Source organism: Dipodomys spectabilis, unplaced genomic scaffold, assembly GCF_019054845.1.
Source record: "Dipodomys spectabilis isolate Male_0828 unplaced genomic scaffold, ASM1905484v1 ptg000057l, whole genome shotgun sequence".
Lineage (NCBI taxonomy): Eukaryota > Metazoa > Chordata > Mammalia > Rodentia > Heteromyidae > Dipodomys > Dipodomys spectabilis.
The window spans coordinates 796,019-868,107 of NW_024870734.1; positions in this window are offsets into that span (position 1 = coordinate 796,019).

Genomic DNA, 72,089 nt, shown 5'->3' on the forward strand with positions numbered 1-72,089 from the left:
CATAAATCTTCCAACAACAAATCCTCAAAGGAACAACTGCCCAATAACTAAGTGGACTGAAGGCTTAAGGAGAGACTTCTTTGAAGATGAAATAAAAACTGTCCATTAGACACATGAAGAAATGCTCAACTTTTCTAGTCATAAAAGAAATGCAAATCAAAACAATGAGATTGCACCTCACTCCAGTTAGAATGGCTATAATCAAGAACTGTAATAATGACAGATGCTGGTGGGGATGTGGCTAAAAGGGAACCCTACTGCATTATTGGTAGGAGTGTAAAATTGTTTAACCACTTTGGAAAGCAGTATGGAATTTCATCAAAAGTCTCCATGTAGAGCTCCCCAATGACCCAGCAACCCACTTTTGGGCACTTACCCAAATGATCACAAAGCTACCAACACAACCATGTTTTTGCAGTATTATTCACCACAGCTATGATATGGAACCAATCCCGATGCACCTCAGAAGATGAATGGATCAAGAAAATGTGGTACACACACACACACACACACACACACTAACACTGGAATTCTATGCTTCCATCAGAAAGAATGACATTGCTCCATATGTTAGGAAATGGAATGTCTTGGCAAAAATTATATTGTGTGAAGTAAGCCAGAACCAAAGAAACATAGGACCCATAGTTTACCTTATTTTGCCTTGGAAGGATTAGAACATGTCTAGGACAAGCAGAGAAGATCAATTGCTAAGAACATATGACCATACAAGATGATGTTAAGCGAAATGTACTCCAAGTCAGAGACACAAGTGTTTTTTCCTTTCTTTCTTTTGGTTTTAATATGCTTATAATGCACTATGTGATTTTTTTGTAGGTTCCTGTCCCCATTGTATACCCCTGTTTTCACTGCATTTGATTCAAGAGTTCTGCATCATATACACACACACACACACACACACACACATATATATATATATATCTTATATCATAAATATATACATATTTGTAATTTGGGGAGTGGAAGGTATATAGCAGAAGGCTTAAATGTGGATGCAGGTTGACTATTGTGACAATGAGATGTACAGGACACTGTGTCGAAAATGAATTTACAATGTCAGGCAGGGGTCGAGGAGGAAGGTGTTGGAGATGTGAGGAGGGAAAAGATGGCTGGGGAAAAACAAAAGAGGAGGTAACAATGCTGTATAAGAAATGCACTCATTACCTAGTCCTGTAACTCTGAACCCTCTGTACAGTATTTTTACAATAAAAATATATTAAAAAAATCTCTGCCTAGTGTAGATTTCCAGTGCTGCCCTCGGAATTGCATTTTCTGCCTATTCTGGCTGTGGTGAGGTCCACCTGCCCAATGGATCAGTAGTGTTCAAGGCATCTTGGTCTTGAAGTGGGACTTGGATTATCCAGTGGTAGTTAGAACCAGGCCAAGAACAGGACAAAACTACTTCCAGGACATGGCTTCTTCATTTCCCATGCAATTAGGATTGCAAGCAGAATTTCTCTGAATTTGACTCCAGAAAACAATCAGTGAATCAAAAGGCAAGTCCACCAAACACCTCACTCCTCCCTCCCATTTCCTCCTTTCTCTCTCCCTGGGAAAGTACAAAATAATTTTGCAGGCTTTGGCACACGCACAAAATGCCCACCATCTCCTCTGGTAAACTAGGTTTCAATTCACTAAGTCATGTAAACGGATAATGCTGCATTCATTATTATGGACAACATCTTCAGGCTATTTGATGCTTTAATTTTTGTTGTTGTTGTTGTTAGTAGGGGGGCCTGACCTCTGGGTCTCGGTGCTGTCCCTGAACTGCTCAGCTCAAGACTAGCGCACTGCCACTTTAGCTACAGTGCCCCTTCCCGTTTTTTCTGCTTATGTGGTGCTGAGGAATTGAACCCAGGACCTCATGCATGCAAGACAAACATTCTACCACTGAGTCTCCTTCTGGCCCTAATGGTTTAATTCTTTAAAATTTCTTCTTGTCAGTCATGGGGCTTGAACTCAGGGCCTGGGTATTAACATATCCCTGAATTCTTGAGCTCAAGGGGAGCCCTCTCCCACTTGAGCCACAGTGCCACTTCCTATTTGGAGATAAGCGACTCACAGACTTTCCTGCCAGGGTTTGCTTTGAAGAGGTGAATTTTTAAATTATATTTCTTCTTGGTGTTTATTGGTACATTACAGTTTTCTGGAATTTAAAGTTTTCTATAAAACTTTGTCATCAAGTAATCCAACAGCATTAAATATTACATTTCGAAGCTATCCTTTAGCACATCCATTTTGAAATTACTATCTTAAGATGAAATTCTAATTCTTTGTAGTAACAACCCAGTAAATTCCAAATGGGAAATATGCTAATTTCAGCAGTCTTGAGTCTCCTTCCTTTTTTCTCTCTCCAGTATCTTTTCTTGTTTTGGAACAAGTGTCATGGAATGTCCAAACATTCAAAAGGAAGTTTATTCCATTAATTTTAGAGGAAAAGAATCCAGCCTGCCTGCATCTCAAGGCAACTTTGAGTATAATGTTAATCTAATAATTCATGTCAGTGGATTTTCAGTCATTTCGATAATTTTTTGTTTAACCACTCATTAAAGAGGTTCCAAAAAGCAAGAATTAAAAATCATGTTCTGCTTTCTAAGAATGTTTAAAAAGCTAGTAATTCAACAAGACACATTCTATTCTTCATAGATTCCATGGTGAAGAATTTCTCTTTTATCATAGCCCTTACCACTGATCCCTTCCCTTGAAACTTGTAGCTTTGTTCAATTTCCTTGTACCAGCTTTCGTTTTGGTATTAGCCTCAGTAATCTCCTTGTAGTATTTGACAATGAAATTCCATTTATTTTTAGAGAGAACAATTCATATTGCCAAAGGCAGAGTAATAGCATATCATAAAGCATAAACTATTGAATATCATTAACATGATAATATGCATCTATTTCATAAATTAATATAAGTACCACATAAATGTGCATCTTCATATACTTTTTAAAATGCCAAGTAATTACATAGCTATGTCATCAAATAATTCATATCACTGGCACAAGAGACTAAGCTAAACCTTTTTTATCATCCCTAATATTTTTGTCAAATTTTCTTTTCTCATTAACTGTCACCTTAGGGCCTTCTTTTCCTAGTAACAAGTTATAAGTTGATATCCTTGGATTTTAGTCCTCTCTGAGTAACCTCTTTTCTTCCCACCACTAGTTAGTCCCTCATGATAAATACCTGAGGAATAACATCCCATTGTGCCTTCAAGAGAAGTACCCAATTCGACTGTCTGTGCCTACTCTTGCCTTGCATTGTTTGGGAATTTGGTAGCAGCGACAGGGTTGTCAGGGATCAGGTGGCTGATACAATGGTATTCAGAATTATGGGTAGCAAAATGAGTAGCAGAGAATAGGATACCAGGGAAAGGGTAATTGTGACTGCAATTGCTAAGTTGTAGTGGCAGGAATTTGGGTAGAAGCAACAGCTATGCAAGGGTTGGGGTAGCTAATACAGGTATCCAGAACAATTTAGCAGGGACAAACAAGCATAGAGAAAGTGAAAGATAAAAGTTGTGAGACATTGTGGGAATTCTTTGTCTACCAATGCTAAAAACATGGAGGAGCGTTATTTTAAACTAAAACTACAAGAGATAATTTAAGGTCTTGGTGCTAACAAATCTGTCCAGGTGTTTTCACATTAAACAAAGAATTCAAAATGGTTTTTCTTCATGAATACAGAGATCAAAGGTATTATCATACTTATTTCAAAAGGCAAATAAAAAGGGGAAAATCATGGCTGGGAAGGTGGCTCAGTGTTAGAGCGCTTGCCTTGCATGCATGAGGCCCTGAGTTCGATTCCTCAGCACCACATAAGCAGAAAAAAAAGCCGGAAGTGGCGCTGTGGCTCAAGTGGTAGAGTGCTAGCCTTGAGCTGAAGAGCTGAGGGACAGCACCCAGGCCCAGAGTTCAGGCCCACGACCGGACCCCCCCCCCCCAAAAAAGGGGGAAAATCAGTCAGAAGGTAAAATTCATATTGAATGTTAACATTTAAGAGGAAAAGAAGATCTTAGATGGCAGTCTAAAGACAAAGCAATATCAGAGCTCTATATGTTCAATAATACTTAAGAAACTTTAATTGAAAAATTGAGCTGGAATGTACACATCACGCAAAGGCAAGCAATCAGAGCCTAACACCAACAAAGAAACACCATAATGTATATCTCAGAAAAAGAAACCAAGTTCCTTATCCTCAATTTCAGTGACACACATAAACCTCCACACACACACACACACATAAATGTATGCAACAGCTCAATCTACTCACATCCATTCAACATGAATCAAAGATCTTCAAACTTTAAAAGTTTGAATTCTTACTCTGAAAACATTACAGGACGGAATAGGAAAAGCCCTAAGTATCCTTGGCACAGGCAGAAATTTTCTTAATAGAGACCCAGAAATACAAAAAAATCAAAGACAAATGGGACAAATGGGATTGCATGAAATTGCAGAGCTTCTCCATGGCAAAGGGCATAGCTAGCAAGATCACTAGATAGCCCACGAATTCTGAGAAGACCTGCACTAGCCATACAAGGGACAAATCTAAAATATACATGGAACTCATATCTAAAATATCTAAAATATATCTAAAATATACCTAAAATATACCTGGAACTGAAAAAATTAAATCCTCCAACAACAAATCCTCAAAGAAACAAATGCCCAATAAATAAGTGGGTTAAAGACTTAAAGAGAAACTTCACTGAAGTGGAAAGAAGGATAACCAATAAACAGATGAAGAAATTCTCAACCTCTCTAGCCATAAAAGATTTCCAAATAAAAACAACATTGAGGTACCACCTTACCCCAATTAGAATGGCTATAATCAAGAACTCTAATAACAACAGATGTTGGGGGGGATGTGGACAGAAGAGAACCTTACTACATTGTTGGTGCGAGTGTAAACTTGTTCAACCACTGTGGAAAGCAGTATGGAGGTTCCTCAAAAGACTCCACATAGAGCTCCCATATGACTCAACAATCCCACTTTGGGGCATTTACCCACATGATCACAATCAAGACCATACTAAAGCTACCAGCACACCTATGTTTATTGCAGAATTATTTACCATCGCTATGATATGGATCCAACCCAGATGCCCCTCAGTAGATGAATGGATCAAGAAAATGTGGTATATATACACAATGGAATTCTAAGCTTCCATCAGAATGAATGACATTGCCCCATTTGTTAAGAAATGGAAAGACTTGGAAAAAATTATATTAAGTGAAGTAAGCCAAGCCCAAAGAAACCTAGGTCTCATGGTTTCCCTTATTTGCAATAACTAGTACATGTCTGAGTCAAGCAGAAATGGTTAGATGAAGTTGATGCTAGTTGAGTGAACCCCAAGAAAAGTAGTCAATTATTCTCTTTCATGAAGTTGTTTCTAACATATTTATAAGATGATTTCTATATTGCTTTGAATGCCCCTCCCCCACAGTTTAACCCCTGCTTTCACTGTATTTGATGTTTGTACAATTTGTGGAGAGGAAGGGCAAAAACAAATCGTTTAACTAGGAATACAGGTTGACCCATTGCATCAATGAGATGTACAAATCATTATGACGAAAAATGAACTTTACAACTTTGGTTGGGGGAGGAGGGGTTTGGCCATCTACTTTCCAGCTGATCTATCGGTGTAGAAGCAATTCCTAATACAAAACAATACAAACCAGTTCTTACTATAAATAAAATTTTCTGAACATCTTAAAAATAAATTCTGACAACATGAAATAAAAAATCTCTAAGTTTAAAACCGTGTTTTAGACAAGCTAAAGAATTACTGAGAACAAGTATTTTAAGAATAATTTCAGAGAGCTTGAACTCAGGGCCTGGGTTCAGTCTCTGAGATTTATTACTCAAGATTAGTGTTGCCACTTTGACCACAGTGCCACTTCCAATTTTCTCATGGTTAATTGAACAAAAAAGTCTCACCAATTTTCCTCTCCAGACTGTCTTTATACTAGGATCTAGAGGTCTCAGCTCTCTGAATAACTAGGATGATAGGCATGAGCCCCTGTCACCTGGCTAGAATAATTGCTTACCTGAGACAGAGGTCAGTTAGTATTAAATGTCAATTATGTTTAACTTTGTAAAATACAGTTAACTGAAATGCCTTCCACTAGAAATAAGGAATCAAATGTGTAGGTGGATTACAAAGTTCTTACCAAAAGCCACAAATTTTCCTTGTTTTTTGTCTTCCAAAATCGTGTGCTTTCCAGAATCATAACACATCTTTCCTTGCTGGTTTCTTTAGTTTATCTCATACATGCCCACAGCTCCTTCAAATATAAATTCTTTATGTGAAGACCTTGCAAATATTTATTTTCAGTCCAAACCCCTTGTATGCACCTCTCATCCATATATTCAACTGACATAAAAACTTGTGAAACAGTAATCATCTCTTATCATTACTGGATATTAATGTGTAAGTAAAATTTAAGAAAATAATGAATAGCAGAAATAAATATAACATGATTTTCAAAGTAATGCTAAACATAAATACAACGTTGATTATTTTCTGAGCAATTTAATAAAAACCTCAAGGAAAAGAAATCAACTTTTTTGAGTGCTAATATTATGGTTTAAACCCAGGACCTTACCTTGTCACTTAGGCTGTTTCCGTCAAGGGTGGTGCTCTGTATTTGAAGGACAGCTCCCCTTCCAACTTTATTTGGGGGATTATATAGGATAAGAATCTCAAGGGATAAAAAATATTTGTGTCCCTACCTTGGGGTTCATTTCACATAACACCTTCTTATATCGTCATATGGTACCATGTACTAGTTACTGCAAGTAAGATTTTTTTTAAGTTTCCTCAATGATTTTATTTTATTTTTTTAATTTTATTTTATTTGTGAACATACTGTACAGAGGGCTTACAATTACATGGGCACGATAATGCATACATTTCTTACCAAGCATTGCAGCCTCCTCCTTTGTTTATCCTTCACATCCCTTCCCAGCCTCCCCCCACCCCCGCCTATCCCAATCCTTCTCCTCTCCCCTCCCCCCTCCCCCCCCCCCCCCCCCCCCCGGCACCGACGTTGTTAAGCTCCTTTTGGACATGACAACTTGTACTTCTCATTTGTATCCTTAAACGACTTGTTTTTCCCCATCTCCTCCACAAATTATGCCGACGTCAAATAGAGTGAAAGCAGGGGTTATACTGTGGGGGAGGGACATACAAAGCTACAAAGAAATCATCTTATAAATGCATTAGAAACACATGCATGAAAGAAAAAAACATTAAAATACATATCTAAGGGTTCATTTTCCTAACATCACATTATCTGACCTTTTCCTCTTGACTCATACATATACTAGATATTGCAAATAAGGGAAACCATGGGACCTATGTTTCTTTGGGCCTGGCTTACTTCACTTAATGTAATTTTTTCCAATTTTTTCTATTTCCTAACAAATAGGGCAATGTCATTCTTTCTGATGGAGGCATAGAATTCCATTGTGTATATATACCACATTTTCTTGATCCATTCATCCACTGAGGGGCATCTGGGTTGGTTCTACTGCAAGTAAGATTAACCATGGGACCTATGGTTATATGAGCCTGGCTTATTTCACTTAATACAGTTGTTTCTGCATCTTTCCATTTCCTAGCAAATGGGGTGATGTCATTCTCTCTGATGGAGGCATAGAATTCCATTGTGTGTGTGTGTGTGTGTGTGTGTGTTTGTGTATGTGTGTATCACATTTTCTTTTTTTTTTTTTTTGGGTCCGGTTGTGGGGCCTGAACTCTGGGCCTGGGCGCTGTCCCTCAGCTCTTCAGCTGAAGGCTAGCATTCTACCACTTGAGCCACAGCGCCACTTTCCGGCTTTTTTCTTTTTTGCTTATATGGTGCTGAGGAATCGAACTCAGGGCCTCAGGCTTGCAAGGCAAGCGCTCTACCACTGAGCCACCTTCCCAGCCCTGTATCACATTTTCTTGATCCATTCATCTACTGAGGGGCATCTGGGTTGGTTTCATATTTTGGCTATGGTAAATAATGCTGCAATAAACATAGTTCTGCCGGTAACCTAGTATGGTCTTGTTTGTGAACATTTGGACAAATGCCAAAAATAGGATTGCTGGATCATATGGAAGCTCTAAGTGGCATTTGGAAAAAAATATATCAAGTGAAGTAAGCCAAACCCAAAGAAACATAGGTCTTATGGTTTCCCTTATTTGTAATAAATATTATATGCTTCAGACAAGCATAAAAGTTCAAAAGCTATGTACATACGACCAGATAAGATGATGTTAAGCAAAATGAAACCCAAGATAGGGTTTATAATCTACCATGTGTTTTTTTTTTTCTTTTTATGTTCCTCCCCCATGGTTTAACCCCTGTTTTCACTGTATTTAATGTTGGTGCCCTGCATCATGTATACACCCTTCTCTAGCTTAGGGAGGGGTAGGGAAAAAACAAAATAGTTAAATAGTGAAACAGGCTGACCCATTGTAACAATGAGATGCACAAGCCACTATGTTGAAAATGATCTTTATAATATAGGCGGGGAAGAAGGGAAGGGAGTAGAAGGGAGTGTAGTTGTGGAGCTGGGAGAGGAGGGTAGGGGAAAATCAAAGGAGGAGGTAACAATGCTTGATAGAAAATGTACTCATTAACGTGCTCATGTAAATATAACCCCTCTATACAGAATTTTTACAATAAAAACCTCTGATAAAAAAACAGAAGGTGTGCCGGGCACCGGTTGCTCACGCCTGAAATCCTAGCTACTTAGGAGGCTGAGATCTGAGGATCATGGTACAAAGCCAGCCTGAGAAGGAAAGTTCATGAGAATCTTATCTCCAATAAAACCACTAGAAAACCCATACTGGTGCTGTGGTTCAAGCTATAGATTGCTCTCTTGATCTGAAGAGTGCAGGGACAGCGCCCAAGCCCAGAGTTCAAGCCCCATGACCGACAAAAAAACCCCCCACAAAACAGAAGGTGTCATGTACACCAAGTATAGTAGCCCCATCTGTAAACCCAGCTGATTGGAAATCAGACATGACAAGCATCATGGTCTGAGGACAGGCCAGAGAAATAACTGCCAAGACAGCCATATCAACAAATGAGCTGGCCATAGTGGTTCTCATCTGTAATCCTAGCTAATTATGTTATGAGGCATATGTAGCAAAGTCTCTGTCAATCTAAGATCAGACCAGGGAAAAACTTCAAGACCTCAAGTAAATAAAATGGACTAGAAGAATGGCAAAAGTAGTTGAGCTGCTTGGTGCTTTACAAAGTCCTGTCTAGCATGCAGAGAACCCATGAATAGAACCCTAGTAATATGCCTTTCTTCCACCAAAAGCCTAAATAACTTTGTCCTACTTGAACATCTAATTTTAAGGCCACTGACAAATCAGAGATGGTGATATTCTCTTAATAATTAGGTATTCAAAAGAGACAAAGTTCTTTAGGTTTTGAAAAAAATTGGAAAGGTAGGAAAATGCATGTGATTTTTGTTAGCTGCATATTTCTTGAAAACATAAAATGTACTCAAGTATTTAATATATATCCATATGTGTGCATACATCCATGTATGTATAAATGTGTGTATGTATATAATCATATATACCCACATATATATGTATGGTTCATCTCTTTTCTGTGTAGCAAATGGTACAAATGAATCTGTACAATCACTACTCAAAGGCATGAAAAGACAAAGAGAATGAGCAGAGAACTCATACTCAGGAATCTATGATTAGCCCACAACCCTGAAAATCTTTTACATCAGTTTGCATGTGTTAGTTAGTGCAGTACAGGGACAATACGATGGCAATGAGATACCAGGCAGATGACATGAGACATGAGAGATACAAATGGTATAATATTCTATTTGATGGCTATGTAGAATTTCCAGTGTGTGTGTGTGTGTGTGTGTGTGTGTGTGTGTGTGTGTGTGTGTGTGTGTGTTCCAGTCCTGGGGTTTGAATTCATAGCCTGGATGCTATCCCTAAGTTTTTATGCTTCAAGTTTAGCATTCTACTACTTGAACCACAGCTCTGTTTTTTTTTGGTGCTTAATTGGAGAAAAGAGTCTCATATAGACTCCTGCCTGCACTTGCTTGCAGTTATAATCTTCAGATCTCAGCTTCCTGAGTGCAAATATTACAAGGGTCAGCCACCACCACCTGCCCTCTACCTCTTACCTATAACCTCGGCCTTCCTCTGAGTTCCAGAAGTTTATGTCTCACCAAGCTCACATTTTTTTTGCCAGTGTTGTGGCTTGAACTCAGGGTCTGTGCATGTTGCTGAGCTGCTTTTGCTTAAGGCTACATTCTATCACTTAAGCCACAGTGACACTTTTGATTCTTTCGTTTATGTGGTACTGAGGAATCCAACCCAGGGCTTCAAGTTGCTTGGTAAGCACTCTACCACTTAGTCACATTCACAGTCCAAGGCTTACTTCTAACAGGAAATATGAGGGTGGAATTTATTGGTATACTCTTTTCGGAACAGAAATCGCTGGCCATTTCATATCTTAGCCAGGATTTGGGAACAGTGTGAGACTTACCCCTCACCCACATTCCACACAGATACCCAGATGCTGAGTTCAAATACCAGGCCTGCCAGAAAAATGGTGCAAATTCTAAGCCAGGGCTTATTTTATTTTATTTTATTTTTGCTAAGCACAGGGCTTGAACTCACGTCTTGGCATCTCTGCCACAGCTACCCTGGGATCCTAGGACCCAAGTTTAAATCTCGGGGTTGGCAAGAAATAAAATAAAAAGGAGAAGGATAAAATGGAGAAATTCAAGAAGGCAGTTTTACATTTTTTTCCCTTTGCATTGTGACCACCTGGTATATAAATGACAAGGCCCAGAAAGTGTACATGACATTGCATGCTGATGTTTGGCTGGCTATTAGGGAAGCCGTAGCCAAAACCTCAACTTAGGCCTGTATGTCGAATCCCGGGACTGCCACTAAGTATTGGCAAGAGATTCTAAGAAACCCATTCCCATGTACATCGATATGAATGGAATTTTATAAAAGTAACAAATTAGTAGTTAGTGTATGAGTATACTATAAAATTATACACAACAATTATACTACATTGACTAATTTTAAATTAAATCTTCATTATGTATTCAACCATGATACTTAAAAGTGGAAGGAATAATTTGTCTATAATGGGTAGTAATATATTATATGTAATTTCATACTATACAGACAGCTTTCTCTTGTTTTATACATATATATGTATATATATGTGTATACATATATATGCATATATATATACATACATACATATATATATATATATATATATATATATATATATATATACACGCCAAGCTACACATTTATCTGTTCATATACTTGTCATTGCTGGGGCTCAGTGGTATAATGATGGCTAGTATATCCAAAGCCCTGGATTTGATTCCTCACTACCACATGCACATAAAAATCCAGAAGTTGTGCTCTCACTCAAGCAGTCGAGCATTAGCTTTGAGCATAAAAGCTTAAGGACTGCGTCCAAACTCTTACTCAAGGTCCAGGATGGGCATGAAAAAAGATTGAATGTTGTGACTGCAACTCTATAAGGATAGGACTACAAATACCTCATCACAGAGCAAGCCGAGAGTCTGGTGCTGACAGCTACTATCTAACCTGACTTAGTCAGAGGTATACGACTTCAACTCAGCCCCACAGAACCAGATGCTGCTGGCTTGCTCACCTCTGTCATCCAAGATTCTCGGGGGCTGAGATCTGACACTAGTGGGTTTAAAACACAGCCCTGGCAGGATTTCTGTGAAAATCTGAGCTGTGGACCAAAGTCATAGATATCTAGCCTGGAGCAAAGATCTTAGGACAGTACCCTCAACATTTTAGTGCAATCCCTGTGGCTGACTCCCCCCCCCGAAAATACACTGCAATCTACATATCTATCTGTTTATATATTGGCCACTCCTAGTGCTTCATCTCAGGTCCTCAAATTTGACCGACAACTTCACTTGCGTCAGACTGGTGTGCTAACATTGACCATTCATGAAGTGGGCCTTTCAGGCCAAGAGTTCAAATCACAGAATTGTCAAAAACTTAATCCTGGTAGAAGAAGCCAATTGCCCCACTTGTTTTCCTTATCCGTGAAAGTCCTGGGTCTCAGGAATGATGTGTAATACACAGGCAAATCTATGTTCTATTTAATAGGATGTAAAAAATGTTATACATGTAATCATACACTCTAAAATATATAATAAATAAATAAAAACAAATAAAATGAATAACTACACTAACTGCAATATGCAGTAAACATGTGTATGTAAATATAAATCATGTATTTAAAATGTATACGAATATTATTTTTGCGAGTGCTAGGAACAGGCTTGTCTTTCTTGTCTTCCAGCATTGTGAGCTTTCCCTTCCCCCACAGTACTGCAGATTTACCCAGACCTTAGTTCAAATCCCAGGCCTGGCAGAAAAAAAGCGTGAATATGACAAGTAGCCTCATAATTATTTAAATATTTTAATGTATCTATGTATATATATATGTATGCATGTATGTATTATGCATTTTTATTTTGTCAAGCTCAATGGCAGCTCTGCCTCAGCTTTGATCACTCTAGGCTGGATTACAGCCACTGGACCCACAGCCGAACCTAGGTTCCTGGACCTCAAAGGCTGACAGGAAAAATAAATAAATAATACGACACAGAAAAAACCCGAGTAACTTGCAGATGGCTGCTGGTTTTACATTTGTTTCAAGGTGACCATCCTGGGTCTAAATGACAGGGCTGAAAAGTGTTGGTAACCCGCCGTTGCTGAATGCTGTTGGGCTTCCAGGGAAGCCTTGAGCCAAAACGACAACATAAGCCCTGTGTTTGAACCTGGGTTCTCACCTCTATCAATGGAGGGAGATCCTAAGAGTCTTATTCCTTTTCATAGGAATACCGATGGAAAATTATGAATGTCAAGGTTGAATTAGTTGTTCCTGAATGTTACTAGTATAAAATTATAGAGTGATTTTAGGAGGCCGATGGATTTTAATGAATATTTTTTGACACATTAAAAGAATACTATTAATTACATGGACACAATAGTTTCGGGACAGTGGTCGATTTAATTAATAATTCATTAAGGATGAAAACAGTAATATTAATTACATGGAGGCATAATAAATAACCAAGAATTAGTAGGAATGTAGCCTGTATAACTGAATAATATATAGACATCTCTGGCACTTTATAAAGATAAATATTTATTTGTGTACTAGCATCTGCATGTCCAACTGTTCTTGTTTTGTCAACCCCTGGGGCTCAATCTCATGTGCTGGGAATTGCTTGTCGGCTCAATATGCCCCAGGCTGTTGTGCTGACACTCACCCATTCATGAATTGGGCCTTGTAGGCTGTGAGTTCAGATGCCAGCACTCACAAAAATTGAATCGTGCAGTAAGACACAGGGTGACACATGTTTTCTTTTTCTGTGAAAGTCCTGGGTGTCAGGTGTGAAGTTTCATATATAGGCAGTTCTATATCCTATGTAATAAGTGTAGTAAATATTCCATCTGTTATAGCAGTCAGTAAAATAAATGGCAAATGAATAAAAAAATAAAATAATTACTTCATTAAGCACAATTTGTAGTCAACATACAGGGCTAAATCTCAGGGCCTGGGCACTGCCTGGCAGCTGAATTGGGTAGTAGCTAGTGTGCTGGCAGTCACCCATTCATGAACTGAGCTTTCTTTGTCCTGAGTTTAGATCCCAGCACTGCCAAAATGTAATCTTGGAGTGAGAAGCCAAGCGTGACACATGTTTTCCTTTTCTGTGAATGTGCTCGGTGCCAGGTAGGATGTATAATTTGGATGTAAATCTATATGCTGTGTAATAGGATCTAATAAAGGTAAAAAACATCATAGGTAGAATAATTGCTACTACAGTAAATGATAAACAGATTGAATTAGTAGTGAATCATTCTAGGATAAAATTAGATGTAATAAGTTTAGGATGTGCACTAAGTTTAATTAATATTTTATTAAGCATTAACAGAATAAAAATTACATGGAGAAATAATTAAATAACTAATAATTGGGAGTAACACATGATGCATAATTTAATAATATATAGACATTGGTCTCATTCTATGAAATATCTAATTATATGTATGGATATATGTACATATCTGATAAACAATTATAGGCTATTGAGTAATTATTAATTAATGTTTATTAATTGTTAACTGGGACACATCATTATTAATTGGTAGTAATAATTGGTAGTAATATTATCTATAATTTAATAATATGCAGAAATCTTTTTGTGTATATAATATTTATATACAGCAGTCTCTATTTCTACCTCGTTCACTCCTGGGGCTCAGTGGTTGAGCGCTCCCCTAATAAGCACGAAGCCCTTTGACTTTCCCTCACATCTTCCTAATGATAGTTTCCTGTATTCATTTTGTGGGATTAAAAGTTCAATTTTATAAGAAATTACACCTTTTAATTCCTCCTCTGCAAATAGCATGCTTTGGTTAATACTGATGTGTTAACTTTCATAAAGTTCTAGCTTCCAAAGACACGACAGAACATGGGTCCTTTGTGTGTCTGGCTCTGACGTCGTTTATTTAACATATTTGTACATCTATCCATTTCTTTTTTTTAATTGTGAAAATACTGTACAGAGGGGTTACAATTAAATGGGCAAGATAATGAGTACATTTCTTATCAAGCATTGTGGCCTCCTCCTTTGTTTACCCTTCCCATCCCTTCCCAGCCTCCCCCCGCTCCCCAACCCAATCTTCTCCCCAACCACGAAAGTTGTAAAGTTTGTTTTCAACATGACAACTTGTATTTCTCATTGTTGCAAAGGGTCCACCTGTATCCTTATTTAAACGACTTGTTTTTCCCGTTCCCCTCCACAAACTATACCGACATCATATACAGTGAAAGCAGGGGTTATACCGTGGGGGAGGGACATACAAAGCAACAAAGAAATAATCTTATAAATGCGTTAGGAACAAATGCATGAAAGAAAAAAAAACATTTAAATACATAGATCTATCCATTTCTTTGCAAATGATGTAACAGTGTTCTCTATGGATAGGTGCAATCCAACTTTGTATATGTGCCACACTTTCTCCAACTATTCCTCTGCCAAAGGGCATATGGGCAGTTTCCATGACTTGGCTATGGTGAATAGTGCAGCAGTGAACATGGTTGTGAAAGTGATTTTACTGTAAACTTTTGGAAGAATTCATCGCGATTTTTTGGGAGCAATCCTCTAGCCAATTTTACAGAATAAGCACATCCCTCCCTTCATCTCCATCACAACGTTGTGGACGTCCTCAAAACACACTACTTCCTATTGGTCTCAATAAGCTAAAACCACACGGTGCCCGTATTCTTTCAAAACATTTGTTTCATGATTGTACACATAATTTAGTGAGAACCTTCTATATACTTTCCTAATATGGGAATGAGGTACATGACAATATATTTTATGTAAGAAATATGCAATTTTATTAGCTATTATCATATTTAAAATAATTTTCAGCTCTAACTCATAACCTCACTTCCTATTATATTAATCTTTATTTGATTACTTCATCTATCCCCTAAATTATAACAGGTGATTTCAATACAAAGACAAAATACGTGGTTTGATTTTGACACTCATCTGTGAGGATGCACAATATAGGTAAATAAATGGATTGGAATTAATAGCCATTATCCATTTTGTTAAAGGAAAGATGGTTTTCACAAACTAATTCTCACATTTCATATTCCATTCAACAAGAAGAAACATGAGACAATTCCCTTTGTTTTGCTCCTCATTAACTTTTGTTACCATTTTATTTTATAATAAAGGATGATTTCATAAATCTACTCTAGATACAAGAATATGTTAAAATATCTCTGTCCGTTTGCATTGATATATACATACACACATATATTGTACAGGTTATAATGATAATTTATAATTTCTGTAACTGTACAATTTATTAAATTATTAAAAACATTGACGGCTCATGCCTGGAATCCTGCTTACTCGGGAGGCTAAAATCTGACGATCATGGTTTGAAGCCATGCTGGGCATGAAAGTCCATGAGCCTCTTATCTCCTAACAACCAACAGAAAATCAGAATTGGGACTGTGGCTAAAAGTAGTAGAGATTTTCTGTTGGTTTCTCTTGAGAGAAAAAGCTCAGGGTCATCACCCAGGCTCTTAGTTCAAGAACTACATCTACCAAAAAAAAGTCTACTTAATTTACCCCTATGTAAATAGAGTATTTCCATCACCAAAATGCACATCTATGTTCATTTGCAAGGTAACTCAGTTATGTCTGGAGAATCACATAACATTATCATTTAAGTAGAAAGCATTGCAACATGGGTTCACTGTATCTCTCTCATGGGTTTTTCTCCACTCAAATACTCAAATCTTATTATTATTCCAATTATGTAAAGTAATATGTTTTTTTCTTTAATACACATAATATTAGAGTTTGAATTCGGTGTCTTGTGTCTCCTAAATGGGTGTTCTTACCACTTTGTCATGCCCCAGCCCTAAATTATCCAAATTAATTTTCAGATAGAATCTGGCTTCCTATTTGTGTATGATCGTGGGCTCAGTCTACTTTATGTTATTCTTCCTTGAATTTAGAACAACAGGTGCCTGGCATTGTGTACAGATCTTTCTGTTCAGTCTGAGATTTAACCACTATCCTCACAACAGTACACTCCCATAGAGTCAGGATTTTCATAAGCCTATCATAGTTGATTTTTAAAAAATCTTTGCATTTCCTGCAGGTTCTTGAGTACTGAATTAATTTGTGTTTTCTTGGGTTGTTTTGTTTAATTTGAATGTATGTGTTTAGCTCTTCCTCATTTTTCCTTTTGTTTCTTTCACTCAAGTTCTTACCTAAAGTGCTGAGAAACCAATTTTTCTTTCTCAAGCTATTCAAGGTGAACATTATTTAGTCCAAAGCAATTTCAATAATATTTAAACACCTTCATATCTATGAATGGTATATGAATGTTAAGAGCTGAGAAGGGTCTTTTTATTTTCAGAGCAGTCTTTGGCATACACAGACTGATCATGAATTATATGAAGATGATAAAACTACAGATGCTTGCCAGGAGGAGAAAAACCTATTATTAATTGTTTGACAGAGGCTTCCCTTCTTGTGAAAGAAATATGTTGCTTTATTACGATTTCAAAAAATCATATTGCTAGGAAGAACCTAAACAATCATCTAACATTACAGAGTTGAAGGAGCTGAACTAACCTCCTGAATAATTTCCTTTTGGATGAAATAAAAGCAGGCTTCCAAAAGAGAGTAGATTTTAGAGAAACATGATGAGTTTTATGTAAATAGGTGCTTAGCTGATTTTGTTAATTGGTGAACAAATACAGGGAAATAAAGTACAGCAAGGTGAAAAATAAAGAACTCTGCATTGAAATACTCATGTGTGTGTGTATGTGTGTTTGTGCACACACGTGCCTGTACACAGTCGCGCATGTTCATGTGCTCATTCCTGGAATTCATCATTCCTGAGGCTTGATAGTGCCTGGGTACTAGCTCTAAGCTTCTGTACCGAAGGATAGTGGTCTACCTCTTGAGCCTCTGCTCCAGTTCTGGTTTTTTGGAGATAATCTCATGTATTTTCATGAATGGACTGGCTTTGAACAGTGATGTTCAGATCTCAGCCTCCAGAGTAGCTAGCTATTCTGATTCAGCCTCTGAGTAGGTAGTTAAAATTCTGCCTGTCCTCTGTGCTTCACTGCTCTTTCATTCTTTACCAGAGGTAATCACAAGCCTAAGTAATATATATGTCTGATTGCTTTAAAAATACTGTTACTGCTTGGCACCAGGGGCTCCCATCTGTACTCTTAACTACTTAAGATACTTAAGAACAGAACCCAGGCCAAATTTTAGTGGACTCCATCTCTATCTATAGTTGGGTGCATTGGATCATTTCCACCATCCTGCACTATATAGAAACTAAGATTGGAAAGACTGCAGATCCAGGCCAGCCAAGGTAAGAAGCTCGATGAGTTGGTGTGCAACTCTGATGCCATTGATGAATGGAAGTCTAACGAGAGATCAGGTGCATGTTCTTGTCAAAAGGGAATCCCTATCCTAAAATTAAACACTGATAATGATACCAGCCTAGCAAGAGTAATACCCCAAGTTGAAATCCCCACAATTTCCCACAACCAAAATAAGTATATACATTAACATCCAAAAACATAGTACAATCTGTTCTTTGCTCTAATATCATCTGTAACTGATTATGCTACAATGTGGCAGAATAGTTTCTTCATTAAACTTGTGATATATTTAAAAAGAATTAGAAAATTCTTTTTCACTTATTAAGTGCAAACAAATGGCAAATTGCCTCATTACTTACATAATTGACAACCATTAAAAATTCATCTAATGATTATTATAGTAATATATTATTCTGATTTATTACTTTACTTTGTAACAGGTTTTAAACTGTTTGAGCTCTGCTGGAGTTTAAGTATTTAACTATTATCATCAAAGTATATTCCTTGGGTACTTGGGGCAGATTTTTACAAAGTTTTTAACCAATTGTTTCTAAGAATTCTTAATTGGTATATTATTTTGTTTATTTTTAAATTCAATTTAATTTTATTGTAAAGGTGATGTACACAGGGGTTACAGTTACATAAGTAATGTAATGAGTACATTTCTTATGGAAGGAACATTGTTATCCCCGCCATCGTTTTTTTCTACACTCAAACAACTACTGATGCTTCTGCTGTTGCTATTGATCAGTGGGTAAATTTGCTTTCTTTATTCATGCATTTTTATTATAACATTGATATACAGAGGGTTTACAGTTACTTAAGTCAACTAAAGAGTACACTTCATTTTATTTTCTAAATTTCAAGATTTGAACTTAATAACTTATTTTCTTTTGTTTCTTTAGGGTAATTCTTTTCTCATAGTTGTAGGATTAGTTAATTTACTTTTGAATGATTTTTACACATGTAAATAATTCAGACACGTATATTTTGCTTTTTAAGTATTTAACATGTGAATATTTAAAACTATTTTCTCCCATTTTTGTATGGTTGGTGAATTTAAATAAATTTATTTTCTTATATTTCTAAACATATTTTTCCAGGTAACAAATACTTTCTCTATTTTCAAGAAGCACATACTTTATTAAGAAAGGCTTCATTACCTGGTCATTTTTGGTAAATATTTGTACTTGAATTAAAAATGTGCGAGATGGGCATGGTGATTTGTGGCTTCCATTTTTTAGCTATGGTAGGAACTGCATATAGGTTTGTAATTCGCGAGAACTTGAGAAACTGTGAGACCTTATTATAAAAATATCCAGAGTGAAATGATTAGAGTTATAGCAATGCGTAGCGAGATATAGAACACCTGGTGTTCATATTCTAAGTCTTCAGTTAAAACACCAATAACATCAATCTTTTGTCAAAATAAAAGGATACATGTTTCAAAATGGTTATTATTTGAAACTGGTTTGCAAAGGTTCTCCAGTCTTCTATTTCTTAATTTTCAATTTACTTAATCTATAAGAATTCAAGTATTTTGTGACTATTTTATTTCTACTAAACTTTTAAATAGTATGAGCAATATTATTTCATATATTAACCTACTTTTTCTAGTAGTTATAATGTCCTCTGTTTAATATGATAATATTAATATTCCAAATGTGTGTATGTGGAGTATATGTGGGGGGATGGGTTTATGTGTGTGTGTGTTTGTGTGTGTGTGTGTGTGTGTGTGCTTTCTGTGTACTTTGTAATGTTTGGAAGATCACACCATTGTTACACATATGCTAGGCCAAGGTTTTACCACTGAACTATAGAGTCTAGTTATAATGTAAATAGAGTTTTAAATTATGACTTTTAAATTTTCATTCCTAATATATTTTTTCAAAATTATATATGATAAAATGTGATCCATAGTCTATCCACGTTAGCAATTTTTATTGTTATTTTATTGTTTTATTGAAGATTTCCACTGCCTTTCCATTTCCAAACTCTTGCCTTTCTTAATGATAAAGGTTTTACTTTCCTTTATTTCTCTCTTCATTCTTTTTGCCTGTAGAATTTACCCATTATTTCTCTTATTTCTTTGGAGATTAATTATCATATGTCTATACAATGCTTTATTTTTTCCACCTTCTCTGACTCTCAGTTCCACACTACTAGGTGGATTAAAAACAAACTTGATTCAGAACACTTTGATTATTTTCCTCCTTCTCTTCTCTGAAGTCTTTCTGTCTTTTGAAACACAATAACAGCTCCTATGTGGTTCATCATTCTATCCCCTCTCACTCCCATCTGTATTACAATTCAAGTCGTTATCATTCAGCTTTATTATGCTATAGTGTTATCTAAATCTTAACTCATCTTTAAATTAATTTTAGTTGCTTCAAGCATTCTCTAAAGACATTTTTCTATATATGATATCTGGGGTCTTGTGTTTCACAAGGTACAAAATATGAGTGACTAGCAAACATCTAGATATTTCTGTAGAATATTGGTCCACCTGCTCAATAAACTTGTATGTAAATTCAAGGAGTACAGGTCAGTCAGAAAATCTTGTAAAATGTTGTAGCTTGAGCCTTCATACTAGATTTGAATCTTATTACCATGTTTAGTAGTGAAGACATCAGAGCTCTACTATAAGAACAGACACATAGAAGAATGTAAGACATTTATCAAAAATAAATTCATAGTTTTATGGTCAATAGATCTTGAAAAGGATGCCATGACTTTATGAAATAAAAATAGAATCTTAAATGGGTGTATTGGGACTATGGCCTCTCTAAATTTAAAGAACGATCTTAGACTACTACCTCAAACCATATACAAAAAATCAAAATAAAAAATGATTATCAAACTAAGTGTGAAATGTAAAAATCTATAAAACATAAATGTAAAAATTCATAACATTGGATCCGTGAAGGTTTCTAAAAATTTGACAGGAAAACATTACTGGCTAAAGAAAAGCAAGAATAAACTGGTTTATATCAACTGATAACTTTTCATAATTCTATGAAAGAAGTGAAAACATATCCAACAGATACAGGCCACACATTTGTTAATGCTACAATACTAATGCTACAATGATCCTCAGTCTTAAGTACTTTTATATCTTCTAATTCTATATAAATATTTTCCTGAACATGATATTTCTTTAAAGAACATATGTAAATTAATAGTCAATTGGAGGAGCCTATGAATTAAGCTCCTCATTAGTATCTAAGAAAAATTAAAAATAAAACTCACTAATATGACCATCATATAAAAAGATGACACAAAATATAGTAAGGCATTTGTGGAGAAATTGATATAGGAAGCAAGTTTTCAAGTCTTCAAAATGTCAAAGAGAATTGTATAGCATCCAGCCATTACACTTACATGTATGTATTAAAGAGAAGTGAAATCTTTTTTGGACAGGGAATATAGTTCATTGACAGTGGACTTGAATAGTATGTGTGAGACCCTGGAAATAGTCCCCAAAAACAAATTTTGAAAAGACATACTATAGAGGATGTATGCTGGACAAATTCCTGTAACTGAATTTTATATGAATTTTAATGGCTTTTCTAAAATTACAGCATTTCTATTTGAAGAAATGCAAGTTTGTAAAAATTAGGCTTGGAAAACCTATGATTGTACCATTCATTTCCAAAGCTCTAAAATATATACAATAAAAGGAGATAATTGATGCATGTGAATTTCATGTCAGCGAAAAATAAATATTGTTAAAAATACTTCACACAGATTGCAGAATGCCTAAAAAGATGTGCTGGCTAAAAATTCTTTGTAAACTACAGCTTTTGAAACAAGGATGTGATTTCTATTTTGGGTTTTTTGTCTGCTATTTTGAGTTTATGCAGAGATAACTCAATCAAAAATTGTATGTGATAAATGGAATATCTAGGAATTATTCATCACTTATAAGTAATTGATAAACTTTTCTGGAAGAAACTTTTAGCAAATGACAGTAGACCCAAATCTATGCATCTGCAGTTTATGAAAATCATATGTTACTTGCTCAACCAAATTGCTTTTCTCTTTTTCTAGGAAAAAATAGTATTCTCAAGGTAAGAGCCAATAGCAGTGAAAAGAAACAAAATAGACAATTGTCTTGATTTATTTGTGAAAATAACAAATGAAACAAAATAATTCCACTTAAGGGACTCCAATATTAGTATCTATGAAGAAGTTCCTGAATGCCAACATCCATTGATTTTTGAAATTTTAATTTCTACCACATATGAAAATTTTAAAAAGAAAACAAATATAGTCTTAGAGCAAACCAGTCTTACAATAATTTTCTTAATTTTTTTGAAATTACAAAAGAATTGATACCATTATGAAAATGATCCTTTCCTATGGAAATCATTTAAAAATATTTATCAATTATTATAATTCCAATACCAAAGAAGATTAATTTTATATAATCATTACAAATATTATTTTATTACTCTCGTAAAATAGAATAAAAGACCAGTCCTAATATATAATCATGGTTCTTCATTTCTAATCATTACCTAAATATCTTAAACAATCTAAATAGCCATGTCTTTAACATAAACGTAAATATTCTATAATTTTTACTTAACATTTTCCAGTGGCATATATTCATGTTTCTAAGAAATGTTCCCAGCAGTTAAAAGACGCTTTTGTGAAATTAATGTGATATATTTTGCTGTTGTTATTGTTGTTGTTTGCAAGGCCTGGGCATTGTCCCTAAGCCTTTTTATGACCAAAGCCAGCACTCTACAACTTGAGTCACAGAGCTAATTCTTGTTTTTAGTGGTTAATTGGAGATAAGAATCTAACAAGTACTTTTATGTCTGGGCTAGTTTTGAACACAGTTCTAAGAACTCATTACCCATAACAGCTTGAATTATAGGCGTGAGTTACTGGTACTTGATTTGATGTATTTTTTTTAATTGTAATAATATTTTAAGATTTTTGTTTAACTATAATGTACATCGTTCTGCACATAAATTTGGAGATATGGGGCTGGGAAGGTGGCTCAGTGGTAGAGCACTTGCCTTGCATGCCTGAGGCCCTGGGTTTGATTCCTCAGTACCACATAAGCAAAAAAACAAAAACAATAACAAAAACAAATTTAGAGATATGTATATATTTCTGATGACAAAATATCTCTAAAAATGTCTGACTTTCTACACGTAATATGTATATATACATATATATATATATATACATATATATATATTTCTGAAGACAGACTCCCTTTAAAACTTTTATGCTAATATTTTTTGACTTTTTCATTTCAAAGATATACCGTCTATTTTTTCCAAAAGTTCCCTAGAATAAAATAACAAATATTTCAATAGAATGTAGTGTATTACTTTCAAGGGAATTTTAGATATACACATGATATTTTAGTAACATTTACAGTATATTACTTGAAATAATTCTGTTCAAACTCTGAAATATTTTTTGTAGTGGTGGGTAGAGAGGAAATTAATTCATAATGGTTAGGAATTTGCAATCCTTCAAAAATCTATTCCATAATTTGTTATAAGCACATTTGTTATAAGCACATAGTCAATTTTCCTGTTATGGTTTAGTTTTTTTATTTCTTTATTTGTTCAAAATTCTAATATGGATGCATGCACAGTGGTAACATTAAAATTATTAATCAATATACAAATAATTGCAAAATCATACATACATATCAGACTTTCAATAGTTAGCACTTATGATGCTAATAATAATTTTGGTGAAGATGATGACCACAGTATACCCTGATAATGACAATGTTGTGATTGAAAAGGAAAAATTTTACAGTTTGAAGCTAGATTTCCCACATTGAATACATAGTAATACACAGCATTGGATTACATACAATAAGAATAACAAGAGGAGAGTTTCAATACGAAGAAAAACAACCACATAAACACGTAGAGACAGTGAAAACGCTAATGTTATTTCTGCAGTCTCTCTAATGTATACTCACTTTTCTTGGTGGTATTATTTTCTTATAAATAAAGTTGTTTATTTCCAGATTTGATGGACTAAGATGTAGTTTTCAAGTTAGTGTGGTTAGTTCAAATAACCTTCTCCTATAGAAACTATTCAATCACCAATGTTTTCCAATGATATATTAAAAGTGTGTTCTTCAATACAGCTGTAAACTCTTGACCCAATTTACATAAAACCACTTACATATCTGTAGTTACCTTAAAAGGGCATAGGCCTTAAAGCCAGGGGGTAAAATTTATTTTTATTTCTGCATGAAACAATTTGTGACTTTATACCAACAAACTGAATTTGACACTTTCCTTATTTGTAAGCTAAGGTGGAAAATGTAAGGACTCTTCAGTTTTCATTTTTTCTTCCTCTAGACGTCAAAAAATATATTCTTCATTATTTCTTGTAGATTACATTCATTTACAGATGAGAAATGTAAGGCCTACAGTCAATGTAGAGAGTAAATAATAATACTAGAATTTGTATCTGAGCTCTTCACTCTTTGTGCTTACAAGGAGAATAATTTGGTGATGGAGAGGACCAATATGAAAAGACTATGGGGAAAATGCATATTTTGAAAATGGTTGTTTTAAGATTAGGTGACAGTGATGAGTGAATGAAACAGGCTGGTGACAGGGGCATAAAAAGGAGTACATAGAAATCATATTAGTGTCAGAAACTGAGAAAAACTTGATCATTCATCTTATCTAATGTGATGGAGTAGAGGGATAAGTAGAAATCTAAAGTGCTTCCATATGTTTGGCTGGCAACTGTGTTAGTGTTATTCTTAGTGATAAGGAACACAGGTGGAAATGATGGATTTAGTGGAAAAAACTCTGACAGTTTTAAAGTTTATATTAAACAGATGGAAAGATAGGTCTGTTTAGACATCATCAAAATATCCACGGCCAGGAATATGAAAAAGAATAATAAAATCACGGGCATTATTGAAGGGAAGAGGAAAAGGAAATTTCAGATACAAGTGTGAGCAATGTGAGCACCAGTGTGGACATGATTGGAAGAGATAAATAAGGAAACAAAAAAGTAATAAACACAGATTTATGGAAATAAAGGAAGGAAAGAATTTGCAGGATGATATTTAAGGAAATATGCTACTTGGATTTGAAAAGTAAAAGGACATAGACAAGTTCAATAAGAACAGTGTTTGGGGGAAAATTATATTGATAAAATTTATAGATATGAATGTGAAGCCATAAAATTCTGGATCCATGAATTCAACAGATCCTGTTGATTTTAAATGTTGGGAACAAATGCCTTTATCCTGATCTTAGAAGAATTATACAAATACAACTCTTCTGAACTTTACTTAGAGGAATTCTGTGAATATTTTTGAAGCCTTTGTTTAGGCAGGAGTTTATGGATTGGACTACAGCACAGACAACCTTAATTTGTTGTACATTTCCATTGAGTGGCCCATGTATCCACATCAGTTTAGGATTTTATTGAAATATCTTTAGATATGTTTGGATATCTTATGTTGTCTTATCAGCCTATTAATAATAAATGTAGGACGAGTAACACCAAGTATTAGTTTAAACATATAGCTTTACTGATGTGACTGAGGACTCCTCGAAGTGATTCTTGTTTAGAATAGAAAATGTCTCAATAGTCTTTGAAACAGCATAACTGCCATATACTCTATTGAAATACAATTCTTGTTAGGGATATCTCCATGCTGAAATAACCTAGTCAATCAACCTGCCACAAATTCTTATATGTAGCAAGTGCTCTTATAAACATCAAGCTTTTATTGAATTGAAGAGTTCAGACATGACCTTCACCACTACGATTAAATGCCTAAAAGATAAGACATGTTGCTTTAATGCCTTTCTTTCATTTTCTCATACTCATTTGCTTGTAGGGAAGGATTCTGATGTAACAATAATACAATGCTAACTTCTTAAGTAGAGAGTTTAATTGACAAATTCACAAATTATTCTGGCATTCTATTTTCCTAGAATATACTTTCAAGGGAGTATAATTAGAACTTAGTTAATAGATAATTCCAACAGTCGACTTATAACATGATGAAGTGTATAATCTAGACAGGGTTGCCAACAAATAGATGCTATTAATTTATAAATTTAGAAAAAGAGCAATTTTTTGAGACTTTGATGTAACATAGTATGAAGGGAATAACTGTGTGACATCTTTTTTCTTCTATTATACATAACAGAGGAAGAAATTTCCATAATTACGTACCTCTGTATACAATTAGAAAAACAGCTAGGTTTGAGGTTTGTTTTTATTTTGTTTTTGCTGTTTGGTTTGTATTAGGGCTTTACCTCTGGGCCTGGGCACTGTCCCTGAGCCTATTTTAGCTCAAGGCTACTGGGAAGATTACTATTGACTTTGTCATTCCTTTTGGGGAATCTTAAAGTCATATTTGCGGTTTTTCTGTTGGTCCTGGGCTTGCACTCTGATCCTGGGCACTGTCCCTCAGCTCTTCAGCTCAAGTGGAATGCTCTACCACTTTAGCTGCAGTACCACTTCCGGGTTTCTGGTAGTAATTGAAGATAAGATTCTCATGGATTTTCCTGACCAGGGTGGCTTTTAACCACAATCCCCCAGTCTCAACCTCCTGAGTAGCTAGGATTACAGGCATGAGACACCAGCACCTGGCTCATATTTGCATTTATGTACACTGAATGACACTATGTAGAAAAAGAATGGCAATTTGAATCAAATGATGTGACATTGTAGCTTTTCAGAAAAATTGAGGTAGCAATAAATATGTCCTCCTTTTCCATGTTGTTACATTAATGACTCATGAGCAATGGGACTCTTACATTAGCATCCTCTGTTGTCTGCGTATGTGGACTTAGTATCGGAAATTGTTCATAGAGAAATAAAGACTGAGATTTTTAGAAAGCAAAGGAGATCAAGTATGAAAGAGCAACATAGAAAGATATACAACTTATCACACAGAGATTAAGAACTAGCCTAAGTGATTAGAATGCTAAAGGCAATGAGGAATAAGCCTAGTTCATAACTCATTCTTCAATAACCAAAAATGGTTCCCTAGAACAGTTTGTGTTATAACTAAGTTATAATTATCATTTATTCCTTCCATCTGGCGTTATTCCTTCTCTTCTGTCAAAACTATTAATTAGCCTGTGCCTTTTTGGTGCCATTATTTACCAAAAAGATTTGCAAATCTCACTTTTACTACCCTTCTCATTGCAATTAGCAGTGACCACTCAAAGCCTGGAATATTTGAATTTCCAGAATTAATCTTCATGTGATATCTAAGCACATTCCTGATATTAATTCCCATGACCTATTAACAAAACGTTTTTTTCTCTTTAACACATTATTCTAATATAGTTAAAGTATATGACTTAAGGACTATTTTTCTGTATCAGTAGGAAGGAACAATTATATATTCCAAGTATGGTTTCTTTATTTTGCATTTTCTAGATAAATGACTCTTTTGCCAGTCCCGGGGAATGAACTCAGGGCCAGGGAATATTCCTGAAATTTCTTAAATTATTTTTCTGATCAAGGCTAGCACTCTACCACTTGAGGCAAAGCACCACTTCCAGTGTTTCTTTTTCTGTTGGTGTGGTACTGAGGAATTGAACCAAGAGTTTCATGCATGCTAAGCAATCACTGTTCCATGAACCCACATTCCCAGAGCCCTAAATCACTTGCTTTTTTATATTAGTAAGTTTTTTTGTGAAAATACTGTACAGAGAGGTTACAATTACATGAGCAAGGTAATGAGTAGACTTCTTGTCAAGCATTGTTGCCTCCTCCTTTGTTTCCCCTTATCATCCCCGCCCGACTTCCATCCCCCTCCCCACCCCCGCCAAAGTTGTAAAGTTCATTTTTTTACATAATGTCTTGTTGAAATGGGACGTTCTTAAGATGGCATTACTTTTGCATTCTGCTACTATGTATTAGAATTTAGGGCAGGTCTTAGAAAAGGAAGTGGAAAACAATACTAAGTCCAGAAAGGCTGACCTTCCTATCACATCACTAAGGAAGTAGTGTTAAGACCTGCAGGACTCATAGGGCTGTTGCATGTGACATTATTATGTAAAACACTATTAACCGTCATCTCCGACATCCATAACCTTCTGCTTACACTTTCCAGGTCAAGAGCCAAATATCTAAGCCTTTTTATTGATTGGGTGTGTTTCCTAGGAAGGAAGAAAGAAGGTGTGGTAGGTGATGGTGAAAAAATATGTATATTGATACTCTGTCCACATTTTTTTGCATTTTTAAAAAGTGCTACTGATGAACTTCCACTTACATCGAATTTACTTGCTGTCTGCACAAGATTAAGATAAATGAAGACATTTATTCTGGTGGATAGTCACATATATTAACAAAATCCATTTCTGGAAATAAAAAGATACTAAATAAGAAAGTATAAATTGTTGTCTATAAAATGTTGTTTTTTCCTCAGAGAACAAAAGGTAGTATTGAAATGATTACTCCAGCTTTCTTTGAGATTTTATTCTGTGTCAGTATCAAAATGTTCTCTAATTCCTGTAACATCCAAGCATAAAAGACATGATTTGAAGATCTCAGTAGTTTTAGAAACAAAGGTACATAATATCTTCCTTCCTGAAGAGACATTTGATGGCAAATATGATTGATTGTACTAGAGTTCTCTTTTTTTCCTCTTTATCTCGATTTGAATATCTTGGCATATTACTCTGTGTGCTGAATCAGCTTCCTATGGGTGAGATTTACCTCTACTCTGCAATGTCAAGATGGGTGATATGACTTACCTCAGCATACAAAAGTAAACCAGAAGTGGTGAAAGGCAATTTCTAGGGAAAATTTCTATCTCATTTTCTGTGTCTTGTTTTCCCTTAGCTATGAAAATAGCATGTTTCCAGAGGGAGTCTTCTTCCAACTCATATACTTGAAGAAAATAGCATGTGAAATTGAGACAAAACTCAAATACAGCCCCATACATATAACACATGCAGAACTAAACTAATATTAGAATATGATATTAAGATGTTAGGTTCTTACCATTCTTGTATACCTTTATGAAAGTTCATTATTACACATCAGGTTTTAACAAATCCTAAACAAGAACTAACTAATAGATAATATTTCCTATTGGAAGCTATTGCAATTTTTTATACATACGCATTCTCCATGTGATCACTTGTGGGGTTATCTATTTCTATGGATGTGTTTAATCACTCTAGAGCACTGAATCTAATATTCACAATCATTATCCAGACCTTGTGATTGAGATGAAGAAGAACAAAATATCTAGATTCCTCCTTCTCTTTTCCTCTTCTCCTTTTTCTAGTGTGAATTCTCATCCTTTCTCCAAATTCTCCTATTAATAAATAAAAAAGGACACATTGTGGATATCAAGCAAAAGGATTCAAATCAAAAATTTCATTCTTTCAGAAATAAATGAAGTAAATCAGAGTGTCTCAAGGAAGAATTAAAACATGATTTTTTCCCTTTCTGCCTTTCAACATAGAGTCTGAACATGACTCTAAGTATCTAATAAAACATTTGCCTTGGCTAATTTTTTTTAAATATAGATTTTAAAATAAAAGATAATTTAAAATTTTTAAATAATTTTAAAATAAAGAGTAATTTGTTGTTTGCTTTTGGGAGGCATGAAATAAGACTGCATTAACATAGTGTGAGTTGAGAGGCAAAATTTTATCATAATCTAAACATAAAGAAAAATAGATGATTTTAAGATAAATAGCTTGTAGATACATTTTTAACGTGACAATCCCACAGAGACTTCTTTTTTCTTCTCTTTCTCTCCACGCTCATTCAACTTCAACAAGCAGTTCATGTAATTCAAATGACTATGTTTCTTTCAGAATTAGTTTAGACCCAAAAATGTTAGAAAAAGAGAACCACTACTGGGTGTTGGGTCCTTTAAAAATAGCAGTCAAATAAATATTAACCATAATGCCAAATAATAACAATCAAATGCTCTTGAAAAGAGAAGATTGTAAACAGAATGTGTAAAGAGTGATAGTGCCAGAACTCTTCAGGAGCTGCTCTCTGACATTTAGGATTTCTAGTACTGGACAATATTTTAATCACGATTAATTGCTTTCAGACACTAAATTTTTTAGTTATATTTCATTGAAAAAATATGTTGTTCAAAATTAATGAAAGGATAACAGTTTATAATAGAAAGAATGCTACGCACTCATTGTACATAGCAAAATGCCTTCCAAAAATCTAATCCCTCAAATGTAGATTTGCTATATATATAGCAAATATATATATATATATATATATATATAGCAAACATATATATATATAATCACCTTTCATTACCCAAGGAACACATATTTGAATAATTGTCAGATGGGGGAAGTATACTCAAATGGATACTTAAATGTCCCAGGTGTAGTTGGTAAGCACATGATTAAGTAAGAACCATCAGAAAGATGTAAAGATGCTACATCAGAAGATAAAGGAAAACACACCAACTCAGATGCTGAATTTCTGGAAAACAGAACAAGAATAAATGCCTTTTCCACTAGAATCATTTGAAAAATATATTAGCGCTGTAGGTGGCTCGATTTTAACCTAGTGAGACTTCTTTTAGATTTCTGTCCTTTAGAACTGTAAAATGATAAATACCCATTATTCAAGCCAATTAACTTGTACAATTTTTTTACAGCAGATTTGGATTAGTAAATTAATTCAAAACCACAAGCATTTCTTGATGCAACTACAGAGACATCACATACCCTATTTTCTGAGAATAAGAATATTTTGCCACTGGCTTTGTACGCATGTATGAGGTACATACTACTAAGTTCCTTACATAAAGCAATTCTTGAAATTCTAAATAATATTTAAATAAGAAGCTCCCTTTATTTTCACATTTGGGGATCACTAAGGACCAAAGTTATGTAGAAGTCTAGGGTAAGAATCTGGAAATGTAGACTGTCTCCTAGTATTATAAAGGTAATTCTTGTCATTTTGAGTTACAGTTTCTAAAAAACAAAAAATGAGGTAAAACAGAAACAGAAACTCTATTTTCTATCCCTCCTAAATTTCCAACAGAAATTAGAGAATCCATTAAAGATATAGCCATACCAGGATGGTATAGGATATTATAGGATCACTAGATGGTGAAAAATAAGATAACAAAAATCGGTCCCCTGGAACAATGAGAAACAAAATCTACACCTACAGTTTGTGATATAGCTAGAAAATAGTTTCCACTATGCTAAGTCTTTGATATTTTAGGTTTGTTTACACAGCAACTTTCCTTTCTTAGGAAATGACCATTTATTAATATTCAAGGGTTTGCAGCTTATAACCCAGATAGCTGATAAATAAGAATGATTTTGGGGAATAGTCAAACAATCTTGAACTTTTTATACCTTTCCTCTTCTCCAACACGAGAATCCTAGTCAAGATATGATAAACATTAATAAAGTATTTATTATATTTTTTATTGTTCACACCAAAGCAAATACACTTCCCTCTTTGCAAGCCTGACTTTGAAAAAGTCAGACCCGCACAATTATTTTATATACAAAAGTTTATTGCTTTGGCTTAGGTGTTTTCCTGTGCTTGGGTGTTGTTCTCTATTATTTTGGCAATTACATTAAAAAAAAACAAGATAAATGCATTATGCTTATGTTCAATTGTTCAGAGTCAAGCTGTCTTCAAACAAAGTTTTCTGTTCCCTTCGTCACTACTAATTAATTAAAGTTTAATTATAGCTCTTTAAGTGCAACAAAAACGTGATCCTTTAATGTATATTCTCATTGAACCCAGTGAAAACAGGAGTGTCTGTGATTGCTTTTTTAAATGTTTTCAAGTATTTTCCTTGGCTATTTTCACTATTGCTTTTGTTTTGCTTTTCTAATCAGGAACACAGGGTTACACAAAAAAATCTTCTTAAGATAAGATATTAGGCAGAAAAAAATAGATGCATAACTAAAGATTTTCATCCCTTAAGAGACTGAAAAGCTCAAAAGACTTTTTGCTATTACTGGCATTACTGGCATTGTAAAGATAACTTGAATTTTTTGGTTCTTTTTTTGGAGGGGGGGGGGTCCGGTCTTGGGACCTGAACTCTGGGCCTGGGCACTGTCCCCCAGCTCTTCAGCTCAAAGCTAGTGGTCTACCAATTGAGCCACAGCGCCTCTTCCGGCTTTTTTTCTTTTTGCTTATGTGGTGCTGAGGAATTGAACCCACGGCCTTAGGCATGGAAGGCAAGCATTCTAACAATGAGCCACCTTTCCAGCCCCCTGTTTTGATTCTTAAACTAAGTGAAATATATGTAAAATGTTATAGTTGTTCCAAACAAAGATTATGGTTTAAACTTTTCTGCTCCAATGAGATGAAACCTCTGATAAGTTTAGAGGGCATATCGATTTTAAGGTAGAAGGGTTAATGTTAGAAAGCCAAGGGAGATTCCAGAACAGTACTGCTTATCACTTATCAGTTAATTATATTTAAGATTTTAAAGTATATAAACATGCAAATATGAATTGTGTAAGAAATGTGTGATTTACAAAGTTGATTCAATGACAACTAAATCCAGAAAACACTTCTCTATATTTATATAAACTACTATATCTAGTTTAAGAATTTAAATTTTTTTAGAATATATATTTTAACATTTATGTCAAAATATTTGTTAATTTGTAAATGTTTATTTTTAATTTTATCAGTCGTGGGGCTTGAAATCTGGGCCAGGACAATGTTCCTCAGCTTTTCAGTTCAAGACTAGTGCACTACCAATTGAGCCACTGACAGTTTTCTGGTGACACATTGGAGATAATAGTCTCACAGACTTTCCTGCCTAGTCTGGCTTTGAACCATGATTCTCAGCTCTCAGCCTCCTTAGTAGCTAGGGTTATAAGCATGAGCCACTGGCACATAGCTACGTAATTATTTTGTTACACATTTATGAAGTATGGAGTGGTAATCCCATTCATTTATATGTTGTGTAATGATCAAGCTACATCATATCCATTAATTTCTACATGCAACATTTCTTTTTAGTGAGAATGCTCGAAAACTTATCTTCTGACTGTGATGAGATATCTATTTCTTAACTATAATCACTTTGTATCTTGTGGTATAAAATTAATATATTTACTTTTAGTCAAAGAAGTCTGATAATTAACGTTATATAAAACATGATTTGTAAAGTGAAAGAAATTCATTGTTCCATTACTTGTTTTAAGAAAACCATTATGCCTTTTGTTTTCAATTATATTTCTGTATGAATGTGTAATATTCATTGACTTAACTGTTAAAATTGTTAATAGTTACATTATATCAATTTGATTCAAACTTGTATTTGAAAATTGCACACTAAACACAAATATACTTCCACTTTCCTCTACCACATAATAAAAAATAATGGTAAAGCAAAGTTTGTGTTAGCTATTCATGTGTACAATCCTTGAACTTAGGAGGATAAACCTGTATAATTTAGTTCAATGTCATTCTAAACAGACATAAATTTGAAGAAGCAGAAAGTGAGAATGTGGCTCAATGATAGTGTCATCAGCCATGAGCAAAAAATACAAGGGAGACCATTAAACATCGAGTTCAAACCCTAAAAATGACATATACACACAATATAACAACAAAAAGTATTATGAACCTCAATAATGAAGACAAAAAAATAGAAAAGATCATGAGAAATGTGTAAACATCTTGAAAATAGAAATCATTTGACAGAATTTTGATTCAATGGAGGAAAAATCAGTCTCATTTGTACAATCTCAATGTATTCATTTGTATTGAAACCTGGCTATTGGGTAACATGAAAGAGTAAATTGGATTACCTGACTTAGGAGATATTGCCTGTGACTATGCACCATCCCACTCTGCAAAAATAAATGGTGCTTGTTACTTTAAATAAAACCTCATGGTAGAGACAGTTGGGTTGACACAGACTGGGGTCCTTATTTTGAGGCTTCAGACCAGTGTTTTTGTTTTTAACCATTCCTGTTTTATCCCCCTTCCCTGGTGCAGATATACCTTACTTAACTGGTACCAAGCCAGGGCTTTGAACTAGACACTCCTACCTTAATCCTTACATTTCCCCAACTACAACTTATTTCAAATACTATCTCTGTCTTAGCATTAGTTGTTTTCTGACTAATCCCCATCAGAAAACCCTTACATTCATGTAAACCCAGTATAAATAACCTAGTTAGAAAAGGGATAATGTACAAGTTGTTATGTCAAAAAACAAACTTTACATCTTTGGTGGAGGGGATGGAGTGAGGGGAAGTGAAGGGAGTATAGGAATGTAGGGGAAGGAGAAACAAAGAGGATGCAACAATGCTTGATAAGATATGTACTCGTTATTTTTCCCATGTAGTTGTAACTCCTCTGTATGGCATTTCCACAATTAAAAAAATAAAAGAAAGAAAAGGAAGAAAGAGTTAAGCATTGGCTGAGGCTCTCATCTGTATGTTTGCTCCCTAATAATTCTGTGCTACACTGTCATTTTTTCATGGCTTTTGAGTCTGACAAATGATTGGTTTGGTTTGATGTAATCTCATTTATCCAGACTTACTTTGTAAGTTTTGACCTATGCCAAGCGGACCTCATGTGTCTCCTAAGTCTTCCTATAACATTCTCAAGGTATCTGGACTTACATTGAGGTTTTCGATCCATATGGAATTGATTCTGGTGCAGGGGGATATATAAGGATCTAACTTAAGTTTTCTGTGTACAGCCAATTCTACCAGCACAATTTTTTGAAAAGGCTGTTTGTCTTCCATCCTGTGTTTCTGGCTTTCTTTCTTTCTTCTATTTTTCTTTTTATTGTGAACATACTGTACAGAGGGGGTACAATTACATGAGCAAGATAATGAGAACATTTCTTATCAAGCATTGCAGCCTCCTCCTTTGTTTACCCTTCACATCCTTTCCCAGCCTTCCCCCGTCCCTCCACCCAATCCTACCCCCACAAAGTTGTAAAGTTCGTTTCGACATGACAACTTGTACTTCGTGGACCTGTTTCTGGCTTTCTTATCAAAGATTATGTGTCTATAGGAGTGGATTCATTACTGGATCTTCAATTCTGTTTATTGATGGAATTCTGTGCTTCCATTGGAAAGAATGGCATTACACATTCCTGAAGAAATGGAAAGACTGCAAAAAAATTATATTAAGTGAAATAAGCTTGATCCAATTAAATATATGCTGCATGGTTTTCCTCATTTCTAATAACTAGATATGTCCATAAATCTACAAGTTAATCCAATAGATAATAAGAGACAAATAATTGCACTTGGATATGATTAACAGCACTCTATACATTCACATGGCAAGAACAAGGGAAGTTATTCTTAGGAGAGGATCACAATGGCTCAATGGATTGTGCATATGTCCATATAAATGTTGCTTATTGCAAGGAACTCTAAGAATCAATCATACATATGAAATACATATATGTTTACAATTTTAAAAGATGTCATAAAATAAACAACTTCTCTGAACTCAAAAGTTAAATCCTAAGTTTAGAAGATAAATTTGAGGGAAGTTTTCAACATATAAACTAAAATACATAGGGGAAAAGATGGGAGAGAAAACATAAGCTGAAAAGTAGAATAGCTAACTATTGAAGAATTCATAAACAACTTCCAAAACTGAACAAGAGAGCTGGGGTACAGCTCAGTTGTAGAACTAGTCTATTTATATACAAAGCCATGGGTTCAATCTCCAAGAAGGCCTAATTATAAGTTAATAAATATTAGTAATACAATAATTACTTGAAATAAATGCTTTCATATTAGAGAGGCCTGAATCCTCAAACAGTAAACCAAATACTTTCATTTCTTGTAACCAATTACATAAAACTACAAGAATGAGAGGAAATAGTTTCCTTTCCTTTACTTTCATTTCCTTTTCTGTTTTCTTTTCTTTTTTCCTTTGTCACTACTGGTGCTTCAAGTTGCTAAGGTTCTAACCACTTTAGATTATTTTTCAGGCCAAGCCTCACTTGAGCAATCATCTCTGACCTATGTCTTCCACAAATGTGGAGATAACAGGAAAATTATATTATATCTAGCTTTCTTTTTTTTTGTAGTTTCTTGCGCTTTTTGTCAGAACTGGCCCTGTTATCAGTCTTCTAAATCTCTGCCTTCTAATTAGCAAGGTATATATCATCTCAACCTTGGACCCAGACTAGTTTTCAGTGTAAACATTAAATATTCACTCCTGTTTTCTAGATATCATTAAATTCTACTGAGATTAGTATGGATCTTTATGATGCTGGAAGATCACAGATAAATGCCTTGAATACTTTTTCCAATTTATTTAAATATTTCTAGTATACATCACAAATAGGACATTAATATTTAACAAGTACCTTATGCAGACTTCAGTTACTTTATTTTGTGCATATATTAAGTCCAATATAATTTTATCAATTCTATGTGAATACAAAATATTTAAAGATATGTTTCTTCACCATAAATAAGTCTGTCTCATGCTTCCCTTTTGTATTAAACCCACTACTTCTCTTTGTCCCATCTCAAACCTGTTTCGTCCTGGAAAACAACTTTTTTTTTCTCCAACTTCTACATCATGCAATAAATAAGCTTTTTGGATTGCCTCAAATCTATGGTAGATTATTCCCAGTTATTGTATGACTTAATATTGTATTGTGCTCACTCTAATTGCCTTTTGGTTCTGTCATTAGAGAATGTAGCACAATTCCTTTGCTATTCAACTGAAGAAAGCCTGAATTGATTTCCATTTCTTTGAGTAGAGGAAATAATGCTGGTATAATCCTCTGTGTTTTGGCCTTTGTGTGAATGTTACATTTTATTTCTAAAGCACAAAGCCTGAACAGCACAATTCCTGGGCTATACTGTGGGTGGCTGCCTATTTCATGTTCTAGGAACCTGTCAAAATGTTTTCAGGAGTGGCTTTCCCATTTGGCATTCCTGCCAGCATCCAGTTTCTCTGTTTCTTAATAGCATTTAGTATAGTTATTATTGTATTATGTGAAGCAATTCTGATACATGTTGTATGATGTAATTTTAGATTTTATGTGCATTTATTTGGTGAGCAATGATGCTTTTCTTGTGCTTATTTTTCACAAGATGTATTTTGCTGGGTTCTAATTGATGTTCTTTTTAACATTGGGTTTTCAGAGTTCTATGTAGAATCTAGATTTGAGGCATTCTTCAGGAATAAGATTTGCAAATATTTTATCCCTTCTTTTTCTTCTTCTTCATCATCATCATCATCATCATTATCATCATCATCATCATCATATTAGTATTACTACTATTACTTTTGTACACTTATCTATGGTCCTGGGGCTTGAACTCAGGGTCCCTGAGATTTGTTGCAATTTGTTTACAATTTACCATTTCAGTCATGCCTCACTTCTGCCTTTTTTTACTGATTAATCAGAAATAAGATTCTCAGGGACTTTATTTTGTGGGATTCCTTCAAATAGCAATACTCAAATCATAGCCTCCCAAGTAGCTAGGATGAAATACATGAGCCACCTGCTACCAACTTCTATTCACTACTTGTATATGAGTTTTCACAGACTAAATTGTTTTACTCTTTTATTGAAATCAACTATATCGTTTTCCTTTCCTATAATTTTATTGCCAAATTTAAGAATGCTTCACCTCCAAAATTGTCAAGACATCTTCCTTTGCTTTACATTTACATCACTCTTTTTGTTTTGTATGCCACGTTTTAATCCTGCTTGAAGGTAATATTTGAATAAATTGTTATTTAAATCAATGTTCACTTTTTAATTCTCCCAAATACTGTCTAATCTATTATCACTTATTAAAGAGAATGTCATTCCACAAATGTTTTGTTTTACCTCTTATTAAATATTCCTTGATAATATTTATTGGATCTAATCTGGTGCCCTACCAACCCATTGAGTTGTGTAGTCTTTCCTCTACAAATATAAAAACTTTACACTAACAGCTTTACTATTGGACAGAGAAATATATTCCAGATTCTTTTTCTTTCTCAAAGACTCAAAGAGTGCTATTCAGGGTTTTTTAGAAATTCTCATAAACATAAATAAACCTGTAAACCTGAGTGCTGTTGGCTCATGCTTTTAATACTAGCTGCATAGGAGGCTGAGATCTGAGGACTGCGGTTCAAAACCAGCTGGAACAGGAATGTCCGTAAGATTCCTATGCCCAATTAACCCCCAGAAACCCAGAAGTGGCGCAGTTGCTCAATGAGTAGAGCATTCACTTTGAACTGAATAGAAGAGGGACCGTGCCCAGGACCAGATTTCAAGCCCCATGAATGACCAAAAAAACGGGAGGAGAGAATTTATATCTTTGCTCAATTTTATCCTCCAATCCACAAAAGTTATATGTCTACATTTATTTAGATGTTTGCTTTATATTCAGCATTGTATAATTTTAAATTACGGTGGGTGAACAGCACGTTAATACATTTTGACAATGTGTGAAGATAGCACAAAGAAATTCACAGTAAACAGTTGAAAATTAAAGGGCAATGAGAATGGAGAAAGACAGAAATGTGAGAGTGTAAAATATTTCAATGAGACAAAGGAGGAGGCTAAAATACTTAATAAGAAATGTACTCATTATTTTGCCATGTAATTGTAACCCCTCTGTATAGTATTTTCAAGATAATAAATAAATAAAAATTAAAAAATAATAATAAATAAAAATTTCTTCATACAATTAATATACACCAATTAATAAATATCTTCCAATGAATTTTGTATTCAAGTATGACATAAAGGATAAATACAGATTCTGTGTTGAAATAACGATAAATGAGAAAATACATACTTATAGTGATTGTGCAAATGAACTAAGAAATTCGGCCAACATTCTGAGGGCTCTTAGCTCATTGGAATAGAAGGCTGCTGGTATCTAAAATAATACTAAAATGTTAGACTTGAGCCTATCTTGAAGACCGCTTAATACTATTGCTTTTTGAGTCAGTATTCTTTTTGTTGTTGTTAGTGGTGGTTGTGGTGGTCATGGTCTTTGAACTCTGGGCCTGGGCACTGTCCCTCAGCTCTTCAGCTCAAGGCTAGAGCTCTATCACTTGTTCCATTGCCATACTTCCTGTTTTCTGGTGGTTTATTGGAGATAAAGTCTCATGGACTTTTCCTACACATGCTGGTTTTCAACCATGATACTCAGATCTCAGCCTTGTGAGTAGCTAGGATTACAGGGGTGAGCCACCGGCCCCAAACTCCTCTGTACAACATCAACCCTAAAATAAAGTAAAATCAATAAAGGACATCTTTGGCAAATAAAGTAAAATGATAATTTACAGATGAATGAATATAATAATTTACATATGTCTATATTCATGCATGTACACATCTGTATATTCTTATATATGTATACATATATATAAGTATTTGTATATATACACATATAAGTATGAGTATTTACATGGGTACACATAGTGTGCATAAATATACATTTATTTAAATAGACGAATCAGAAATATATGAAGAGAATATTAATAACAATGAAAACGTTTAACCATCATGAATAAATTATCAAAAAAAATCCAAATACATATCTCTATAGTAATATAACAACAACCAAGGAACATATGGAAAGATCATTACATACCTAGACATTGCATACATATAGAGTTTAGTGGAAATAGAAAAAACAATGAGATTGCACTACAAAACCATTAAGTAGAAATTGGAATCCTTATACATTGGTGTGTGGCACTTTAAATGATACGGTCGGTTTGTTAAACATACTGGCAATCTTTTAGATATTACATATAGAGTTGCCTCTGTGATTCAGTATTAGAATCATAATTTTATATTCAAAATTATTTCAACCTATGTCCAGTGAGACACATGTACAAGAATATACATAGCAAAACCTTTTGCAATAACATATAATAAAATATTGAAATGCCCTTTGAGGATGTTATACAATTATACACATGCATACAAATCAATAGGCTACATCCATGAGAAAAATTTACATGGACTTACTTTGGAAACAGTAATATTATATCAGAGAAATGTATAAAATAGACTATATTTTCTAATTATATGAACTTTTTAAAATTGGCCCATCTGTAGAGGTAGAATATGAAATGATAGCTGCTCAAGGGGAGGGTAGGTTGAAATGATGACAGGAAGTGACTACTAATATTGGAGTATTTTGAGAGGGTAGTGATAGCAAAATGTTCTAGAACTGAAGGTGATATTGTTACTCCAACATTTTAACATTCTAAGAATCATTGTACTTTATTGAAGAATTACAAATTGCATTCGCATTAACCTTAGGAAAATTTTTAGAATAGTATTGGGTGAATCTGGGTGATAATTTAGAATTTAAAACCACAGAATTCTATATTGCATAATTTTAGTATGTTGATGAATAAGACCAACAAGAAAAATGATCCATAATATATCCTTTGAGTGACTATACATGACATTGTGAGTCAGTGAATTTTGTACAAAATTATGTAAATTGAGGGATGAGATAAGATTGAGAAAGATGAGGGATAATGATGATCAAGAGGCATTGTATTGGGCTGGAATATGGCTTAGTGGTAGACTGCTTGCCTTGCATGTGTGAAGCCCTGCATTTGATTCCTCAGTACTGCATAAACAAAAAAAGCTAGAATTGGCTCTATGTCACAGGTTGTAGAGTACTAGCCTGAGGGAAAGAAGCACAAGGACATTGCCAAGGCCATGAGTTCAAGCCCCAGGAATAGTAAAAAAAAAAAAAAAAAGGTATTGTATTAAGCTCCACACTAGCAGCTCACCTATGTAATCCTAGATTATCAGGAGGCTGAGGATTGAGGTTTGAAGCTAGCTCAGACAAGAAAGTCTGTGAGATTTTTATGTACAATTAAATCTCACAAAAATATGAAAGTGCTGCTGTGCCTCAAGTGATAGAGTTCTAGTGTTCATCCAAAGGCGCTCAGGGACAGCACCCAGACCCAGAGTTCAAACCTCAGGAGAGAAAAAATAATTTAAAAAACTCACTAAACACTATTCATATACTGCTTTGTCAAAGAGCAACTCCCATACAACTACTTAAAGTTAATTGAAAATATGGTAAAATGCAAGTCATTTTGGGAACCAGACATAGATAGTATACATGGGACAAAGTAAATTTTATATCATTCAATTTGAGTTGAAATTGTTCTATAGTTTTCTTACATCAATTATGAAATTGACAATACCGCCAATTATAGGTCAATTTCCTTGAGGAACAGAATGTATTCTGCTGTCTTTTCAAGGGAAACCATAGAGGTGTTTTTTTTGCCTCTTATTGAAGTATATCTGATATTTTAAAGTAGATTTGTCCTAATATAATATTAATTTAATCAATCATTTCATTAGGGCGATGTTGGTCAGATTTTTTCAAGTAAATCTTATCCCTTATATTAAATGAGAGCATGCTGTGACAGTCTCCTATTAACCTGACAAAATACTTTATAAAATTAACTTAAAAGGAGGAACGATTAATCTTGGCTTCGGATTTTATACATTTCTGATTATCTTTCTTATCCTCATTGCTTTGGATTGGTGGTGGCACAATATCCCATGTCAGGAACATGTGATGGAGTATGTGTATTTATGGAAGCCAGGAAATAAAGAAGAGGAGGAATGGGAGTGGGGAAAGGGAGAATGATGATGAGGGGAAGAGGGAGAGTGAGAAGGAATAGTAGAAGGTGAAGGAGACAAAGAAGTAAAAGAAGGAAGAGGAGGAGAGGACTTTTATCTAAACATCCTCTTTGATCACAAGTTCTCAGTGACCAAATCTCTACAACTATGCTCACATGAGAGGGTTCACCTCTTTATGGCAACATAGTGAAAGCTTATTATTTATCCCAATCCTTTATGATTTCTGATATAATTTCTAGAGTGGTGGGTAGATATTTCTATACAATTGAGATAACTTCTGTTCCTAAATATTTAGTTGAATTAATCAGAGAAGCTATTTATAATCTAGGTGGTTTGATTATACCATTGCTGGAGAGATAAATGAAATATTTTGAGTGCAAATACATTTTGTTTAACAGCTAAGAAAGCTTCAGGAGATTTCATTTTGTGACCTTCAAAAATGACTATTTCATCTAACTCATAATGACTTGAATTTTTTCATAATTTTATGATATTTCCATTGAAGGTTTTGTCATCTATAGTGAAGTTCTTTCTTTCTAGTTAAAGGAAAAATAAATACTATCATGATCATTTATTTCTTAATTATTCTATAGAGTAGGTATAATATGAATTTCCTACCATTAAAATAAGTTATATTCAAGTCTATAGGAATAATTGCATACATCATGGAACATCTTGCTTTATGTCATATTGAGATTCATTCAATTTTTAAAAATCACTGTTGACATAAAATACATGAAATTCAGTGTTTCTCTGAAATGTCTTGGTAATCAAACCTCACAAAGAGCTTACCAGTAACTAAGATTTTTATATACTCAAAAATGTATGAATCTATATTTTATGTCAGAAAAGTTCAGGTTTAAAAGAAGAGAAAATCATGTGACTGCAGTAGATAATATTCAATTTAATGAAAAATTACTTCATTCACCCTGACAGAGCCTATTGCTTTTTGCTTACATGAGAAATTTGATTAATGATCCCTTTGTCACTTTTGAATAATAGAGTATTTCAATTTGTGCAAAGATTCTGTCATTTAAACCGTCGAGTGTATATTTTTTCATAAAAATGAAAATTATTTTTCACAGTGCAGGTTCAGGTTTAATAACTAAATAAATATCTAAATGTTAATTTGTTAAATTGAGCCTCTAGAATTCAAATAAGAAATTTATTTGATTCTTAGATATATTCTATCTGTGCTGAATATGGGTATCTCAAGCTTGTAATCCTCACTACCCAGGAAGCTGGGGTGCAAAGCCAGCCTTGGCAACGAAGAAATCATCTCATAAATATGTTAGAAACAATTGCAAGAAAGAAAAAAATTTCGTATATTTATCTTGGGGGTTCATTTCAACTAACATCACTGTATCTGACCTTTTCTGCTTGTCTCAGTCATGTCCCTCCCCCACGGATGGATATGCTTTCATTGTATTTGATGTTGGTGTAATTTGTGGAGGGAAAAGGAAAAAACATATGGTTTAAATAAGTATACAGTTGGATCCATTGCAACAATGAGATGTACAAGTCAGTATGTAGAAAAAAGAACTTTACAACTTTGGCCATGGTGAAGAGGTAGGGGGTGATAGGAAGGGTTGGGAAGGGGAAACAAAGGAGGAGGCAACAATGCTTCATAAGAAATGTACTAATTAACTTGCCCATGTAATTATAAGCCCTCTGTACGGTATTTTCACAATAAAAAAAATTAAAAATTAAAAAAGCAAGCCTTGGCAATAAAGTTTGTGAATCGCATCTCAGTTAATCACACACACATCTCAACACACACACACACACAAAGCCAAAAGTGGAGTTGTGGCTCAAAAGTTAAAGCAATATCCTTGAGAGTTCAAATCACAAGAGCAAGACAGTCACAATATTATGTCTAAATTCTTGTTTTAGTTTGAGGAAATAAACAATATCATGGAAAGTATTATTTGTTACGTATCTTGCAACTTTTGTGAAGTTGTTTTTAGTACAATTTGTCTTAAGATATAACTTATTTTTATTAAAATTAATAATACACTAGTATATTTATAATTACTCATAGCACCTAGGAGTACAACAGTTGGTATTTTTTCTATAGCCATAAGAAATATTCTGAGTAAAAGAAAAAAAGGAAGAATGGAAGAAAAAGAAAGAAAGAAAGAAAGAAAGTAAGTAAGTAAGAAAGGACGGAAGGAAGGAAGGAAAGAAGGAAGGAAGGAAGGAAGGGAGGAAGGAAGGAGGGAAGGAGAGAAAGAAAGGAAGGAGAGAGAGAAAGAAAGAAAGAAAGAGAGAGAGGTAGGGATGGAGGGAAGGAGGGAGGAAGGAAAGAAGAAAAGAAGGAAGAAATGAAAAAAGGAAGGAATGAAGGAACGAATAAACGAAGGATGGGAGGGAGGAATGAAGGGAAAAAACAATTTAATTTATAAAATCTACTATTTAGCCCAACATAAACTTCATGTAATTAACCCTTTAGTAAATGCAAGTTTGCAATTTTCATTTCTCTGAATGTTTCCCATGCATGAATGAAACCAACAAATGAAAGATCAGAAATAACCAGGTGTATCTGTTTGGATCTGTAGTAAATATCTATGTAAATCTTTTTCTCATTTTCTATACATCATCAAATAATTATTTGCAAACGATTTATATTTAGTTATAAATATTCTAAAAATTGATGTAACCTAAGGATGTCAATATATTATATAATGTGAATACAAGTAATTATAGCACTATTAATATTATAGTCTTCATGTTATATTAATTGTAACAATTTTATCATGTATTATATCAAAGGTATTAGCGAATCATTCACATAATTCACATGATATAAGCTTGTCCTTACGTTATTACCTTCTATGAAATAATATTCAAATGATACACCACATTGAGTTAAAAAAAAAAGTTGCAAAGTGTATTGGATGATGTAATGCCTTCCAGATACACATGTGAAATTCTATTCCCCTGCCTGGTGACATTAGAATGAACCTTTCAGAGATGACCCTTCAATAATGATCCTGATAAAAGAATCCCAATATAACTACTCTGCCATGTTAACGTCCAGCAAATAGATTATAATGAACCAGAAAATGGACCCACATGAGACGAAGAATTCCTTTGAATTTCCATTTGTGTAACCAATGTTTAAGCTTCTAGAGTATGGATAATATACTCCTAATGTTCTGAAGCCACTTACTTAGAAATATTCTATTATAACAGCCCAATGGCTGACAAAAAGCAAAGTAGTTTTGATTTAAATTTCACAAATTCTGATAAAAAGATTCATACATTTTTATTATTTGAATTTTGTTCTCCAAGTCTCCAGGTTAAAAATTTTTTAAATGGGAATTGAATTGAGGTTCAACTCTCTATTCAACTATCATAATTATTTTTTTAATATTTTTATTGTCTTTAGTTATAAAAAGGAGTTGTTATTCAATGAAACAGTGTATGGATACATTGCATCTTGATCAAGATTACCCCTTTCAACATTCTTATCCACCCCTCCCAATCAACCCGTATCCTTATGTATCTCAATATTATGTTATGGAATTACTTGCCATTTAACAAAGTAGTTTATGTGTACAATGCACCTGGAATTGTGTTACCACTTCAACATCTTCACTTCCATTTCACACTACCCTTTGCTTTGTACATTTCAATTCGGGGAAGTATAAAATAGATTCTTGCTTGTATTCAATCCTTTTCCCCTTCAATTTTCTACCACTCTCACATTGCTCCCCACTGTTCTCTCTTGCAGGACACATTTACTGGTATTTATTTTGCTGGGATTTGACTTAGTCTTTTAAGAGAATTATACTATTTTCACTTTCCATGGACTCTGACACTTCAGATAATTCATTTGTACCTCATTGCATACCATCCAGTGTGTTTACTTTCACATTTATAGGCTCTTTCTATCTACCACAAATGAAGAAAATCATGCAAGCTAAGTTTCTCTGGGCAGGCTTTATATCACTTAATATTATTTCTAAGTGTTTCATTTTCCTTAAGAGTGGTGCAATATTCTTTCTGATGGATGAAAAGAATTCCATTATATATGGATGTATATATATATGTATATATGTATGTATATATACATATATACATATGTATATACTTGTAAATTGAGTTCAATAAATATATATGTAATTTATATATATATATATATAATTTGCATATACATATATAATCCTTGATCTCCTTTTACAATGAAAGACATCTGGGCTGATTCCATATGTTGGATGCAGAAAATAATGCAATAATGAACATGATTGTGCTGGTGGCTTCAGTTTGGCCATGTTTCTGCTCTATTGGATAAATGCCCATAAGTGGAATTTCTGCATCATAGGTAGGTATCTCTGTGAGCAGTTTCCATAATGTTTTCCAAATTGGTTGAACAAGATTACATTCCCACCAACAGTGTTATAAAGTTTCCTTTGGGCCACATCACTATCAGTATCTGTGATTGTTCATTTTTTCACAATGACATTGCAACAGGAGTTAGATGAATCTCAGTATTGTTTGAATTTGCATTTCTTTTATGGAGAGAGATGTGTGTATTTGTCATTCTTACTTCTTCTTCTAAGAAGTTATCTTTAAGTCTTTATCCCATATATAAATTGGGTTCTTGTTTATTTGAGGGTTTTTTTTTGTTGGGTTTAACATATTGATCTCTAAATATGGGTTAGTTATGAAAACCCTTGTCTGATGCTTAGCTAGTAAAAAATCTTTTTCCATTCTGTTTTCTTTCCATATATCCTGCTAACTTTTTCCTTGGTCATGAAGAAACTCTTCAGTATGATGCAAGTCTATTGATCCAGAAAGAATGATATTACACCCTTCATAAGGAAAAGGAAAGACTTCGAACAATCTTATATTAAGTGAAGAAAGAAATATTAGTTGCCTGAATTCCCTCATTTGTTACATTAGAATGTGCCTCTAATTCCACAAGTAAAGACACTTGGATGGTAAAAGAGAATACATTACACTTGGAAATGATAAATTATATGAGATTCTAAATACTTATACAGTGAGATAAAAGGAGAATGCCCTTTGGAGAGGGTCTCAAAGGCTCAATAGCTATATGAATATTGTCATAAAAATAATGTTCATTAAAATGATCTCCAAGAAGTGATAGTTTTTTTTTTATTTATTTTGCTTTTTCCTTCTGTGTTCTGATGCTTTTCTTTTAAAATTTGTGCACCTTTGGTCTTATATTATATGTAACTTTGGAAAGGGCAAGGGGGAACAGAGAAATGGTGGGACAAAGGGTTAACAAATGCAGCAGTGTTACTCAATAGACACTACATTGTAAATGAACTATACAACTTATAGGGGAGGGAGGTTGAAAGGGAAAAAATGGTACAACATGAGGGAAGAAGTGATACTGTTCAAAAAGAAATGTGGTCATTACTGACTTATGTAATTTTAACCCTTCTGTACATCATCTTTACAAATTAAAAATGGACCCCATAAACAGGCCAGAGTAGCTATACTAATATAAGATAAAATGGACTTTACATTATAAGTTGTATGAAAATAAAAACAGACAAAGAATGATATTAAATATTGATAAAGAAAACTCTCCATCAGAGGGATATAACAATTCTAAATATAAATGCCCTGAATCCTAGAGCTCCCAAATTCATCAGACAAATACTACTAAACCTAAAAACATGCATACATCCAAATACATTGTTGGTTGCTTGAACACATCATTCTTACCTCTGGACAGGCCATCCAGGTAAAAATTTAGCAAAAATACTTCAGAGTTAAATAAATGCATTGACAAGCTATACCTAACAGATATCTACAGAATATTTCACCTAGCAGTGTCACAATATATATTCCTCTCAGCAGCCCATGGAACATTCTCCAAAATAGATCATATCTTAGATCACAAAGAAAATCTGTCAAAATTCAATATTAAAATGAAATTACTCTTTGTATCCTGTCAGATCATGATGGGACTAAATTAGATCTCGACACCAAAAGGCATCACAGAAAATTCTGAAACTCACAGACTGAATAACATATTGCTAAATAGTCAGTGAGTCACTGAAGAGATATGGAGGGAAGTTCCAGCATTTATGGAATTCAGTGGAAGTGAACACAACATACTACCACTTCTGGGACACAACAGCACAGGCAATACTCAGAGGAAAATTTATAGCTTCGAGCAGGTATATCAGCAAATTAGAACAATATAGAATCAACACTAATGATGCACCACTAGGTCGTTGAAAAACAGGAACAAGCCAAACCAAAAACTGGTAGACAGAAATAATACAACTTAGATTAAAGAAATAAATGATTCAGAGTCTCACAAAAACATACCATCATAATTGACTTTTATCTACTAGTAGCTCACAAATTCGCCTTCTGTGGGGTACAATGGGCAGCAAAGATTGTGCTGAGAGGAAGTTGAGTGGGCAGAGCCCAAGTTGTTTATGTTAAAATCTGAGTGGATACCACAATCATGCGAAGTGACTCTCAGTGCATGAACAGCTCTCAGACAGCAGGATAAGTGTAGAACGTTTAGGCGCATAATAGGGTGACCTCTACAGTGATTGGTTGGTTCCTTTTCCTCCCCTTCCATGCTGTGAGGGTTTATTTTTTTTTTGTTTAAAAAGTGCTTGCTCTGTTTTAATAAATGAGTTCCTGCTTGACTTGACTCCCCGCTGCATCTGACTGTCACTGAGGCTAAAGGAGGCTGGCGAATGGGTGAGTGGAGCACTTACTTTTCTTTGCACCCTGTCCGTCTTCCACAGGATAGTCAAAGACTCAAAATCTAGTGCCCAACGTGGGGCATGACGCTTAGCTGAGGCTAAGTGGACTCTCAGTGTAAGTGAAACATTTAGTATGGGTAATTCTAGCTCACAGAAGGAGGACTTGGGAAGTGAGGAGGAAAAGGAATGAGTCAAATTTGACCAAGAACCCACTGATCAAACAGAAGCATGCACAGTGGAAGTCAAAACAAGGGTGAAGGTTACCTGCCCCCAACTCAGGTGCCCCTGACAGTCCTAGTCACCCACCCTAGGCCCTCAAAGCGGGGGAAGGTATGGTGCCCTACAGAGGGTCTTGAGAGACCTGGATCCCTATGACCAACCTTTCATGGAGGGACCGAGTACCGGGGAAGTAACCTAAGTGGAGGCCTACCCTGTAAAGGCAGGACCACCCGGGAGCATGGACCATGGGCCACAGGATTCACTTACCCAAACATGTCCGGTCAATTTGGCACCAGAAGGTAACAGACTCTATGGTTATGTAATTCCCTATGGAATGGTATCCACAGGAAGCTAAGGATTTTAAAGTGCTCCACAAGGCAGTGGTGGAGGATGGCCCTAACTCTCCTTGGACCCAGACCCTATTACAGGACATTGCTTATGACCCATGCATCCCTAAGGCCTGGCTGGATGTGGCCAAAGCCATCCTCATCAGCTCTCAGTTTATCAAGTGGTCCGCCTTCTTTAAGGAGGAATGCAGAGTGTGGGCAGAAAATAACCGGCAGGCTCAACCTGCAATACTTATTACTTATGACATGTCAACAGGGACAGGGAAAGTGTACTCCACTGGTGTCCAACAGGCTGCAATACCTGGCCCATACCGTGACCAGATGTGGCAGGCAGGAATTACCGCATGGTACAAACTGGATGAAGGGCCCACTGAATCCCCCATAGCAGGAGTGAGACAAAAGCTTGGTGAGCCTCTACCTGATTTTATGGACTGGGTCCAACAGAGTGTTCATCCTAAGCTGCTAGCAGGGGCTTCTGGGATCAATTTGAAAAGCTACTGGTTTGGGAAGAATAAATGCAGACTACTGCATGGCCTGTGCTGGATTTAGAGAGAGTTCCCTGAGCAGATGGGTGGTGCCCTTGCAGAATGTGGTAATGCAACAGTACCAGTCCCAATCAAAAGCTTTAGTTTTACAAGCACAGACATCTGCAATGAGTGAGACTATCACCGAGGCACTGGCAGCCCAGGACCAAGGAACCCTAAGACAATTGGGGAGAGGGACTTGATTGAAATGTGGGCAGGAGGGGCACTTTAAGAGGGACTGTTCATATCAATCCCCATCTCCCCGCCAACCAGCCTGGGGGGTCCAAACCACCCCCTACAACCTGCCCCAGGTGCAGGAAGGGGTACCACTGGAAAAAAGATTGTTGATCCAGAAAAAAGACTGTTGATTTAGATGGAAAGTCTTTAAAGAAGAGGAGGTGCATCCTCCAGCCCCATTAACTCAAGGAGGAACCGCTCTGCTGTAAGGCCCAGGCAGCCTCATGGCAGGACGACCAAGGCCCATTGAACCATCCCCCTGGTAAAAGGACTGTGCCCTAAAATGAGTATTTTTATAGTTAGGAAGTGGTTTCACTCCCTGATTGACCCGGGGGCAGATCAACCTGTACTCAGGGAGGAGGAAGTGCCCTTGGAATGGAAGTATGCACCGGGGCCCTGATATTGTGGGTAGGGGACAACTCCCAGTCCAAAGAGATGGTCGCCCTTATGAAATGGACTAACCAGATGTAGAGCAGGGAAAGATATGCTCACTACTGGCAAAAAACTACACCGCCAATTTACTAGGGCAAGACATGCTAGGACAAATGGATGCTGTGGTCACTACGAACAATCAAGCATTCTTTGATGATATTCTGGATGGAGAAGGACAAAGGCTTAAATGGGATCTGGAAGGAGTTAAGGAAAAGGATTTTTTTAACTTTCATAATTACAGAGAAGAATATAAGGGACCCACGCAGGTGCACCCCCAATCCTTAAGGCCACTCCCCCAAGTACCTCCCATCAGGTGGAAACCAGGAAGCCCTATTTGGGTGGAGCAGTGGGCATTGACCAAACCTACACTTGTAGATCTCCACCTTTTGGTGGAGGAACAGATAAATCTTGGGCACATAGGCCCTTCTAGGAGTCCTTGGAACACACCCGTATTTGTTATCCAAAAAGCATCCGGGGCCTGACTCATGCTCCAAGATATACATAAGGTAAATAAACAGATGGAGCTAGTAGGAATGCCCCTAAGAGTTATGCCCTGGACTCCCTCTATACTTTCAGAATATACCTTGGTTGTGATTGGTATCTTTTAATAAGTTCTTTATTGTAAAAATACTGTACAGAGGGGTTACAGTTACATGAGCAAGGTAATGAGTACAATCCTTTCTTTTTTTATTATGAACAGTACAGAGGGGTTACAATCACATGGGCAAGATAATGACTACATTCCTAAACAAGCATTGTAGACTCCTCATTTGTTTCCCCTTCCCATCCTTTCCCATACTCCCCCAACCCGCACCCAATCCTCCTTCCCCACAATGTCCCCCTACCCCCCGCACCAAAGTTGTGAAGTTCGTTTTCAACATAACAACTTGTACTACTCATTGTTGCGATGGGTCCACCTGTATCCCTATTTAAACGATTTGTTTTTCCCCTTCCCTTCCACAAATTATAGCGACATCAAATACAGTGAAACATGGGTTATACCGTGGGAAGGACATACAAAGCAACAAAGAAATAATCTTATAAATGTGCTAGAAACAATCACATGAAAGAACAAAAAACACTTGAATACATATCTTAGACTTCATTTTCCTAACATCAACTTTTCTGACCTTTTCTGCTTGACTCAGACATAGAGTAGTTATTGCAAATAATGGAAACCAGGGGATCTGTGCTTCTTTGGGCCTGGCTTAATTCACTTAATATAATTTTTCCAACTCTTTCCTAACAAATGGGGAGGCACAGAATTCCATTCTGTATATAGACCACATTTTCTTGATCCATTCATATACTGAGGGCCATCTGGGTTGGTTCTATATCTTAGCTATGGTAAATAATGCTGTAATAAACATAGATTTGCTGGTAGACTTAGTGTGGTCTTGTTTGTGAACATTTGGGTAAAGGCCCAAAAGTGAGATTGCGGGGTCGCAGGGGAGCTCTATATGGAGTCTTTTGAGGAATCTCCGTACTGCTTTCCAAAGTGGTTGAACAAGTTTACACTCCCAGCAACAATGCAGCAAGGTTCCTTTCTGTCCACATCCCCTCCAGCATGTGTTGTTATTAGAGTTTTGATTATAGCCATTCTAACTGGGGTGAGGTGGTATCTCAATGTTGTGTTGATTTGCATTTCTTTTATTGCGAGGGAGATTGAACATTTCTTCATGTGTCTATTGACCATCCTTCTTTCCTCTTCAGAGAAGTTTCTCGTTGAGACTTTAGCCCACTTATTTATTGGGCAGTTGTTTCTTTGAAGATTTGTTGTTAGGGGATTTAATTTTTTGATTTCCAGGTGTATATTTTAGATATGAGACTCTTGTCCATTGTATGGCTAGTGAAGGTCTTCTCCCAATCTGTGGGTTTTGTATTGATCTTGCTAGCTATGTCTTTTGCCATGCAGAAGCTCTGCAATTTCAGGCAATCCCATTTGTCCAACCCTTTTTGATCTGCTGTGTTTTTGGGTAACTATTAAGAAAATTTTGGCCTGTGCCAAAGAGACTTAGGGTTTCTCTTATTCCATCCTGTAATGTTTTCAGAGTGTCTGCTTTGACTCCGAGGTCTTTGATCCATTTGGATTTGATTTTGGTGCAGGGTGATATATAATGATCTAGCTTTAGTTTTCTACAAGTACTCAAACAATTTTGCCAGCATCATTTACTGAAGAGGCTGTCTTTCTTCCATTCTATTTTTTAGTTCCTTATCGAAGATTAGATGGCTATAGGTCTGTAGGTTCATTTCTGGATTTTCAATTGTATTCCATTGGTCCTGAGGTCTGTTCCTGTGCCAGTACCAAGCTGTTTTGATTATTGTGGCTTTATAGTAGCGTTTGAAATTTGGTATTGATAGTCCTCCAGCACTGTTCTTTCTGATGAGGATCGTTTTTGCTATTCGGGGTCTTTTATTGTTCCATATGAATTTTTGGATTGACTCTTCTATTTTGTTGAAGAATGAAGTTGGAATATTGATAGGTATCACATTGAATTTGTCGATAACCTTGGGAAGTATTGCCATTTTCATGATGTTGATCTTTCCAATTCAGGAGCATGGGCGTTTTTTTGCCACTTTCTAAGTTTTGTTTTGATATTCTTTTTCAAGTTTTTAAAGTTTTCATCAGAGAGGTCCTTCACTTCTTTGGTTAAGTTAATTCCTAGGTATTTCATTATTTATGGGCTATTATGAATGGAGTTGCTTTCCTAATTTCAACAACACTATTCTCATTGTTGGCATACAGAAAAGCCATTGAATTTTTAGGGTTAATTTTATACCTTGCCACTTCGCCAAAGTTTTGAATCAGCTTGAATAATTTGGGAGTGGATTCTATGGGATTCTTTAAATACGAGATCATGTCATCTGCAAAGAGGGAGAGTTTTACTTCTTCTTTCCCTATTTGGATTCCCTTTATGTTTGCATTTTTTCTTATTGCTGTAGCTAGGCTTTCTAATACTAGATTGAAGAGAAGTGGAGAGAGTGGATATTCTTGTCTCTTTCCTGAGTTACGAGGAAATGGCTTCAGTTTTTCACCATTAAGCATAATGTTGGCTGCAGGTTTGTCATATACAGCCTTTATTGTATTGAGGAATGTTCCATGGGGTTGTGATTGATATTAAAGTTTGCTTTTTCTATATCCCACTGCATCTAGATGACTGTGAGAAGTTTGTCTTCGCCATCCCTTCTCTTAATTTTTCCCAGCCTGATCAGAGGTTCAAATGGTCAGTGCTGCCATAGGGAATGGCCAATAGCCACGCCTTTTTCCAACAATACTTGGCCACACTTAGGGCTTGTGCTGGGTTTAGATACCTCCCTTGCCTATGCCGACATGAATGGTATAATTCTGGACCACCAAGACCCGGGCCACCTTGAGGGCCTTCTGGCCCAGGTTCTCGCCATACTAGAAAAGGGGGTTTTTACCATAGCCCTCAATAAAATTCAAAAGTACCTCCTTTTATGTAGCTCGGATCCCACCTTACCTTGACTCTGGCAGTCCCCTTAATCCTATGTTGGATATTCCAGGCTCTCTGACCCTAGCCTAACTCCAAAGTCTTTTAGGGGAAATCAATTAGCTGTTGCCATGGGCTCTTGTCCCTAATGATAATCTTGTGCCCTTATTTGCCCTACTAAAAGACAGGAAGCCCAAGAAGTTATTACAATTGCAGACAATTAAGGACAATATTTTTTCAGTTCCAAAAAGCCCTGGATGAAGTTTCCCTGAAGTGGTATTCTGTTCTTGATCTCATTTCCCTTGGGTTGGTTGCAGGTGTCACTTGATTTCTGCATTTTTAACTCAAAAGAAGGAGCCATTACAGTGGGTTCACAGTCCTCTAGATGGCACACTTCTGTTGTACTCTCAGGCAGACCAACTTGCCAATGCTATCATCAAGGGAAGGACCCAAGCCCAAAGGAAATATGGCCTCAACCCTCACCCAATTGTTTTTCCTTTTCGGATGACAGACGTTGAGTGGCTCACTCAAACAAATGCTCATCTTGCTCTCTCCCTAGAGGGGTTTCTAGGCCATACTGACTGCCATTATGGGCCATCCAAATGGACAGTCATGTTATGGTGACTTCCCCTCAAAATGCCTTCTCTATTTTCTTCTACACCTATTCCTGGTGCCCTCCATGTTTTTACTGATGGAGGTAAAGCAGGCTCTCCATATACAGCCTTTGAAGAGCAACAAAAGAGCCAAGCAAACAAATATTTCAACCTTGTCAAGGGTCAGTACAGTATAAAGAAATGCTTGCAGTAATTATGACCCTTCAGGACATTCAAAAACAGTTTAATTTGTTTTGTGGTAGCTTATATATGATTAACTTGATCCCTCATATTCCCCAGTCTGGATGGAACCCTATTTCCCACCTTACTGTTACCGTTAAGGGCCTATTAGAAGGATGGGGAGCCCCTATTCATATTCAACATTTGAGACAGCATTCAAAACTTCCTGGGTTTTTATCCATGGGCAATAATTCGGTGGGTCAGTTAGCTACTGGCCCACAAGCATTAACATTACAGAAGGCCATCCATTTATATGATTTAACCCACATCAATTGGAGGGAACTTCAACATAAATTCCCTCAGATTCCTGTAAAGGACCTCAAAAAGATAGTACATATCTCTAAAACATGCCAGCCCTTCTTAAAAGTACCCCCATTACAACCACTAGGGGTAAATCCCAGAGGCCTCAAACCCAACATCCTCTGGCAAACTGATGTTACTCATTTCCCAGCCTTTGGTAAGCTTAAATATATTTTTGGTTCTATAGATTCTATAGATTCTATATTCAAGAGCATCTTGAACACAGAAGATAAAACTAAACATTCACAACACACTTTCTTCAATGCTTTGCCACCTTGAGTCTACCAGCACAAGTTAAAATCGATAATGGACACTGTTTTGCTAGTAAAGCAATGTCAGACTTTTTTGGCAGATGGCATGTTAATCATACTACAGGAATTCCCTATAATCACCAAGGCCACGCAAGTATAGAAAGAAATCACCAATGTCTTAAGGAATAATTATCAAAACAAAAAGTGAGAGTTAACCCCCACATACAGTTACAGATAGGTTTATTTACCATTAACATTTTAAATTTTTCAAAAGAGGCATCGGAATCCAGATTTCAGAAGCACTGGGGACAATTAAACCCTAAGCCCCAAGTGAAAGTCAGGTGGAAGGACCCTCTGACACAACATTGGAGAGGACCTGACCCCCTAGTTACCATGTGAAGGGGATTTGGATGTGTTTTTCCCATTGGAGAGATAGCCCTGATTTGGATCCCTGCCAGGAACCTTAAGTTTTCATCATTTCCTCTATTCAAGAGGATGCCCAAGTATAAACTTACTAACAATGAAAAAAAGGCTATCGTGGTCACAGCTTGTGTTTAAAAGAGGAAAAGCTAAAAAGATAACTACTAATCATCCGCAAGGACAAAAATCGCTTGAGAAGCTCTTATGTTCCCTAACAATTGCAGATGGTGATACTCCAACTGTTGGCTGTCCTGACTCGCCAAGTCCTGGCAATAGCCCTAAGGAATCCACATACCTCAATGGGTAACCTGGGGAGTGATCAGTGCAGGCAATGGAGAAATCATGAATAGCACCACGAGAAAAGCTGTCCCTTTGACCTGATGGCCTGACCTTCATTTTGACCTCTGTGACCTGGCTAGTGGATACTGGGATGTTGGAGATTGGACTCCCCTTCACCAAGAATGGCCTGAGTGTGGTGGCCCACGAGGATACACCATGTCCCATGTATGGGACCCCAATACCCAGGCTGCTCTCATGTTTTAAAGAGCTTAACCTTACGAGATACTGACCTTTATATATCCCCTGGAAGTAATCAAACTGCTTTGGACATTTCTAACTGTGGTGGGGCTGACGTTTATTACTGTGCTAGATGGGGATGTGAGGTAACTGGGACAGTCTCTTGAATCATGGACAAAGACCCTAACCTTGTCTGGCGAATCTCACCGCCCAGACTGGCCTCAAAACCTCTGCATGGCCTATGTTCTTCTTACCAATGTAATCCTGTTAAAATAACCTTTATAGAGGAAGGAAAAAGGATAACTAACTTGGAGGTGGGCAGCAAAAATGGCGCTGAGAAGAAGTTGAGTGGGCAGAGCCCGAGGTGTTTATGTTAAAATCTGACTGGATCCCACAATCACGCAAAGTGACATCAGCGAGTGAACAGCTCGTGGACAGCAGGGAAAGTATAGAGAGCTTAGGCGCATGATAGGGTGACCTCTACAGGGAGTGGTTGGTTCCTTTTCCTCCCCTTTAATGGTGCATGGGGTATTTTTGCTATAAAAAGTACTTGCTGTGTGGTAATGAATGAGTTCCTGTTTGACTTGACTCCCCGCTGCATTTGACTGTCTCCAAGGTTAAGGGAGGCTGAGGAATGGGTGAGCAGTGCACTTACCTTTCCTTACACACTGTCCGTCTTCCACAGGACAGACGAAGACCCAACACTTCTGTTTCTCTTGGAGGAGACCAACTTAAATGCTACCTTTGAGATTCTGTTTCCTTATGCAGTCACTGTCTAAGACAATGGGATTTTGATCTTTAGTATTATTTCAGTGGGACAGTATCCAACACATAACATATTACTTAATGGATAGAAGAAAATCTTTAATAGGAAATTATTTGTTTTGGGCATGGAGTTTATGGTTATACTTTAAAAAATAGCAAAATAGGTAAAGATTTTATTTGAGCTTGTAAAACGAATATGAAGTCTTGACCTTAGACATGCCAAATTTCTTACCCTGGTGCATACGTAAATTCCTAGCGATACTTGAGTATTGAACCCAAAACCCTATACTTGTAAAACAGTATCTCTACTACTACCATACCTACAGATTATAATAAGATTGCTTATTTTGAGGTAGTATAACTATGCCTGGGCCTGCTTGGACTGCGGTCCTCCTAACACAAGCAAAAAAACAGTGCATGCAACAAATGATTAGTTTCTGAAACTTCTTTTTTGTGTCTGGGCTTGCCTGGAACTGGAATTCTCTAATCTCTGTTTTCCAATTAGATAATATCATAAGTTTGAGTCACTTTATTCAGTATAAGTATACAATTTCAAAATATCTTGATATTGTCTATATTTGTGTTTAATATTGTCTATATTTGTGTTTAACATATATAGCTAACCTTAATTTTCTCCCTCTTTTGTTTAGTACTGAGTTGAAAACATTGGCTTTCTTGATATACATGGCTATGTTTTGGATGGAATCCCATCACAATCAAAAAAATCTACCGAAAGTTTATGTCAAAAATCATGGAAGGAAGGGGGACCAAGATGGCAACAAGGTAGTAGAGAAACGTCACAGCTCTCCCCAACCAAAAGGAGAGTTCAACATCCAACACTTAATCTCCCCAAGAGACTGACAACAACAAAATGATGAACACTCAGAGAAAAACAGGAGGTGGAAAATAACAAAAAAGAAAGAGAGAAAAAGAAGAATTTCAGAACAGAGAAGAGCAAAGACCCCTCCCCCAGCCTTTACTGGCCACGAGGTAGGGCACCAAGCAGTGGCCAGCCAGCCCCATGGGGGCTGCCGGAGTCCCAGAATGCAGATCACCCACACAGAAGCCGCCTGAGGTACCATTCTGCAGACCTGCTGATCACCATGAACAGAGAAACCTACCAGCCGGGAGTCTGCACAATGATCCCTTCCCCACCCCTCACTCTCCATCCGAGCAGAGAGGCTCCATCCCGCCAAAGCTGCTCAACCCCAGGGCGGGAAACACAGAGCTACACCCCCAATCTTTACTGGCCATGCGGCAGCACGCCAAGCCCCCATCAGCCAGCCTGGCGGGGGCTGCCAGAATCCCAGAGGCACAGGGGCGTGTCTGAAGATAACCAGCACAGAAGCCGCCTGAGGTACTGGTGTCAGACCCAGATTACGACAAATGGAGAAACCCCTGCGCCCGGAACTTCGCCCCACGATGGGAGCTCCAGTGCTACACGGGACGCCCACAGAACACCAGAGCAGAAGACCTTAAAGGAACTGGTACTGATCCGGAGAGTGCAAACAGAGACAACCCCAGAGCTCAGAACCTGTATGTAGGCCCTGCCCCCACCCCTCGGGCAGAGGCAAAAGGCCCATCCCACGGCGTGGACCGGACAGCATAGATGGAGGCAAAGACAGAAGAGAATCACACAGAGCCACCAGTACCCAGCCCAGCCCACAACCACCCCAACTGAATTCAGATTGCAACAACTGATGACCTACATCACACAAATATAACTAGCTCCAGGGTGAGTACCCTACAGGGGACAGTGTGTCCCTCAATGGAGACCAGAGCTGGTGGAAATCCCGACTCTGACCCAGACACCCTACCCCAACACCTGGACCACAGGAACCACTAAAACTGGCGGAGCACACTCCACTGGCCAGGCTAAAGCAAGAGTGCCCTTGGAAGGGAGTTTAAACGCCCAAGCGAGGAACAGCACCCCTGGGTCAAGACACCCAACAGTAGAAGAAATTTGAACTGTGTACCCGAGGCTGCATAACCTAGGTGATATACACAGCAGCACAGGCCCAACTAGGGTTGGGCCTCCCAGTAGGGGGACCAGGACCAAGTCTGGGGATCTGGTGTCTGAGCAACACAACCAACTCCTCCCAACTGAAGTCAAAAGCTGAGCATATGCCTCAGCATAGGGGAGAAAAACAGGGAACTGCACCCCCTGGGAAGCACGCCTGTGACAACAAAAGACCTGGGAGCTCAGGACAAGAGAAGCCCACCGGAATCCTACTCATATATTCTAGGCTTGGAATTGGACAACACAGGCCACCAGCACCTGATAATAGGCAGGAGCTCAGGCTGGTAAGGTGGCTGAGAAGTAGAGTGCTAGTCTTGGGTGCATGAGTACCTGGATCTGATTCCTCAGCACCACATAAGCAGAGAGGGCCAGAAGTGCTGCTTTGACTCAAATGGTTGGGTACCAGCCTTGAGTTGAAGGCCTGAGGAACACCCAAGCCCAGAGTTCAAGCCCAAAATCAGCCAAAAAAAATTCAGGGCCTATAGCAGACTCCAGCATCTGGGAGAGTGCATCCAGAACATCCAATCTTGCCAAGAGCACCCATAGAAGCAAACAGGAGCAGTCTACGCTGCTCAACCCTTCCAAATATGGGAATTGCCAGTGATCTACAGCAGAGAGCCGGGAATCCTATGTAGGATAGACTAGCAGCTGGAGGTAGGCCTCCAACAGAACCCAGATCAGGTACAGACTCTCTCTACCAATACATAAACAGCAACCAAGCAAAGACAGACACACCAAAACAACATTTCAGATTAGTCTACAATAATCCCTGAACCCCCATGGGAAAATCACAGTGAAAAATTACAAGGTTTATCAACACCCAGGATAGCAAGCTAAACCCAATAGCCAGAAGTCATGCAGGGGAGAGCCCCAGTGGGAGCAAAGCAGGAATGGAAGGCAAAAGCTACATCCAAGGGATGCTGGAGGCAATGACTCAAGAAATAAAGCAAGAAACATACCAGAAATTGAAAGAGCACAAGGATGAACTATCAAAAGAGATTCAGGATACCAAATAGGAAATGCATGCAAAAATAGAGGCAGCACACACGTCACTAAGAAGTGAGATAAATGCCAAAATAGAGGCAGTACATACCTCATTAAGAGGTGAGATCAATACTTTGAGAACCAACATCGAATCCATAAAGTAGTCCATTTCCTCCATGCAAACCACAGTGGAAGCCACAGTTAACAGAGTGAACGAAATGGAATATAGTGTCAGATACAGAAGCCAGAATACACCAACTGGACCAAAAAATGACAGAAAAATCACTCAAATTATGCCAAAGGGAAATGGAAGAGAAAGCACTTAGTGCCAAGAAATTTAACCTTCATATAAGGTGAGGAATATCAAAGCAACGGAATGCAACACGTATTCAACAAGATAATCAGTGAAAATTTTCCCCATCTCAAAAAAGAACATCTTACCTACATAACAGAAGCATATAGAACACCTAACAAGCAAAATCCCAGTAGAAACACTTCTATACACATTATAGTAAAAATAATTGATCTGAATAATAAGGAAACAATCTTGCATGCAGCAAACATGAAGAAGGAACTATACTACAATGAGAAAAAAATTAGAATCATTGCAGATCTGTCTACACAAACACTGAATGCAAGAAAGGCTTGGAAAAGTACCATATGAGCACTGAGAGCCAATAACTGCCAACCCAGACTGATATACCCAGCAAAGCTAGCATTCACATTCGATGGAGAGCTGAAAATTTTTAATAGCAGAAAAACTAAATGAATACATAAGCATTAGCTACCATTGGAAAGAATAGTAAGAGGGGGGACACAACCTGAAGAAAGCAACCAGGAACTGGGACCTGCACCAAGACAGGCATTAATTGAAGTCTAACTGAGAAAGCACAGGAGGAAAGGAAAGAAGAAAAAGTGAGGAAAACAGGAAATGACAGGGACTTAATATTAATGGGCTTAATTCACCAATCAAAAGAAAAATAACTGAAGATTGGATCAGAAAACATGACCCATCCATCTGTTGCCTTCAGGAGACTCACCTCTCAGCCAAACATACAAACGAACAGAGTAAAGGGTTGGAAGAGGATCTACCAATCAAATGCCCCCAGTAAGAAAGCAGATGTAGCTATCCTGATATCTGACAAAATAAACTTTTCATTAAAATCAACACAGAAAGACAAGGACGGACACTACATATTAATACAGGGAACAATCCAAGAGGAGGATATTACCATCAGCAACTTATATTCCCCAAACATTGGTGCACCAAGATATGTTAAGCAAATACTTTCAAACTTACAGAATATCCCAATATGATAATACTAGGAGACTTTAACACCCCACTCTCACCAAAGGACAGGTCTACCAACCAGAGGATTGACAAAGAAGCTACCGAATTAAGTGAGGCCATGCTTCAAGCAGATTTAACTGACATCTACCGAGTATGTCACCCTAAAACAACACAGTACACATTCTTCTCAGCAGCTCATGGAACTTCCTCCAAAATAGACCATATCATAGTTCATGCAAGGAACTTAAGCAAATACAAAGGGATCGACATACTCCCCTGTATCCTATCTGACCACAGTGGAATCAAACCAGTTCTCAATAACAAAGCATATCACAGAAATTTCTCTAATACATGGAAATTGAACAGCACACTTCTTAGCAATGCCTGGGTAATGGAAGAGATCAAAGATGAAATAAAAAAAATTTCCTACAACTCAATGAAAATGAAAACACCTCATAAAGAAATTTGTGGGACACAGCAAAAGCAGTCCTGAGGGGCAAATTTATTGCCCTCAGTGCCCATATCAAGAAAATAGAGACAGACCAAGTAAATAATCTCAGGTTGCAATTAAAACAGCTAGAAAAACATGAAAAAATTGAACCTAAAGTTACTAGATGGAGCCAGATAACTAAATTAAGAGCAGAGTTTAATCAATTAGAAAATCAGAAAACTATAGCCAAAATTAACCAAACAAAAATATGGTTCTTTGAAAAAATAAATAAAATTGATGGACCGTTGGCAAGATTAATTAAAAAAAGAAGAGAGGAACCCCATATTAACAGTATTAGGGATGCCACGGGAAACATCAAAACACGTACCCAAGATATCCAAACAATCTTAACGGAGTACTTTCAAAAGTTATACTCTCTAAGGAAGAAAACCTGACAGAAATGGATGCATTTATAGAGAAATACAAGTTGCCCAAACTAAGTAAAGAAGAAATAAACCAATTAAATAAGCCAATATCCTACAATGAGATACAGGAAGCTATAAAAAGTCCTCCAACAAAAAAAAAAGACCAGGACCAGATTGATTCACAGCAGAATTCTATAAGACCTTTAAAGAAGAACTAATACCCATACTCCTCAAGCTCTTCAGAGAAACAGAAAAGGAGGGACCTATCCCAAACTCATTCTACAAAGCCAATATCACACTCATCTCCAAACAGGGAAAGACCCAACCAATAAAAGAGAATTGCAGTCCTATTTCCTTGATGAACACAGATGCAAAGATCCTTAACAAGATTCTAGCTAATAGAATCCAGAAAGACATGAAAAAAATCATACACAATGACCAGGTAGGCTTCATCCCAGAGATGCAGGGATGTTTTAACATACGTAAGTCAATAAATGTAATCCAACACATCAACAGAGCCAAGGTCAAGAATACATGATTATCGCCACAGATGCAGAAAAGGCCTTTGATAAAATTCAACATTCATTCATGCTAAAAGCTCTGGAGAAATTAGGAATAGAAGAAACATTTCTTAAAACAATAAAAGCCATTTATGACAGACAAATAACAAATATTATACTTAATGGGGAAAAGCTACAACCAATTCTCCTAAAATCAGGAACAAGGCAAGGATGCCCACTGTATCCACTCCTCTTTAATATAGTCCTGAAACCCTTAGCCAGGGCAATAAGGCAAGAAAAAGACATGAAACGTATCTTAATAGGGAAAGAAGAAGTTAAACTATCCCTTTTTGCAGATGACATGATACTATATATTCATGATCCTAAAAACTCCATCCTCAAACTCTTAGAAATCATAAATCACTTCGGCAATGTAGCAGGATACAAAATCAACCCACAAAAATCAGTTGCCTTCCTGTACACTGACAATGTACAAGAAGAGAGGGAAATAAAGGGAGCAACCCCATTCACAATAACCTCCCAAAAAATAAAATAATAAGAATTAACCTAAGAAAAGATGTAAAAGAACTATTTAATGAAAACTATAAAAAGTTAAAGAAAGAAATTGCAGAAGACACTAGGAAATGGAAAGACCTCCCATGCTATTGGATAGGCAATACTTAAATAGTGCAAATGGTAATAATGCCAAAATCAATATACAAATTCGAAGCAGTTCCTACTAAAATCCCAGTGACGTACATCACTGAAATACAGAAAACAGTCTAAAAATTCATATGGAACAACAAAAGAGCTAGAATAGCCAAAACAATTGTAAGGAATAAAGACAACATGGGAGGGATATCCATGCCAAACTCCAAACTCTACTATAGAGCTATAATAACAAAGACAGCATGGTACTGGCACAAAAACAGACCTGAAGTCCAATGGAATAGAATAGAAGATCCAGAAATAAATTCACTGGCCTACAATCAGATGATATTTGACAAAAGAGCCAAAGACATACAATGGAAGAAACACAGCCTCTTCAAACACTTGGAAAACTAGACGGCCACATGCAGAAAAATAAAAGTGGACCCCAGCCTATCACCATGCACCAACATCAACTCAAAATGGATTAAAGACCTTAATATTAAACCTGAATCTCTGAAACTACTGCAGGACAGAGTAGGAGAGACACTTGTACTAATAGGCACAGGAAGGAACTTCCTGAACAGAGTCACAGGATCACAACAAATTGGAGAGAGACCCGAAAAATGGGACTACTTAAAATAAAAAGCTTCTGCACAGCTAAATCTATCGCAACCAAGCTACAAAGACAACCAAATAATTGGGAAAATATTTACCAGCAATATATCAGACAAGCGGATAACCTCCACTATATACAGGGAACTCAAGAAACTAATCCCTCCCAAACCTAAGAAACCAATTACTAAATGGGCAAGGGAACTAAAGAGGGACTTCTCAGATAAAGAACTAGAAATGGCAAAGAAACACATGAGGAAATGTTCATCATCCCTGGTTGTGAAAGAAATGCAAATAAAGACAACCCTGAGATACCACCTTACCCCAGTCAGAATGTCCCACATCCACAAGTCAGCCAACCACAAATGCTGGAGGGGATGTGGAGAAAGAGGAACACTATTACACTGCTGGTGGGAATATACACTTATACAACCACTTTGGAAAGCAGTCTGGAGGGTCCTCAGAAAGCTAAAGATTGACCTCCCTTATGAGCCAGTCATACCACTTCTAGGCATCTATCCTGAACAATAGGAACCAATATACAAGGACACGTGCACCTCCATGTTTATTGCAGCACTGTTCAAAATAGCTAGGATATGCCCCACCAGAGATGAATGGATCCAAAAATTGTGGCATCTATACACAATGGAATATTATGCAGCCATTAGAAATGACAAAATAATGGCATTTGCAGGGAAATGGATGGAGCTAAAAGAAATCATGTTGAGTGAGGTAAGCCAAGAGCAAAGAGACAAACGGTACATGGTCTCCCGGATAAGTGGATGTTAAATCCAAAATGTTAGGTGATAAGACAAAATTAACAGGACTTAAGAAACAAAGAACTTCCACTCATCTGGTCGAACCACTACTAAATAAGCCCATGCTGCTGATCACATGAAAGGTGTATATGTGTACACCATTATATGTTATAGACCATGATAGACAATTTGCTCCAGGAAAGTTAGAATGAGTTTATGACTTTAAATGAGCATCATTATCCCACAATACTGTGAAATTTGGGAAATTATGTAATCACTTAATCACAATTTTAAAAAAGAAACCACCAGAAAACTAATGGTTCTATGTCTCAAATGGTAGAGCATGAGCCTTGAGCTGAATTGTTCGGGGACATCTCCCAGGCCTATAGCTCAAGTCCCACGACTGACAAAAGAGAGAGAGAGAGAGAGAGATCTTTAATGTGATTGTTGCTAACATATTTATAAAATTATGTCTTTGTTGCCTTGTATGTACTCACCCATGGTATATCCCCTGCTTTCACTATATATGATTCTGGTATATGTGGAGGGGAAGGGAAAAACAAATTGTTAAAACAGGGATACAGGAGGACACATTGCAACAATGAGATGTACAAGTCATTATGACGAAAAGCAAACTTTACAACTTTGGTTTGGGGAACGGGGAAGTGGGGAGAATACGAAGGTATGGGAAGGGGAAACAATGGGGGAGGCTACAATGCTTGATAAGAAATGTGCTCCTTATCTTACCCATGTAATTGTAACCCCTCTGTACAGTATTTTCACAATAAAAAAAATCATGGAAAAGAAGGCTTCAGGTTGGAAAAAAACACTGATCCTTAAGATATAAATGAAGTATATTTATACTGTTAATCAATGCTTTCTTAAGTATGAGGAGGAAGGCAGAAACGTGAAAGATGTCAGGTCTGTAGAAATTCTGTACTTGTCACTTCATGTTATCTTCCTTTCTTAAAACTTGTTTTATTACCCCCCCCCCCCCGGGTGTATATTGGTTGGACTAATTGGTAATCTTCTCCAGGAAATGAAGGTGATTTTAGAAGGCTGATGGTGTGGTAAATAAAGGAATGATGAGAATGAGCACAGATATTGTCACAAAATGAACCGACCAAGTTAACTGCTGAACAGCAAAGCAAAGCAAAGTTTCAAGTCTGATGATCCACATTGGAACATATATAGATAGATACAAATACATATGTATATAAATATACATATACATGAAAAATTAAATCTCCAGTAGAATATAGAGAAACTTGAATGACAAGTATTAAAGTCTATCAAACTGGTTGCAGGAAAGGTACAGTAAAATATCAAGAGTTTAGCATAGAATTTACATAGATTTTGTAAAGATGAAATTTCTTCCTTCATTATATACTTTACAAATATCCTTAGTATGTTTTAAGTTTTTTATTTTGTGAAAATACCATACAGAGGGATTACAATTACATGGGCCAGGTAATGAGTACATTTCTTATCAAGCATTGTTACCTTCTCCTTTATTTCCACTTAACATCCCTTCCCATCTCCCCTTCCTGACCCTCCCCCGCAACCGGAGCCAAAGTTGTAAATTTTCGTTTTCCTACTTAACATTTTGTACATCTCATTGTTGCAATGGGTCCACCTGTATCCCTATCTAAACAATTTGGTTTTTCCCTTCCCCTCCACAAATTATACCAACATCAAATACAGTGAAAATAAGATTAAGTTTTTTGATATTGTAGTAGGAGAATCTGCACAATGCTGAAAAAAGGAATTACACGAAATATGCAACATGGCTAGGCACTGGTGGTTCAAGGATATAATCTGAGCTAGTTAAGAGGCTGAGATCTGCAGATCACAGTTCAAAGCCAGCCTGAGTAGGAAAGTTCATTAGATTCTTATCTCCAATTAACTACTAGGGCAAATGGAGTTTCAGTTCAGAATGTATGTGGAGACTGGCCTAGAACACAAAAACACCATCCAGGCCCTGAGGTTACACCCTGGCATCAACAGAAAGTAAAACATAAAATAAAACATGGAGTTAGATATTTTAGAATGAAGCCCAATTTAATATACTCTACATTGTTAGAAAGACTAGACTTCTGTGTTAGCTTTATAACCTACCATAATAAGTGACACTGTCCATTTATTAAACAGAAAGGCTTACACAAATTTACAAGTTTGAAGGTTTCAGTGTATGTTCAGTTGGTTTTGTTGCTTTGGGGGCCTGTTAAAAGACAATGTCAACGTGGGGAGTATGTCAAAGAGAAATGGTTTTGACCTAGAATGATTAAAAGAGAAAGGAAGAAAGTAGATAAGAGTCTATATTCTCATAAGTTTCACACTGAAGTACTTAATCTCCAGAATAACTTTTCGGGTATTCTCCATAGTATGGGAGGAAATAGAAAATCATCTTTCTTTAACACATAGATCTTTCTGGGGCATACTAAATTCAAATGGCAACATCTTCACCAATAATAATGACTTCAGGGGTGGAAGAAACTAGATATTTCTGTAAATTCTCATTAGATCTCAGAAGACTAAATATTTTATGGAATTCCTATTAAAATATTTTCTTGCAGACGGAGTGGGCCTTTATACTACAAATGTGTATATCTGTGTGTTTGTATGTGTGTATGTGTGTGTTTGAATAAACTAATATAACAATGTAGCAGATAAAAGTATTATGGCCTTTCGTTTTTCTTTTCATACCATGAAATTTTGCCACAATTCCCAATCAAATCCTATCCAACATTCAAACATTAATGTTGTCCCAAAAGTTTTGCATACCAGCCCAAATCCATCTATCTTGTTTAAGATGACCATGGTATAGGAAATTTTTATATCTTCCAACTACATTGTCACCAAGAAAACAACATACAATATTTCTTTTAAAAATATCTAGATTGTAGAACATTTTGCCAGAAAATTGAAGGAATATATTTTATGGGATTTAAAAATTTAGTCATTTAAATGGATATTCTATATCCACAATTCAGAGCCCTATTAAACTACATAATTGCAAAACTAATCTATTACCATATTCCATGAAGACAGGCCTTGCTGAAAACAAACCAGATGTGGTAAACAAATTAACATGTATGCCATTTACAAATGTTGCTCTTCTAAAGCAGGGAAGTGACAGAGCAATTAATGCCTATGAGCAGCAATTTCTAAGGAGTATGGAAAGTGATTACTTTGCACCATAAGTGGAAAAATCCACAGATGTTTCAGGTTGTGCTTCATTGTTGGCATTTGTGAGATATATTTTGGAAAGAACAATGAAAGAAAGCATGCTGTTTTGTAAAACTTTGCTGGCTGACACTTCAGGGAAGTAAAACTTATTGAAATGTTTCAAATGAGAAGACAGAGAATAGGGTGGGTTACGATGTGGTATGAAGCTTTAAATACAGATTGAATCAAACCAAAGAATGGGAAAAAAGTTTTTCCTTAACAAATGTGTTCTGGGTATATTGTGCTATACATTATAATGATGAAATGATCATTTCTTTGGAAAAGTAAGAAAAAACACTGTCATCTGTTGAATTTATTTTCGAAGTGATTCTTAAATGACAAGAATGAAGAAATTTAAATTGGTTCATATTATCTAGGATTACTTCAATTTTTTATTAAAAGTTAAAACAAACTGACAGACTATTAAGATTTACATTAAGATTTACAGAGTAAGTTTCTGGCATATATTTTTTTCTTCCTCCTTTTTAGAGGGTGATATAAATATTTTTTTTCGAAAGGGCAACTTGGTCTTAATAATTACACACAAAATGTATGTTGTCATAGAATCAGAGAGTTTTTGTGATTAATTTAAGACAATAGTAGGCTCATTTTATGCCAACACAAAATATAAAAACCAATGATATTTTCACGGAACAACCACTCATAAAAAATCATGAAATAATAAAGTAAATCTCCATGTCAATTTATTTTTGTTGGTCATGGGTCTCAAACTCTGGGTCCAGGCACTGTCCCTTAGCTCCTCAGCTCAAGGCTACCAATGAACCACTTGAGCCACAGTGCCGTTTCTCGTTTATAGGTGGTTTATTGGAGATAAGAGTCTTACAGTCTTTTCTGCCCAGGCTGGTTTTCAATCACTATCCTCAGATCTCAGACTCCTGATTAGCGAAGATTACAGGCATGAGCCACCAAACCCAGATCCAATTCAATAAAAAAAACAATCTTATTGAAATTTCTGGCTTTTTCCAATAAACTTATTTTTTCAGCACTATTTTATAACTCTGAGTTATTTTTAGATGTAACTGGGATTTTTTAGTAGATTCAAATATAATTTTTACTATTATTCAGTATCTCACTAAAATCCACTATTATTGACTTTGCACAAAGTCAATTATTACATACTATCTTACACACTATTATTATTCCATTCTATATTTCAGATAGTGTGAAGTAAATATAGTTTGAACCATTTCATATAAATTTTTTACTAGATGCTATTTTAGCATTTAAATTCACATCTGTGGTTTTAAACTAAGCAAAAAATATTTTAGATTTAAAATCAAATATGAATATGTAGTGTGTCCCAATTAAACCAAAAATTCTGAGTTCATACAGACAAAATTATTTTCTTTTCACTAAAGACTTTGAAATAATACCATTGGACTAGTGAGGCAAAAGGAGGCAGAATTCAACTCACACCAAACAATATCTCTGCTATTTTGCTAGCCCCTCCACCAAGACCTGCCCATTCCCAGTTGTCATAAAAATTCAAGTGTCTCTCTTAGAATTCTAGTTGTAAAAGTTCTAAATCACTATTCTTTGTACTTTTTGTTATATGAAACAAAATATAGACACAAACCAATCGAAATAAAATGCACACATATGTTGATGTCACCATAGCTGGAAAAACATCCAACAAAGTGTAACTTCCCCAGGAACAAAAACATGTTGTGCCCAGTTTTTTTTCAGTACAAAAACCTCAAATACAGGTTAATTTGAGTACAGCTATAAGGATAACTGTCTCAGAAACAAGATTGTGTTAATTTGTAATTAAATTCATCTGGATGACCCTAATAGAGCAAATCTGTTGAATGGATCAAATTGTTTAAAAATTTTTTTTTACTGTACATGAATTAAGATCTGCACATATTTAAAAGAAAAAATGCTATAGAATTAAATCACAAAAATCATGACATAATTAACAAATTCAGAAATCCAATGAATAAGTCCAATAGTATCCATATTGAGAACTAAAAACCACTTATTTAACAATAACCAAATATACAAATAATAGAATCTGAGCAGTGTACATGACTGTACGTAATTTAAAACTACTCTAAATCACAGTTTGTAGAAGACTCAATGTGGGTTATCTAAAGGAAAACATCAGCACATTATATAAATGAAATTAAAAATCTCATGAGAAGGAGAATAGTAATTTCTGGAAAATACTATTTTAATAAGTGGTGGTCAAAATCTTTCTAGTACTGACAAAATTGCATAGCAATTTAGCTAGTTCCAAAAAAGACCCATGTTACTCGAGCTGATTTGAAACTTTGGCAAAGTAGTAAGATACAACTCTAACATTATTATGGATGTTGACTCTGGCATGGAATTCATTTCCTCTTTGATCTGAAAAAAATGAATATATGAAATAACATAACTTCAACTAAATATCAAGACATAAGTAAACATATAAACAGAAAAATCATTATACAAGCCATATTGAAAACTAGCGTAAAAGAAAGTCAATCACACTGATTTATTTAAATAAATTTTTCCATAAATGATTTCTTTTAGCTTGCATTTTAAAACATTCTGTTAAATGATGTATATCTTGGTAACTAATTTTGGATGCATCCTTAAATTTTTTCTGAGTATAGTGTCTCACTTGAGTTCCTAACTCATGAAATGATGTTGATTATAAAAAAAACCTAATAACCACTGTTTATAATACACAAAATTTCATAAGCAAGATTTCATTACGCATAGGTTAACATTTCGATATCATAGTCTCATGACTGATAAGGCCTATCTATAGTTGTAACTAGATTCCTCAGACTAAATTAAGCCACTGTTAAAAATGTTTATATCTTTATCTGTCACTCATCAGAGATTAAACTTGAGTATAAAGCTTAAGGAAAATGATAAGGTAAGAATTTAGCTTTTCTGGATATAAAGTAAACAAAATGCAGCATAAAGTAACTCACTGGTTTAAAGTCAAGCTATTTCTCCAAAACATTCTAAGTATTTCCTTACACTGTGTATTATTCTTGAGAAGGGAATGGGGAATGTGAGAAGAAGACTAACTAAGCATTGTCTTCAAATATACATAATTTGGATTTATCTCTTCATTTCACTATAAGTATTTTTGATAAAACTGTTTGAATAATTGATTTTCAGGTCAGGTATAATATATCCTAGTTCCACATACCAAACTATATTCAGAAAATGGTATATAGCAATTAAGTAAAGAAAACATATACAATAAATAGCAAAAAATATATACCTGTAGAGATAATATTTTGACAAATGCATTGGAAATATTCTAATATAATAATTAAGTTGATTGAACAATTTCACATTGACAGTAATTAACTAGAATATTTTAATGCTAATTGGACATGATTGTTCTTATGAATTAGCAAAACCTATTTCTCCTTTTAATTTGTCTGGGAAATAACTGAAAAAAAAGGAATTTACTATATGAATCTATAACAACTGGAATGAATTTTTGTCTGTTTGGTAGCAAATATTAATTTCACAAAATAATTTTATTGGGATATACACATATGTCTACATAATGTAGCTTGTTATATTTTATTCCTTTATTAATTTCATTATTCTATTTTTATACTTAAATTTTATTATGTGATCATACTAACTTATAAAGTATTTGACTATTACTCCACACTATTTCTCTTTATCTACTCATTCACTTTTTTCCAAACTTAATCAGTTCCACCTTTTACACTTGGGTCATTCAGAGTCTGCATGAGAAATCTAGTATTGGTTTTTCACAGTATGACTTATTGCTTTAATATGAAGGTATCCAGTTCTATCTATTTTCCTGAAGATGAAGTGATTTCATTATTATGTGTGGGTACATAATATATCATTGTGTATTTATGCATATACGTATATATTCTTTATTCAATCAGCAATTAAGGAACATGTACGTGAATTCTGTTGTTATTCATTTTTTTAATGGGAGAAGGAAGGATGGAAATAATGATGTTTGGATTGAGAAACGTGATCTTTAAGTTGGCACTCTAGTATTTGAAACATCCTCCCACCTGCTCTTTCATCAGTATTTCAATAATGCATTATATTTTAAAAAAGAAATTTAATTACATTGGCAAAGGTGTTCTTTTTCAGTATCTATGTTATTTTTTTTACAGTGTAACGTTTAGTATGTCATGTGAGTATGGGGATGTATGTGAACATGAATATTCATGCATGTTTGTAAGGAAGCTGAATGTATGTGAGATACAGGATTCAAATAAAACTTTGAGATATGAAAGAGACTTTGAAAGTGTCTTTGACCTTGAAAATTGTCCTGAGTATGAATTTTTGGAGAAATATCCCCAATAAATTTTTTTATTGTAAAGATACTCTACTGAGGGTTACAGTTACATGAGCAAGGTAATGAAGTACACTTCCTATTGAGCATTGTTACCCCCTCCATTGCTTTCCCCCTACCAACCCTTTCCTTCCTACCTTCCCCGAGGTTCTTTTTTTTTTTTTTCTAATTGAGATTAAGTGATTGCGTAATTTCCCAAATTTCACAGGATTGTGGAATAAAGATGCTCATTTAA